This window comes from Canis lupus, chromosome 24, assembly GCF_011100685.1.
Source record: "Canis lupus familiaris isolate Mischka breed German Shepherd chromosome 24, alternate assembly UU_Cfam_GSD_1.0, whole genome shotgun sequence".
In the NCBI taxonomy this organism is placed as follows: domain Eukaryota; kingdom Metazoa; phylum Chordata; class Mammalia; order Carnivora; family Canidae; genus Canis; species Canis lupus.
In genome coordinates this window covers 43669074-43734800 of record NC_049245.1, presented here as the reverse complement: position 1 = coordinate 43734800, position 65727 = coordinate 43669074, and the positions used below count along the sequence as shown (strand labels likewise).

General features: G+C 51.6%; 1 protein-coding gene and 1 long non-coding RNA gene across 9 annotated transcripts; one reads left to right on the top strand and one right to left on the bottom strand.

The window, feature by feature from the left end:
* Positions 1-5427: 5427 nt before the first annotated feature.
* C24H20orf85 (chromosome 24 C20orf85 homolog) lies at positions 5428-26933 on the bottom strand. Of its 5 annotated transcripts, none has more exons than XM_038572696.1 (4): positions 26808-26933; positions 24410-24491; positions 22876-22977; positions 5428-5666 (listed from the first exon to the last, which is right to left on the bottom strand). In XM_038572696.1, the coding sequence occupies exons 1-4, from the start codon at positions 26873-26875 to the stop codon at positions 5460-5462; spliced, it is 459 nt and encodes a 152-aa protein (XP_038428624.1). In that variant the 5' UTR covers positions 26876-26933; the 3' UTR covers positions 5428-5459. The 5 variants fall into 5 exon arrangements, with proteins under 5 accessions (XP_038428624.1, XP_038428626.1, XP_038428628.1 ...); XM_038572698.1 differs by lacking the exon at positions 5428-5666 and adding an exon at positions 18592-19009; XM_038572700.1 differs by lacking the exon at positions 5428-5666 and adding an exon at positions 18867-19098 and having other exon boundaries at positions 22791-22977.
* A 220-nt stretch (positions 26934-27153) lies between these two features.
* Positions 27154-38972, top strand: LOC100688873. Of its 4 annotated transcripts, XR_005378050.1 has the most exons (8): positions 27800-28034; positions 31136-31237; positions 32952-33203; positions 34502-35518; positions 35618-35727; positions 36026-36201; positions 36383-36637; positions 38134-38972. It is a non-coding gene; the product is annotated as an uncharacterized LOC100688873 (long non-coding RNA). The 4 variants fall into 4 exon arrangements; XR_005378048.1 differs by having other exon boundaries at positions 34502-35727; positions 36066-36201; XR_005378047.1 differs by having other exon boundaries at positions 34502-35727.
* Positions 38973-65727: the final 26755 nt, after the last annotated feature.

The following is a 65727-nucleotide window of genomic DNA, read 5'->3' as shown; positions in this document are numbered from 1 at the left end:
CGGGGTCCCCCCTGCCCACTGTCCTTTCAGGTGTGGGCAGGCCCAGAGGGCATCCTCCGCAGAGAGGCCCTGGTGCCTCCCTCCTGCAACCCCAAGTGTGCCCAGCAGGGGGCGGCGTGGGCACGCGCATCCCCAGCCCAAGGCCGGGGCGGGGGTAGGGTAGGGGTGGGGGTGGGGGTGCAGCAGGGGAGGGCTTGGGGCGCAGGGCTGTTCCTTCCCACTCGTGCTGCTTTTCCCACGTCTTGCAAACAGCAGGACCAAGTGACCAACGGCAGGGCCGCACTCCCCTCCACCTGGAACTCGAGGAAGTTTGCACGTTCACACCTACAAACACGCATGAGTGTTTGCTATGTGTCCTCTCGTGAGCCCCCGCGGGGTAGATGTGCACCCCCTGGTTCAGCAGAGGGTCCCCCCCCGGACAAGGGGGAGCAGGGGCTGCAGACTAGTCTCCCCTGCTCCAGGCCTGGGTGTGTCCACCCTGCCGCCCTGGCCCTGAACAGCGGCCCCCACCCCTGAGGGGTTCGCAGAGCTGAGAGCTGTCACCCCCACATTGGCCTGGCCTGTTGCATGGAGGTGGAGGGCCGAGGCTGGCCAGCCCTTTGCTACCCTGCCCCCCACCCCCCAGCACAGACCCAAGCAAGGTGGGCTTGAGCCCCAGGGGCCCAGGGCAGCGGTTGGCCTTGATAACACCTCCCCTGTCCCACCATTGCCCCCACCAGCAATGGCACTTATTGGTGCACTTATTGAGCACTTACTGTATGCCAGGCATCATGGAAAGGGCTTTGTGGCATTTGAATCCTTAGAGTGGCCCCATTTTATGGATGAGGAAGGGGGACCAGGGTCACAGGGCCGCTAGGATTCAGTCCACTGGCCTTAGCTCTTCGACTGGGTGACAGAGGGGAGACACGGCAGACACAAGAGGAGGTGAAGGAATGAATGCATGCGTCCTGGCCGGTCCCTTTGGACACCTCTAGGAAGTGTGACGTCATGGATGAGGGGCGTCCCCTCCAGAAGGCGAGGGTGTGCTGCTCCTCCAAGGAGTCCCGCCCTCAGGGACACAGTCATTACTGACGTTTATGTCACGGCGACCATGTGCCGTCCCCACAGTAACCCCGGGAGGTGGGTATTACTGTTTTTATTAGCATTCTCATTTCCCCAGAAAATTGAGGGCCAGAGAGGTTAAGTAAATTGCTAAAGGTCACACAGCACAGAAGAGTGGACCAGGATTCTAGACTCTGCATTTGGCCCCAGAGCCAGCTCCTGACCGCCAAGGGATGCCGCGCCTCCTGCCCCCCTGCCCCCTGCCCTCGAATGGGATGCCAGCATGGTCTGTGCAAAATGTAGACATTTCTAGAACTAGTGAAGAAGAGTCAGCACCTTTGAGGTCCTCAGGGAAGGTGGTATCCTCCAAAGAATGTGCTCAGGGGTCAGCAGACCTGGGTGTGTGGGGCCCCACGGCTCCACTCCTGCCTCTGCAGGCTCAGAGGGGGACACTGAGGCACAGAGAGGCCAAGGGCCTGCCCACAGCCGACCACCAAGGAGGCAGCCCTCCTGCACTCACTCCCTGTGGACTTTGTCCCTGTCGCTGGTCCCACCAATGAGCGGACCAGGGCTGACCTTTGAGGTGCTCCCGGGGTGGCGGGGGCACAGGTCCCGTGTCTCTGGTCTCCTCGGACCCCACTGTCCCCTGCCGGGCTCTCTGCTGGCCGCTTGTCCCACCTCCAGACACCATCACCCCCCACACACTTGGCCAAATTCGTGGCTTGATGCTGACCTTCTTGGGGTCCTTCCCAGATGCCCCCGCACTAGTTAGGCCCCTCACCTCTCCCGCCTCCAAGTGCTGGCCGGAGTTTGCTGTGCTCCCTTCGGGTCTGTGGCTGTGGCCTGAGCCCTGATCACCAGGCCGCCAGCCACGAGGGGCCACGGCACTCGGCCTTGCTCGGAGCGGGGCGGGGGCGTCCTGGGGGCGCGGCCGGGCGCAGGTGTGTCAGGGACAGAGTGCACAGGGGACGGGGTGGGCCAGGCGTGCGCTCCAGCTGGGGGGTCGCAGGGCGGCTGGCAGAGGAGCCCGGAGCCCTCGGCTGTGGCTGCTGTTCCTTTTCTCGCTGAACAAAACGTGATAAGGAAGTTCCCAGAGTCCTGAGATCGAGTCCCACATCGGGCTCCCTGCAGGGAGCCTGCTTCTCCCTCTGCCAATCTCTCTGTCTCTCTCTCTGGGTCTCTCATGAATAAATTAATAAAAACTTAAAAAAAAAAACTTAAAAAAAAAAAAAGGAAGGAGCCCTTGGCTTTTGCTCCCCAGGGAACGTGGATACTCTCTGGTCACTTGCCTGTCCTAGCCCACATCTAGCAGGGCAGCTTTTCTTCTTCTGACAGGTGGGGCCCTGATGCCTTGTCTGCCCCGGGGGTCCCGGACGCCTCCCCGCCCTGGGCTGGGGTCCTTGGCACACACAGCGGGTGGTGAGCCTCCCGACTGCAGGCGGACGAGCTGGCAGGTGAGGGCTGCTCTGTCGTGGAGCCAGGAGGAGAGCCTGGCTGGGGAGGGTCGTGGGGCCTCACCTGGCCGTGGGGCATTGGCTCCTCCAGGTGCAGGAGACCCCAGGTAGCAAGAGAAGTTTCTGGGCCCAGGAGCCTCCTGGTCCTCCCATGGTGAGGATGGGGGCCTGAGCATCCCCCACTGGGCCTTCCCCAGGCGGGAAGAAGGGGGTGCCTGGAGCCCAGAGGGTGGAGGTCTGGCTGGTGGTCTGGGTGGTGACCCGGGGCCTGTGCTGGCTGCGGAGCCCAGAAGGGGAGGGGTGGGGGAGGGAAGCAGGGGAATGGCAGGGGCCTGCTGGGCTTTCTGTGGGTGTCTGGCTGGTGACCTTTTGGAGGAATGGATTCAGAAGTGACTGCTATTTGTCGAGGCCCCCGTTCAGAGCCATCCTCGGCGTTAAATGTCAGGCCCCCACCGTCACCCAGGAAGCGGGAAGTGCATCCCGGCGGGATTCAGGCTGGCTGAGACCTGACAGGCTCAGAGCCCTCAGAAAACAAGCGGGTGGCCTCCTGCTTTATTGGAATATTAATTTGCGATGCATCCTCTGAGTGTTCTTTTCTTTCTATCCTTCCCAGAAGGTAGCAGGACTTTGTTCCCGACCTCCTTTGGGATTTTGGGGCAAGGGGCAGGGAGCAGAGTCGGCTTAATGATAACCCGGCTCTGGTTTTTATTTTTGAAAGGTGGGGTCTCCTTGGAGGGGGCGTGGCCGGGGTGACGAGAGCCGGGGAGGGGTTTTTCAGGGCTGGGGAGCCCCGGACCCAGCCCTTGCCGGCCCCAGGGCAGGTGATAGAATCCCGGCTGGCGTGAGCTGGACTCTGGGTGCTGGGCCCTGTTAACTCCGGGCCCCCGGATCCCATATTCGGCCGTTGCCCTCGGGGATGCTAAGGTCTGTGTAGTCGATGGCCAGGGTCCAGGGCCAAGTCATCACTGAAGCAGGCTCACCCCCCTGCTGGGGCCTGTGGGCAAGCCCCTTAGGGGCTGGGACTGGGATGGGAACGGTCCTGGCCCGTCTTTCCCTGACTTCCTCGCTTGCCCTTCTCTGGATCACCAGCTCCTAGTGCTTTGGGGGGACCTTGCTTAAGATGGGTTCCTGTCAGGGACAAGGCCTGCGATGCTCCGGGTAGGTGAGCTCATCCTCGGTCCCAGCGCTGGGACAGCTCCGAGCTCACCAGCCTCACTGCCAGCACGAAGGATCCGGAGCCACCGGGTGCACACGGTGCATCATTGCGCTCAGACAGCCCCAGGCCACCTGTCCCTGTGGGGACCCACGTCACCCGACTTGGTGTTGAAGGTGGGGCTTGAGGCCAGGCCAGCCCCAGCTAGTGGCCAAGGGGGCAGTGCAAGGTGGCCAAACAGGGGCGATGATTCCACCTGGACAAATGCTAATTGGAATTGTCCTCAGTGGGGGTGGTGGTGGCTGGTACTGGGGGTGCGTGGCCGGTGTACCACGTGCTGTGTGTCAGCCCCTCCCAGCGCTCCCAGGGGTGACAGGACCAAGTGGCCACCAGAAGGCAGCTCATCCGAGGACCCAGAGCCGGGATGTGACCTCGTGCGATCTGGTTCCAGGTTCGTGGCCCAGTGCACACCTCTGCTGCTTCGGGGGGGCTGTTTCTTTCCCAGGAAATCCCATCCTCCCCTCCTGCTGGAAGTTCAAAGGAAGAAAAGAAGAAAACAAATCAGCCCCTCTTGTCCCCTGCCCCCTCCTCCCTCCCTCCACTCTGCCTCTGTCCCTCTAGCCTCCTGTCCTTTGCATGTCTCTCTCTGTCTGCTTCTGTTTCTTGTTCTGTCCTGCCCCGTCTCTTTCTGTCTCTGTTTCTCCCTCTTTGTCTCTCTCTATCTCCCTTTACTCCCTCCCCGCCCCCCCCCCGGGGGGGTGCTGGAGGTGGGGCTGTACTTGGGCTCTGTCCCACTTCAGGGACTTGACCTCTTCTATTTTGAGGGGAAGGCCCAGGCGTAATTAGCTAATAGAATCTCCTGCCTGCTGACAAACGGAAATCGGGTCTCGGGAATGTAGGACCCATTCAAAGGGCCAGGGGTGCTGGGCCTGGGCCGGGGGTGCTGAGGGCTCTGGCCATGGCCATGGGTCTTCACAGACCCCTGGGCTTCCTCAGAGGTGTCTGTGAGTCCAGGGAGGGGAGGTGGGGTCCAGCAGCTTCTCCAAGGATTCAGGAACAGACCATTAGTGCATTTGGATTCTCTCCAAAAGGTTTAGAGAAGGGTTTGCCCTCTGCAAGCCCGTGGCTTTCTCCTGCTCCCGGGCCTGAGAACAGTTCGGTCTGGGTTGTTGTCTGTTTTCTTTCCGGAGCTGTCTGTGTCGCCGAGCTGGGTGGGTCTGCAGTGACACGCTGCACGCACGCCCTGCGTCAGAGCCGGGTGTCCAGAGGGGATCCTGAGCGAGGGGAGGCCTATTTCTGTGCGGCTGAGACAGAAGTTGTAATGAGCCCTTGCAATCCACCTCCTGTGTGCTCAGCTTCCTTCAGGGGCGTCTTAACATCCCAGGGTATGGAGGTTTGGATCCTCAGACTCACCCATCTGGCAGCTTGCAACCTGAAGCCAAGGCCTGGGTCTGAATCTCGAAGATTTGGCAGGAGATTAAATGTATCTGATGGATTTACGCATTTATGATTTATATTTAAACTTCTCTAAAAGTGAAGTGCGGCATAATGCAGGGAAGCACACACATCCCAAGTGTTTAGCTCAATGCGGTTTCACAACTGAACACACCCAGGTCACCATCGTCCAGATGAAGCCACAGCCAGTGCCCAGCTACCCCCTCCCTCCTGTGCCCCCCCAGCCCCCGCCCCTGCAAAGACCCCACTTCCCTGACTTCTCCCTGCATCCCTTTCGCACTTTATGTAAATGGAATCACACAGCACATTCTCTTTTGTGTCTGGCTTCTTTGGACCAGCATGCCGAGGATTTATTTTTATCTCTGATCCCACCCGAGCAGTTTTCCAAAGGCGGGGAAAGATTCCACGACGTGGGTCCACCGGGTGGGTGGTGGCGGCTTACAGAGGTAGGTGCGGGGAAGGCCATCACCGGGGGTCAAGATCCAGGCTAGCAAACTGGCGGCTCCGGGGCCGGTCGTGTTCTCCGTCGGGTGTGATCTGATCTGTGCGGTGCATTGTAGATCCTTCAGCGTGCATCGCAAAGTTGAAAAAATAGAAAAGGATAATTTCACCCACAATGCCCAGAATGGACGACTTAAAAAGCCTCCAGTCGTCTTTGTGGTTGTTGCTGTTATTGAGGTGAAAATCACATTACGTGAAAGGAACCAGGTGAAGAGGCACCGTTCAGCACTGCTTAGCACCTTCACCGTGTTGCACAGTCTTCTCCTCTACTCCCAGACCACTCTCATCCTCCACAAGGAAATCCCACCCCCCGGGCAGCCTCTGCTGTCCCCTGCCTCCTCCCGCCTCTGCTGACCACTAACCTGCTTACTGTCTCCACCGGTTCTCCCTTCGGGAGAGTTTGCATAGGTGGGACTGTGCGTAATGCCCTCTCTCTCCATCCACGTTGTGGCAAAAGGCAAGATTTCATCCCTTTTGACGGCTGAGTAGTATTCCATCGTGTATATAGACCGCGTCTCCTTTATCCATTCGTGGGTCAGTGGACACTCGGGCTGCTTCCCCACCTCGGCTATCGTAAACAATGCCGTGGTAAGCGGAGTATGTACCTAGTTTTTTTGGATTCATGTTTTCAGTTTCTTTGGTAAATACCCAAGAGAGAATTACCGGATCATATGGTGATTCTATTTTTATCTTCACACGCTGTTTTCCGTGCAACAGGTGGCCTTTCGTGTCGGGATTCTCTCCTTTGGTATCATGTTGCTGAGGCTCATCTGCGTTGTAATACAGTAGGTGCTTCCTGCATTTCCATTTTTTTATTTTTTTAGTGACTTCTGGTCATTTTTGCTTTGAGTCATTTTTTAAAAAAATGAAACATTACTGGGACGCCTGGGTGGTGCCATTGGTTAAGTATCCGACACCTGTATTCACTCACATCATGATGTCGGGGTCGTGGGATCAAGCCCTGCCTGGGGCTCTGCGTTCAGCGGGCAGTCTGCTTGAGCTTCTCCTTCCGTCTGTCCCTCCCCTGCTCACTCTCTCTCTCAAACAAACAGATAAACAAACAAAACCTTAAAAAAATGAAACATTAACTGTTATGGTGCTAGAGTCCTCTTTCCCGCAGATCTTCTGTTCCCTGTTCTTCAACCCCCGTCATGAAATCAGTCCTGTATAGTTTTCTTTCTAAACTGGGAATTGAGGTGGGCACTTGACGGGATGGGCACTGGGTGTTATTCTGTATGTTGGTAAATTGAACACCAATAAAAAATAAATTTATTATAAAAAAATAAAATAAAATCAACACCTAAAAAAATAAATAAATAAATTGGGAATTGATGGGCGACCTGAGATCCGCACAGCGCCGCCCCCCAGGCGGTCCCGGGTTCTGCAGGCTGCCCCAGGCCCACCTGACCCATTTCACTTTCCTGCCGCCCCAGCCTTGGAGTTTGTAATCCCCGAAGGACACCTGTCTGTGGCCCATGGCACGGCTCTGGGGGAGGTTTCTCTCTTTGCAGATTCACGAAAAAAAAAAAAAAAAAAGAAGACATCACATCTTTTCCTTCAAGGTCTGACTTAAGAACGGGCCTCTAGTCTGCGAGACCGTGTTCTTTACTTTCTCGTTGTTAAATTGTTCTTTTATGCGATGGTTGTGATAGCGAGTGGTGCTGTCCAGGGGTAGGGAGGCCTTTTCTGTCAAGGGCCAGAACGTAGATATTTTTAGCTTTGCAGGATCTCCAGTCTCCGTTGTAACCACCCCACTTGGACGTGTAGCAGGAGAGAAGCCCCATCTGCAAACAAAGCCACCGGCTGCAAACAGTGCTGTTTACTAGAGTCCCAGTAAAACTTTACTGAGACGAAGAGATGGCAGGCCACATGTGGCCAGCCGTCGTTTGATGAATGGAGCTAAAGACGATATATTTTAAATATTCTTCACTTACAAAAACAAAAATTCAGTAATGAAAGGAGCTGCCCATTCCTGCAGTGGACACTGTTAGTGCTAATGAAGACTTCTCCACCCTCCTACCCCCCGCCTTGAAGCTGGGGTGGTTGGGAAACTTTGGGTAACGAGCCATGGACAGAAGTGACATGTGTCACGGACTGCACCGTCTACCACCACCATCACCCCCCCGAACAGTGTGGTCGCATGCCATGGGCCTCTTCTGTCGCAGAGGCGGGGGTGGCAGCGGAAGGGGCAGGGCCCACGGATCGCTGCGGGGGCCGCGGGGAAGCCGGGACTCGCGGCTGCAGCAGATGCTGTGGAAATGCTGGAGTCAAGAAATTCGTTTTTGACATGTCAACCTTGAGATGCCTCTGAGACATTCCAATGCAGGCGTCAGAAAGGCACTTGGAAATACGAGCTTATTTTAGAAATTGGAAACCGGACTGCTGGCATCTTTGGTTTAACGTGCATAGAGTCTTTAACAGGGATTTAAACATAAAAAATGAAAAGATTTTTAAACCTGTAAACATCTGGGAGGTTTTACATTTATGAAATTCAAAGCATCCCGCCTCCTCTGAAGAATTGGGTGCATGTGGCCATGCTGGGCCCCAACCCTGCAAGGGCTGAGCGTCAGCGGCCTCTTCCCACAGGACCTGGGCTCTACAGTTGGCCGCCGTCCCTGCCACTCCCAGGAGGGTCCTGGATCTGGACTCTGTGCCAGTCACCGCTCAGAATGCTGTGGTGGAGAGGAAGCTTAGTTATGTCTCCGTACTCCAGTGTCTGCTGAAGCTGGGGAAATAATGCAAGAGAGTCATGTTTCAAGGAAATTTGGAAGACATATGTTTTTTCTTATACTTGCTGCATTTTCTTGTGCGTTGGAGGGCAACCCTTGCTGGCTCAACCAGCAGAGGGATTTCAGCTGTCACCCGGTGTGCAGCCTGCACACCCAAGATCAGGATGGGCCCCGGCACCGTCTTGGTAGCTCCCTTGACTTTTGTTGGTGCAAGTGTGCGAATATGCTCCTATGTTTCAAGTGTCATTATGTTATTATAAAGATGATCAGGGAAGCAGGAATCGCTAAAACCAGGAGTGAGAAGAGAAGGTCTCCCATATTAATGCCATTGCCACAGACATGGGTGTGTTGTATTGGTTAGGGTTCTCCAGAGCAGTATCTCCAGTAAATATGCGTTTATTTGTTACGAGGAATTGGCTCGCGCAATTATGGAAGCTAAGAAGTCCCAGGATCTGCCATCAGCGAGCTGGAGACCCAGGAAAGCTGGCGATGTAACTCCAGTCCGAGTCTGGAGGGCCCCGGGGGAGCCGGGGAGCTGGGGGCATAAATCCCCATCCAAGGGCAGGAAAACAAGAGAGGAGATGTTCTTGCTCAAGCTGGCAGACAGGAAGATGGGGCAAATTTCTCCTTCCTCCACCTTCTGTGGATGGGGTGAGCCTGCACCCCCACTGGGGCAGGCAATCTTCTCTCCTGAACCCACTGATTCAAATGCAAATCGCACCCAGGAACACCTTCACAGATACATCCAAGAGCTATGAGACAACATGCACAACCCTGGCCCCCAGGGATGGTCATAGGAGGGCAGTTTGATGGTTTTCCGTCTAGTGTAATAAAAGAAAACAACACTAGACAGCAGGAGTCACATTTGAAGTACAGCACTAAATGGTACAGCGGAAGGTCAAGGGTTAGCAGGGACTTTGTGAAAATGTTTCTCTTTTCCGAGAAGAGAAACTTCCTAACGCCACGTAAAGTGACTGCTGGGATTTTATTTTATTTTTTTTATTTATGTTTATTTTTTTATTATTATTTTTTAAAGATTTATTTATTTATGGATGATAGACATAGAGAGAGACAGAGAGGTGCAGACACAGGAGGAGGGAGAAGCAGGCTCCATGCCGGGAGCCCGACGTGGGACTCGATCCTGGACTCCAGGATTGCGCCCTGGGCCAAAGGCAGGCGCCAAACCGCTGAGCCACCCAGGGATCCCGACTGCTGGGATTTTAAACACTAAACTTTCTTTTTTTCTTTCTTTTTTTTTTTTATTAGATTTTATTTATGAGAGAGAGAGAGAGAGAGAGAGAGAGAGAGAGAGGCAGAGACACAGGCAGAGGGAGAAGCAGGCTCCACGCAGGGAGCCCGAAGTGGGACTCGATCCTGGGACTTCAGGATCACACCTTGGGCTGAAGGAAGGCGCTAAACCGCTGAGCCACCGGGGTTGCCCTCTTTCTTTTTTTTTAAAGATTTTATTTATTTGAGAGAGAACATGAGTGGGGGGAGAGGGGGAAGGTCAGAGGGAGAAGCAGGCTCCCTGTGCAGCAGGGAGCTCAGTGCAGGGCCTGATCCCAGGACCCCAAGATCATGACCTGAGCTGAAAGCATGTGCTCGACCAACTAGGCCACCCAGGTGCTTCCAAAACACTAAGCTTTCAGGCATGTTTTTAGGAAAGCATTGCAGTTGAACATCAGAGGTGACTGTATTTTATTATAAAACTACCTTGTAGAGATTCTATCGGACTGTGAGTATTTCAAGGGCTGAGTGGCCCTGACTTTATCACCAACAGTACCTTCCTTCTTTAACAAATGCTAAGCATCTATTATGTGCCTAATTGTTCTGGACACTGTGTGTAATGGTGAGAAAAGCCACACGTGATTCCTGGCCTACCACAAATACCAAGCTTTTAGGGGGATAAGATACCAGCTAGGATGTTGCACAGATCGGTGGGGAATTGCTTTGTGATGAGCTGGTACAAAGGAGTGGTGTGTGTTGCTCGGATAGTGTGGAGGACGGAGCGAGGCAGAGAAGGCTTCTCTCAGGCAGGGCCACGGGCTGAAAACTGAATATGGTTTGAGGTTTAATAGGGATACGGGGAAGGAAGCATTGTCAGCTCTGGGATTCCTTTGAGTTTACTCAGAGGCTACATAATTAGCATGTCGCTGCTCCACAGATGTTGTCAGAAGACTCCGATCTCTGGGGTCAGGGATGAGGCACTTGGCTGTGAGCATCAGCCCATGTGCTGCTTGCCATCGGGTCCCACGGGGCAGTGTGGTGGGTGTGGGTCACTCGGCTGAGACCTGCCGAGTTTGGGAACCAGCCACTTTATAGCAGGCAGTAGGTAGGCCCGCACACCTATCCCCCAACTCTGACCCTGATGAAGGGCCAGGCAAACAGCAGGCAGGGACTTGTGTGCTTGGCACACCCAGGGCATTAGCTTTTAGCCTTTAATCGCTGCTCTAATAAATCATCACACATTTAGGGATTTAAAAAAAATTTTTTTTATTTATTTATGATAGTCACACACACACACACACACACACAGAGAGAGAGAGAGAGAGAGAGAGAGAGGCAGAGACCTAGGCAGAGACATAAGCAGAGGGAGAAGCAGGCTCCATGCACCGGGAGCCCGATGTGGGATTCGATCCCGGGTCTCCAGGATCACGCCCTGGGCCAAAGGCAGGCGCTAAACTGCTGCGCCACCCAGGGATCCCCACATTTAGGGCTTTAAAGCAAAACCCATTTATCATTTCCTCACTCTGGTCAGAAATCCAGACGGGTGCTGCTGTTCTCTGCCTAGGGTCTCACAAGGCCAAAATCACCGTGTCAGCCAGTCCGAACTCTTCTCTGGAGTCCTGGGGGACAGTCCTCCCCCAGGCTAATTCAGATTTTTGGCAGAATACAGTTCCATGTGACTAGAAGACTGAGGTCCCCATCTTCTTGCTGGTTGTTGGCTAAGAGGTGTTCACAGCTTCTAGAGGCCGCTGCTTTCCTGCTCACGAGGCCTCCTCCATCCTGAAAACACTGATGACGAGTTAAATCTTCCTCATGCTTCACATCTCCCGACTTCCCCTTCTGCCTCCAGCCGGGGAAGTCTCTCCACTTTTAAGGGCTCATGTGATTCTCCTGGGCCCCCCAGGATAGTCCAGATAATCCTCCTATCTCGTGGTCAAAGGTGCCATGAAACAGGTGCCTCTGTGTCCTCAGAGTCCCAGATTCTGGTGAGGAGTGTTTGGCATCCTGGGGGCAGCGAGGGGATTTTTAGAATCCTAGTGCTCGTGTGCTCCGGGCAGAGGGAACAGCTGCATCCGGCACATAGTTAGCTCCCAGTGAGCTCATGGAATGTTCCCAAAATGGTTTTGTGGCATCTCTGGGGTCACAGAGAGTGGGGCTTGTCATCTGGCTCCACTGCCCTTGGTCAAGTCACTTCACCTCGTGGAGCTTCCATCTCTCTACCTGTGCGAGGGGCTCAAAACAGGACTGAGCCTGCAGGGCTGCTGACAAAAGGCAGAGAACTCAGCGCAGCATCTAGTTGGCCAGCCTGCCAACTTGGAGGCACAGGATGGGCTCCACTCAAGATTCGGTCTGACGTAGAGGCCGGTTGCAGTGCACACACCAAGAGTGCAGGAGCATATTTATTGCTTATGTAATGAGGATTCCGGGGGAGAGCAAGGCAGCTTCCCCAGCTGGTCTTAAGGGGCTCGAGAATGCTGGCAGAGGAGACTGTTGGAGTTGTGGTGGTGGCCGGGGCTGGGGCAGGGCTGAGGGTTCCCACACACAGTTTGAACTTCCCACTGTGCCAGAGAAGTGAATGCCCTGCTTACCTCCCAGTGTGCCACCGTGGGCAGAGTGGGAGACAGATGGGCGCGCAGTCAAACATCAAAAAATGGGGTCAGACTATCACACTGACAATTAGTGGAGCCCCAGTAGATGCGATCAACATTAGTTTTTATCTCCCCCGACCCGCATCCCCACCCTCACCTCCTCCCAGTGGCTGTCCAGCTTCCCTTTCCCTGTTAGGGGCAGCAGCCAGCTCAGCCCTGGCAGTGCACGCCTTCTGCAGGGCACCTGGCGCCCCAGCCTCCAGCTCTGGGGCGGGCTCCCCTCCACTGCTCTGTGCCCCCCATGTGGCACACGTGGGGTTTTCTTTGCCCGGTGTACCCCGATCAACATTCCTTGTGTGTCTTCGTGGGAATGTTATAGTCAGACATTGAGAGGCAAGATTTATTTCCTAATTAAATGAGGGCGTCCTGCACGGCAACTCAATCAATCAAACCCACATGCCAGCACAGAGACAACAGTTGCTTACACTCGTGCCTAATTTCTCTGGGGGAACAAGCGGCTCTATCGGTGTCGGGGATTCCGAGCCTGCGGCTTATCCAGGAGTTACTAGTGAATAACCAGAATCATTATCCACCCATGCAGAACACAGCTTATTAACCATAGGATCATGTCCCCAAACTAAAGCCCAGTCAGGTCGCCTTCTGGCAATGCGATTGATTACACGTAGCAAGTATAAAATCCACAGTTATTCCTGGCTCCATTTTTAATGTTTGAATGAATGGCCCAGGAAGATCTAAAAATTTATTTTTTCATGGGTGTGTGTGTGGGGGGAGCTTAATTTATTTGTGGATTTTGGAAGGGGCACCCAACTTTCTCTTGAGTCCTAGCAACAGCCAGGTCTTAAATGCGGGGCACTAAATCACAACCCCCAAGGACAGCCCGACTTTGTGGAGGTAGGGTCACTCTAATTAACAACAGTGACAGCAAGGACAGTAGCACCAGCTTCCCTTGGCTGAATCCCTTGGCCAGTCTGGATGTCTTAACAGATGCTTTATCACCAGCATCTCATTTTGTCTTTGTCCCGTTTCTAAAGAATCTCTTCCTTTGCTTTGAGGGATGGAACTGACTTCCTTGGTACATCCTCTATCAAGCCCATTCTATCCTCATCCCCACTGAACCCTACCCCAACCCCATGAAAGTGAGTTTTGTGGGCTATTTCCCAGCTGTGGAAGCAGGGGCCTGGGAAGCTGGACCACCTGTCCAAAGCTACATGATCGAAAGGGGAGGGTTTGGATTTGAACCCTGCTCTTCACCCAGCCCACTGGGTGAGCCCTGTGTCCTCACCTTTCCACTGACTCAAGAGAAGATATATCCAGTCCTTGTGGGACTGCTAAGAATGGTCTTTAAATGGTAATTTGGGATTAAAGGGATTGTGAATTATTTTCCTGGCTTTGTCCCCCAAACTTAAAATGACAAGTGTCATCAGGAATGCCGATCCAGCTCCTGCAATTTTAAGGAAGAGCTTCCTGAAAGATAGTCCCTGCAGAGCGCTCTGCTCCTCGTGGCTAAGTCCATGTAGTTCAGGGGAATGTTCCTGAATTCCGGAATTCTTCAGAGCTTGCGGGGATTCCCTGGGCTCTCCTGAACGTGATGGTGACTGGGTGGGTTTGCTATTTAGAAATAGCCTAGATTTGTTATCTGTTACCGTGTAACAATTACCCAACCTAGTGGCTTAAGATATCATTTGTGATGTCACAGTCTCTGTGGGTCAGGAATTCCAGGGCAGCGCAGTTGGGTCATCTGGGTCCAGGTGCCTCACACGGTGTTGCCACCTTAAGGCTTCACCGAGAAGGGTCGGTGGTTGCTGGCGGGATTCGGTTCCTTGTGGGCTGTTGGATAAAGCCTCAGTCGGGTCCTCGTGAGCTGCTGCTTGTCACGTGGGCACCTCCACTGAGCATTGCACCACAGGGCAGTGCAGCAGAGCGGGAGCGGAGGGGAGGGAAGGCAGGGGAGGCCGAGGGAGGGGGTGGAGAGAAGAAGGCTGTGAGAGATGGAAGTCACAGCCCCTTTAACCTAATCTGGGGAGTGCTGACAACCTTTTAAGTCCAAAAATCTCTTATCAACCTCCAACTCCAAAACACTCCCAAATCAAGAAATATTAGTATTAGTTTGATAGCAGAGCTCATTTGGCCGCAAAAATGTGAACTTAAGTGATAACTGACTCCTTAGAGTCTTGATTTCACGCGAACATTCTTTTTTAAATTTTTATTTATTTATGTTTTTTAAAGATACAGAGCATGGGGAGGAGCAGAGCGAGAGGGACAAGCAGATTCCCCACTGAGCGTGGAGCCCGACACAGGGCTGGATCCCAGGACCCTGAGATCATGACCTGAGCCGAAACCTAGATTTGGATGCTTAACCGCCTGAGCTGCCCAGGTGCCTGCCCCTCCATGTGAATATTCGTAACGTTTTGCTCCAAAAATAGCAATGGCTTTATTTTTGTGGGGTGCCCCAGACTTGCCAGAGGGGTTATGGGATAGCCAGGATCTGCACTACCTCAAATCCGCAAAGTCCTAAATTCTCGCCCACGCGTGGTCCCAGGCTCTGAGGCCGTTATACTCCGGTGCACTTGAACGTGTGGCAACAGGAGCTGTGTTTTCTCGAGGTTTTATTTTATTCGATCATGTCATCCTCTTGTAACTCAAACGTCGGAGTTTCTAATTTGTCTTGGACTGAGATGTGCTTGGGATAGAATCCGTTCTGAGTCCCCAACCCAATTATGTTTTGCATCATGCCAGAGGCCACTCGGTTAGACGGAGGCCCATCTGGAGGTTCATTGCTGTGATGTATTTCAGCGTCGCGTACACAGGTTCACCAGCCTCGCCTTGACCTTGGAAAGGTGGCGGTATTTGACAGCGCGTGGTGACATTTATGAGCCCATTGGACACCCACAACGAGGTTGATTTCTACAGACGAAATGTCAAGTTTGAAACCATCCAGGGTAATTGAATCGTGGAGCATTGTCCACTTAGATCCTCGACTGAGGCCGTTGACTGGACACTTGTGCTCCGTGACGCGCCCACAAGAGCCGCCCCAATCGCGTTGGTCAGACGGAGCGTGGGGGGCACCGCGGGCGTGGGGAGGGTCAGGGCAGTGCGGTTTGACACCCACAGAAATGATGCCTCGTTTTTACTCTGTGAAATAAAACTCTCATGTGGTTAGTCGGTAAATACATCACTGGAGGCGGAACTCGCCAATGCCGTGGCCAAGGTGTTCGTTTGTGAAGCCTGTCTGCGCGTGACACGTGAGAAGGGAAAGCATGTGTACGTCAGTGTGTCAAGTACAGGTAATTTAAGGGGCATTAAACACGTGGCCATAAACTTGCAAGGGGCTTCCTTTACATTAAGGGAAAGGCCTCAAGTCGTTTCCTAGAAACGTAACCGTGCTTGTGTCTTCACTGTCCAGAGGGCGTGTGCGCCTTCAGACTTGGATTTGAGCCTCTCCCTCTTTTTTAAAAGAAGTTTTTAGGACTGTTAGTCCACACGCAGCACGTGACATCCCCATCATTTATCTAGTTCATAACTGGAAGTTTGTACGGTTGGAGTCCCTCCACCCGTTCTCTCCCTGGCAACCACCCATCTGTCCTCTGTTTTGATGAGTTTGGTTCCTTCCGATTCCACATGTAAGTGAGATCATACAGCCTTTGTCTTTCTTTCTCTGACTTATCTCACTTAGCATGATGCCGCCCCGGTCCAGCCCTGTTGCTGCCGATGGCAAATACAAGTGCCCACCACATCTCCTGTATCCGTTCATTTGTTGATGGACACGTAGGATGTTTCCAAATCTTGGATATTGATTGTAATTAATGCTACACTCGCCATGGGGGTGCAGGAGTCTCTTTGAACTGGAGGTTTTGTTTCCTTTGGCTACAGAGCCGGAAGTGGGATGGCTGCATCATATGGCAGCTTGTTTGCCTTTTTAAAGATTTTATTTAATTGTTTGAGAGAGAGAGAGAGAGCATAGGGGTGGGGGGAAGCAGACTCCCTGCTGAGCAGGGAGCCCGACGTGAGGCCCGATCCCAGGACCTGGAGATCATGACCTGATGAGCCAAAAGGAGACACTTCATGGACTGAGCCACCCAGGTGCCCCTCATAGGGTTGTTCTATTTTAAATTGTTGGAGGCTCCTCCACACTATTTTCCACGGCGCTTGCACCAGCGTGCATTCCCACCCACCGTGCGTGAGGGTTGACATGAGTCTCTCAGATGTTTCTTCTCCCAAGACACTGGCGTTGGGCAGGTGGGACCTGGGTATGGAGGTGCCCGTCGCCTCCCCTAGTACATGGTGGACACGAGGGTTCAGGATATCCTGCTTGGTCAGGACACTCGCAGGAGTTGAGACAGGTCAAGGGAGCCCAAGCCACTCTGGGCGTGCTGCCAAGCCACTCTGGGCGTGCACACGATGGAAGGTGGCTCTCAGATTCAGCTCAAGGTGAGGAATTAGAACAAAAAGCAGCCCCTGTCCACGGCGGTGCATCCCAGACCATGGGTGTTTGTGGCCTGGTGCTGGGCGGTCAGACGGAGGCGCGATCCTGGGGGGCCCGGTGATTGGCGCCCCATGGTCGCCCCTCCTGGCTGCTCCGCTCGGCCGCGGTGGTGGCAGCTGATCACAGTAAGCGACTCGGCTTCCTTCGGGAGCAGATGCCTTGCCTGCCGTGCCCCCCAGGAAGCCGAGACATTAGGTCTGCACATGGACGGGCTCGGCCAAGCATCGGCTTGTTTAGTCTACACCAGGCGAAACATCTGGGTGCCTGGAAACATCTTCGGAGTGGAACGGGCCACGTGACTGGTTCTCCCGGAGGCACAGCCTGGGTCAAGGGCAGGGAGAGGCTCTAGACGTGGGGGCGGGGGGCTGGGGTGGGATGGGGCTCCCAGGCAGGGGAGGAGGGGCGGAGGCGCATCCAGCTCTGCACTCTTCTGCTCTCCTGACCTGCAAACCGCAGGACCAAACCGCGTGCCTTAGAGGAACAGAAGGTCCTGTCGCTCTTCTGGGGTCTGGAGGCCCGCGGTCAGGGGTCACAGGGCTGCACTCCCTCTGCCACCTGGAGCATAGAACCCTTCATTGCCTCTTCCGGGCTTCTCGAGGTCTGCCGGCAATCCTTGGCCTTCCCTGGTTCGTAGACACAACACTCCGGTTTCTGCCCCGTCCCCTGCAGCCTCGTCCCCTGCGTGTCTGTCCTTCCCATGGCTGCCGTCTCCTCCCTGGGGGTGACTCTCCTCTTCCTGCAAGGACTCTGGTTCTATGGGATCAAGGGCTCTCCCTCCTGCAGGACGGCCGCATCCCGCATCTCGACCTCTGCAATGACCCTACTGTCTACTCCAGGTCACAGTCACAGGTACGGGAGATTAGGACTCCCACAGATCATTCTTTGGGGGTGGGGGGCTCCGTTCAACCCCTAATACCTTCTTCTTGGAACCTAAGGCACTGTGACATTCTCCTTCAAATGTGTGGTCTGTGGGTGGCAGGTGGGATGTGGGCCATGACGACTGTGGGATTTCTTGGTGGCTGTGTGGCCACGGTGGCAGGTGGTGCCCCGCTCACAGTGGCTCTGTTCTTAGCACTGGCATAGCTGGCTTTGAAGGCCTGGAGCAAGAGGGCTGCTCGCTCAAATCACGTTCTGCAGACTTTACAGGGAACAACGTCTCTGAACACGAGAAGCCCTTCTGCCAGCGGCTTCTAGGATTGACAGGCTCTGAGCCCCCCTTGCAAGGAGTAGCCCAGATTCAGTAGGATTTCTGTCCCTCTGGTATCTGGTGCCCTCAAGGTCATGGAGTTAACTTAGAAGCCGGACAGAGAGGTCAGTGCTCAGGATGGGGGGAAGGTTCTAGATGAGAGATTCTTGGATCAGTAAAACACATCCATCCACACCTGGATAGGAAGGTGGACAGGAAAAATTGGGGTGCATGGGCCTTGTAAGTGGATTGCACCATATAGAAGTCCCCCCGGGCCCCAGTCAAGCAAACACCAGGAGGGACCCACCCCGTGAGCAGTGATGTGGACCAACTGAAGGGGAGAAGGTGTGTGTCTCTGGAGGGCAGGTCACTGAGCACGGCCCTCCCGCCCTGCCCACTCCAAGTCTGAAGAAGGCATCAAGCTCTGCTACTCAGGAACGTATGCAAACCAGCTTCCACAGGCAGCTTGCAAACTCTCTGCTTTCTTACTTACTCCTTGGGGTCTGGAGTGGTTGACTTATTGCAGATATTCTGGGAAAGGTGAGTCAAGGGATCCTCAAAGTACTCGTCCCTCCTGAGAAGCAGGACCAGAATATCTGGGTGCAGAGACCCCTCCCTGGTCAACAATCTCATTATAAACAGGCAATGAGAGGTATAGGGTTGAAAGCAACATTATAGGACCTAGACAACATTTTATCTTAAAATTAAATCATGTCTCTTTTCTTCAAGTCATAGTTAGAAATTCCCAAGATATCAAAAAAAATTTATCATGCATCTATTTTATCTTATTCAGTACATTAGCCAAGGAAGAGTGCGTGATGAGAATGTTCTGGAAGGGAGGGTCGATGAATTGAAAAAGTTAAAGTGTTATTTCATATGTTTTGCAGCATCCACTGAGCAAATGTAGAGGGGAACGGCATCTGCTGGGGAGCACTCCCGTCCCTGGGCATGGACACCAGGTGCCTGGTGGTTGGCCCGCTCTTGCCCAGAGGCTGCGATCTGCTTGGACTCAGTGGATGCCTTGCTTCGGCCAGCCTAGCTCTTTGGCATATGCCCCCTTGCAGCTCCTGATCTCATAATCGTGCTCCAGACACTTGTTCAGGTTCGGCACCCCGGATCTCCAGCCGATGAAGCCCTGGGTCGTCTTCGGGACTGGAGGGGACGCAAGGACCTGGAGCGGAAAGGCATGAGGGTTAGCCACCTGGAGCCTACAGTGACGTGAGCCATGTCCACGGGTGCATCAGGATCGGCATGTGAGGCCTGATGGGGAAAAGACAGAGAAGAACAATATCCTTAAGCAGAGCGCACCCAAGGTGAGCACCCTCCAATCAGCGGGATGCTGAGACTTCTCCCCGTGAAAGTCGTGAACACCAAATACCTTCCTTCCTTCCTTTCTTTCTTTCTTTCTTTCTTTCTTTCTTTCTTTCTTTCTTTCTTTCTTTCTCTTTCTTTCTCAAAATTTTATTTATTTATTCATGAGAGGCACAGAGAGAGAAAGGCAGAGACACAGGCAGAGAAAGAAGCAGGCTCCCCATGGGGAGCCCAATGCAGGACTCGATCCCAGGACCCCGGAATCATGACCTGAGCCGAAGGTAGATGCTCAACCCCTGAGGCACCCAGGTGCCCCCCAAATACATTTCTTTATGCGGTCACACTTACTACATTAATTCATGACGTCCACTAAAATATTTTTCACTTGACAAATGAGCAAAAAGCGGGGAGAAAGTCAGGTGTAGAAATATCAAATGCAACAGTTCACATGGGCCTTTACAAAATATACAACAATATTGTCAGATGGTATCCTGGCGGTTATAAATCTGCTGGTTCTGATCAGAAGGCTTTATGATACGTGTGTATACACACCCACGCACGCCCCAAACTGTAGAGACCACGGGAATGAAAGCAATGGAATTTAATTAAAAACCAAAGGGTTTTCATCTCTGTCTGAGATGAAAAAACAGTTTCATCTGTCAATTCCTTGGGAAGACTTGAAATATGTGGGAAACGAGGGCAGACGTTCCGGCCACATCCCGCCCCCCTTCCTTTGGAAATGATGTTCCGTTCTGCTTTTATGGGGTGATTTGAATGAAGACAACATGAGGAATATTTTATTTGAATGAAGACATCACAGGAGACCTGAGACAGCAGTTTCAGATGCTTGGGGTGGTGTGTTCCACGCTCAGCGCAAGGGATTGGTACGTGAGGCGTTGGTATAGGGGGTGGTCCTGGCGGGCTGGCTGCCGCTGGCACCCACAGCCCCCAAACAGATGTTCCTGGTGAAGTGCTAAAATTAATCTCCTGAGAGGCCACATTCAGGGAAGGTGGTCAGCAGGTGCTGGAGGGGCCAGTGCTGCCTCGGCTGTCCAGACGGGCCCTTGGGACACCCAGACTAGCTTTCACGTCTCCCTCCAACTCGTAAGGGAGATGCAATCAAAATCCACCCTGGGAGGCCACCTTTCATCCACCAGGTTGGCAGGGAGATGAAAACACTGCTGTTAACCAGAGTGTGGTCGCAGGACAGGTTGGCTCACTGTCCGTGAAGGGCACTAGCGCAATTATGTACGAAAAATGAAAATGCAAACATCCTTTGAGCTGACAGGTATTCCTAGGCACCTGTCCTAAGACATCGTAATATCTGCGCACATGCACAGCAGGGTTGTTGGTGTGGGAGTTTGCTGCAGCCCCGGGGGAAGAGCAGGTCACTGGACTCAGCCTACGTGTCACCTGCAGGGGACTTGCTCAGTGGATGCCGCACAGCAGTGTAACAGGGCGAGGCAGGTGCCTATGTTCTGAGGTGGGACACTTTGAACATACGCTGCTCGGAAATAAAAGGTGCAGGAGACACAGAAAATATGGTATAATTAGTGCGACAAGAAAAAAGAAAGGCTACAGATCCACGCACACACGCTTGCATATGCACGTCCAGTGTCTGGCCACAACGGCTCCCGAGGGTCCGAGCACTCCGTTTGGGGTATAGGACATCCGTTAACAATAAATGGATTTTTAAAAGACTCTAGCCTTCTGAAGAAGGGACGGGAAGGAGGAAGAAGGAGACCATTTCTTCAGCGAGGAGGGAGGTTCAGAAGGAAGTGGGCAAAGCGCCTTTCTCACCCGGATGAAGGTCCGTGACCCCCAGGACCTCTGCTTCAGTTTCTCAAGGACAAAATTGGTTTGGCGGTGATTATATCTACCTTCGAGGGTTGTTGTGAAAATAAGATGACGAGGTAAAGCCCTTAGTATGGCGAGCAGCCAAGACATGGTAAGAGCTAGGTTTTTTGTTTTTTTTTGTTTTTTTGTTTTTTTGGGGTGGAATAGAAAGACATAGCAAAACATCTGGAAGGAGCGGCCCAAGATGTTAACCACGGGTCAGGATATGTATGGATATTTTAATGTCTTATTTTTGCTGTATTTCTAAAATAGCAGTGAATCTGTGTTGCAGTATAACCAGGGGTCGCTCTCAGCGTACCTCAGGGGACTGTGCACCCATCCAGCCACCAGACGTGACGCACCGCGCACTCACCTTGTGCCAGCTGCTGTGTCAGACCCGAGCGCCTCAGGAGAAGAGACGCCACAGAGCCTACTCCTCCCACCCCTGGCCACCTTCCGTGGGCGTTTGCATCCCTTCAGGGGACAGGACACAGAACTGCTTTCTCCGAGGCCTGGCAGAGAGCAGAATCCAGGACCAAAATGACAGACCCGCGGAGGGAGGCCCGGGATGTACCCAGCTCAGCACTTTCTAGAGGCGTCTGACCCGCGTCCACGGCTGACCGGTCTCAGTGGGAAGACCTCCTAAGTCGTCTCCCCTCCGGGATCGCCCCATTACTCACTCAGCAAGCGCAGTGGTCTTTGAAAAAGGCAACCGGCACCGTGCCGCAGCCCTGCTTCCCATTGCAGAATGGGCCCCGCGCCTTGCTCTGGCCTCCGAGGTCCAGTGGGATCCGGCCCTGCCCGCTTCTCCGTCCACATCACTTCCCTCCCGCCCCGCCCCGCCCCCGCCTCACCCACCTCCAGCCTCACAGCATCTCTTGCTGCTCCTGCAACATACCGAGCTTTGCTCTGCCTCAGGGCCTTTGTGCATGCTCTTCCCTTTGCCGGAAAACCTTTCCAGGGCTGGCTCCTCATCACCCTCAGTCCCCAGCCCAGTGGGCGCTGTGCCATCTCCTGTTACCCTCCAAAGCCTCACCTGTCTCTTGCCTCCGTGGCATCTAGCACAGCAAATAGCAGTTTTGTGGAGGGGCGCCTGGGTGACTCAGTGGGTTAAGTGTCTGCCTTGGGCTCAGGTCATGATCCTGGAGTCCTGGGATCGAACCCTGTGTCGGGCTCCCCGCTCAGCGAGGAGCCTGCTTCTCCCTCTCCCTCTCTGCCTCTCTCCCCCACTCAAGTGTGCTCTCTCTAATAAGTAAAATCTTAAAAAAAATTTTTGTTGAATTTCTTGTTTCACGGTGGCCTCCCCACCTCCCTGCCCCCAAGGCAGCCTCGTGGGCTGGAGTCTGTCTTCTTGTTCGCCACTGTGTCCCCCGCTGAGCGCCTGGCCCCACCACAGCTAACGGTCACTAGTACTCTCTGAAAGTACCAGGTGACATTTCAAATCCTTGCCACTGCCTGCAGTAGGTGCTTCCGTGAGCCCCCTTTTCGGGGGGGAAGGAACCACAGTGCAATCGAGCCCCTCGTGAGACCACACAGGAGGTGTGCAGCTGAGCAGGACTTGGGCCTCCGGGGTCTGACTCCAGAGCTCAGGCCTCTGCCCGCCGTGTCTTACTGCCCAGTCCCTGCCAGTGTCTGCTGACACTGGTCCCTCATGCCCTTGGCTGCCCTCCCCTTCTGCAGAGCTGGCCACAGTGGCTCCTGCTGGCATGGGGACGAGTGACCCGATGTGCCCCCCACCTGTGGGCTGCAAAGGACATGGAGTGGAACCTGGCGTCCCCATGAGCCAGGGGCTGCTGTGGTCTTACCTTTGGCCGTTGGCTTTGTGCGCCCTGAGCGAACACACTTATTTCTTAACTTAGGAAAACAAGTGTTCAAAAGGACTTTGCGAACCTTGATGTACTTCTCCACTGGGGTCACTGGCCGGATGCGGAACCGCTGGGGAAGCTCGATTTTGGGCTTTAAGGTGGGGGGTTCCTCTTCACCCTTGAGCAGCTGCAAACACAACCCCCAGAGACGGGAAGCCTCAGGGGAGGGTAGCGGGAGCTCCCCCAAGAACCCCACGTTTTGCAGATGACCAAAGCCACGCTCAGAATCGTCGGTGGCTTGGGTGGCTTGGTTCAATCACACGGTTCGGAAGCGGCCGCTCAGCCTCCAGATACAGCGATTAACCGCCGCGTCCCTACCACCTTTAGCAACCTGCTAATTTATCCTCCCGAGTCATAATTCAAGAAAACTTCACTGGTTACTGACTCAAATAAAAGATTGCCAACAAGCTTCCAGGACCGATCTTTAAAATATTAGAGGAGAGCCCCCATCCTCCCACCCCCTTTTAATTTTTAAAGCAATTTCAAACTCTTTGAAATCTCAATTTAATTACATATAAGGAATATTAATATAGACTCTTTTTAATGCATTTTATATTAATAAGGACTCATTTTATGCATAACATTTCAAGTTGTATAACTGTAAGTATTAAAAAATCCTCATTAAGAATGGCATAATTTCAAAGCTAGTGGGATGGGGTGAATTACAAGTGGGGTTACGCTGCCTTGAATCATGAACGTTTTGAATTATGCGACTCTTCTGTGGGTCTGCTTCCCTCCAAAGAAATGTAGCTTCCAGGCATTGTGTCCTGGGGGGGTCAGTTTGGAAGATTGGAGCCTGGTGGCCACTGTCCTACCGAAGCCCACACAGGCATTTGGTATCTGTATGGTGTTTTATAAATCTGAGCCACTATTCTGGACTTGGATTTCATTTAAACATGTGGAATTCTGGGCTCCCTTAAACAATGGGAATATGCAGTTGTCTTCTCTGTATAGCAGCCCTCAGCTGGGGTGATGGAGCTCCCCCTGCCTGGGGCTGGGGGTCTCTGCTGGCATCTGTACTGCTCCCTATTCATTACCCTTGGTCTGTCCTTGTTACCTAGCTGGCTTAGGAAAAGACCAAGAATATTTTCCCAGTAATCCCTCATATATTCACCCGGCTTCTACTTCCCATCCCATCTGGACTTCAACATTGCCCAGCGAGGCAGCAGAGGACTCTCATCCTTTTTACAGATGGGCTGTCTGAGGCCACATGGCCCTGGAATCAGACACACCAGCTTCTCCTCTGTTAGCTGTATGACTTTGCAAGTCTCTGAGCTCAAGTTCCTAATTTATAAAATGGGCATAAGACAACGCCCTCCTCTGCCCAAGAGTCGTGGGGATTAAATGAGCTAGTTCAGAGGAGGCGTCTGGAGGATGTCTGGCATGTAGTAGATGCTCAATAAATTCACTAAAGGAAGGGACCTATAGGTTTCAGAGTTAGCAGTCTTCATACACAACGCTCTCTTTACCTTTATTCTTGCAAAGTATACACTTCCTGACCATGTATTCCTTGAAATGATCACTTCTATAACCTCTGGGCTCATCAGATCTCTACTCACCTCCTCGACAGGGGTTGTTAAAAATCCCCAGTTCTGAGCCCAGTTTTGCCGTGCTTCGCCTTCAGCCTTCAGGCGGTATTTCCTGAAAAGGAAAGTTCAAGAAGGGTTAAAGTAGCAAACCCTAAAAGGGTTGGTCCACTGGGGAAAAGGTTACATCTTGTAATGTACGTGGACTGGATGATGACTGTACCAGAGAGGAAGCCAGGTGTCAGGGGGAGCATGAGTCCCTGTTGCTGGGGACTGGAAGACAGACACAGTCTAAAGAACCAAAGGTGCTGGTTGAGTGATGCCTTGGGGAGAAGATGGGCCCTGAGGCTGGCTCTGCCTGAGGGGCCATCTAGGGCATCTAGGAACTAGACTCCTCACTTTGGTGTGCTGAGTGAGACATGTGGGGTGCAAAATGTAAGGGGCTGCTCTCACTCCAGGGTTCCTACAAGTACAAAGCCAGCATTTGCATGACCTTGAGAGTGAGCCCTTCTGAAATACTGCCCACCAGGTGCCCCACTTGCCCCGTCCTAATCTTGGCCCTGCTTTTGCTATATATATAATATACATAAATATATTTGCTATAATTATAATATATATTATATAGAATATAAATACAATTTATATATTAATGGCCTACTAGTTGAGAGCTGGTGTGTCAAAATTTTGATTTTCAAGTTTCTTTTCCTATTTTGGAATCAATGCCTGCCCCTCCTCCCATCCCCCAGTGTCTCAACAGTTTTGGAGGCCCCAGAACAAGCTTTCTCTCCCACCCCACCGCCCTGGACACTGAGCATCTTAAGCAGAGTATAGTCTAATGGAGATGTAAAATGAGCCTCAAATATGAGCCACGTACATAATGAACAATTTTCTAGCAGCCACACACACAAAAAAGTTTTTAAAGTGAAAGTAAGCAGATGAGGGGAATCCCTGGGTGGCTCAGTGGTTTAGCACCTGCCTTTGGCCCAGGGCGCGATCCTGGAGTTCCAGGATCGAGTCTCATGTCAGGCTCCCTGCATGGAGCCTGATTCTCCCTCTGCCTGTGTCTCTGCCTCTCTCTCTCTCTCTCTCTCTGTGTCTATCATGAGTAAATAAATAAAATCTTAAAAAAAAGAAAGTAAGCAGATGAAGTTAATATTACTTTTTTTTTTCATGTGTGAAATCTTCAAAATCTGGTGTGTGTTTTACATTTACCGTTCATTCCAATTTGGACCAGTCACGTTTTTGGGGCTCAGAAGCCACTTTGGACCTTGGACAGAAGAACAGTCTAAAGGTTGAGCCAGCTATCTTCACATAGGATGGGCCATTTGATTTGGGTCTTGGAGGGTGAGTATGAGCTTGTCTGGTGGAGAAGGGAGAAAGAGCCACTTTATTTTGTTTGTTTATTCATTCATTCATTCATTCATTCATTCATTCATGAGAATAAATAGACACAGAACCACAGGCAGAGGGAGAAGCAGGCTTCCTGTGGGACTCGATCCCTGGACCCTGGGATCTTTACCTGAGCCAAAGGCAGACGCTCTACTGTTGAGCCCCTATGCGCCCCTGGAAGGGGCATTTTAAACGGATGGAACATGCCTATTATGGTGACCTTATAGGATCCAAGTAGGAGGTATTTGGATAAAGATAAAGATTAAAGAAATTACTAGTCGTGTATTTTATGCCAAATGATACTGGCTTTCCATGGACAAGAGTGATATAAAGTTTCCTATAAAAATAAATTTGAGTGAAACAAAACCAGTTTAAAGAAAATATGAAGAGATTAACACAGCTTTTTACAAGGAAATGGTAAAAATCAGAGAGATGGCAAATAAGATAACTCAAGTTTAAGAGGTAAGTGGTTATGCTTTATTGTTACTAAACTTTACTTCCTTGCATCTACTAATAAGCTCTCATATTGGTTGAAACTTCAAAGAAATAGTATACTTAGCAATTTAATAGAATGTCACATAAAAACATCCATTACAAATGTCTGCTCAACATAATTCTTTTAGAAAATGGATTTTTTAAAGATTTCTTATTATTTAAAAAAGGAGAATCAAGAGAAATGTAGGAAGCATATTCATCTCTCATTCAAACTGAATAAATATTAAGATTTTTGTTTTCTTTTTTTTAATAAAAAATCCGGCAAATCTTAAAAATAACATGTTAGTCGGCTCTCAACAAGCAAAGCTTTGCAGATGGTTGCAAACCCAGATGCAGTATCTTTCATCTCTAGCGGTGCGCCTGGGAGAGGGGGAAAGGCGCTCGGGTGGCGCTCAGGTCCCCAGCGGCGCCCCGGCCCCCTCCAGCGCGCAGTCCTCGCGCCCAGGGCCGCCCGCCCCCGGGACTTGGAGGGGACGCTGAGGCCGCCAGGTGTGTGCACCTGAGGCGGGACCCGCCGGCCCACCGGGGCGCGGATGCTGGGCGTTACCAGATCTCGTCCTGCGCCACGAGGTTCATGCGCTGGGCAGCGGCCGTGCTGAGAGGTTTCTGGGCCATCGGGCTCAGGTCTGCGGAGCCCCGGGCGCCCCCCCAGCGCCTGCTCCGCGTCCCGCGTCGCCGGGGAGACCGGTTGCCTAGCAACGGGGACTCGGAGCCGGAGGCTGCGCTGCACCTGGCGCTCCCGCTGCCCGCGCTGCCGCCGCCCCTCGCCCACCGCCTCCCACCTGCCCCCTGTGCCTACACCTCATCCCTCGCCCACCCCCGCCTGCCCCCCGCTGCCCGCCGAGCTCCTCGCCCACTGCCCTCCCACCTGCTCCTTGTCCCGCCCTGAGTCCCTCACCCACCCCCCTCCCACCTGCCCCCCACTGCCCGCGGAGCCCCTCGCCCACCTCCCTCCCACCTGCTTGGCCCTCGTGACAGCAGCCTGCCTCCAGTGCCGGAAACCCTGCGGAAACCTCAACACCTGACATCCACGTCCCTTTAAGGTTTAGGCCTACATGTGAGGCAAGTGTGCACCCCAGCGAGTGTCCGGATCCCGAGTATACCAAGCTTAGTGAATTCTGTCCCAGAGGACACACCCCTGTAGCCACCACCTGGGCTATGAAATCCGGGAGGCAGATCACTGCTCGTTGCCACTCCCGGAGACTGTTTCATCCTGCTGCCCCGGCTTCCGGCCTGAGTGTTTGGCCACCGCAGAGCTGCCCCGAGTTCTCCTGCATGTGCCCTTGGGAGAACTTACGCAGGCATTTCTGTCGGCATTCACTCTTTGTAACAATCCCCCGATGAAACTCGCACCTGTCCACCGTGTGCCGATCTGGCCAGCCCACCAGCTTGCTCAGCCATGGGCTGACCCGCAGACCCCACACTCTCCTTCATGCCCATCACCACCAACCCCTCACAATTGGGGCGCTCAATCTGTTTGTTGATTGACTAATTGACACCACCCCCGCCAAAGCTTCCACCACTGCACGTTGTCATAGGTCTGGAACTGGAAGATGGGTCTAAGAGACAGCAGTGAGTGGACTGACAGCTCTGGGGCATGGGGACCTTTCTCTGCCTGGGGAACCATGAGATCCACCCGTGTGCAGGGCCTCCTGGGACCAAGCAAGTGGAGGCAGCATGCTTCCTACAGGTCGCCTCCCAGATAATTAACCAAGGCCATTCAGAGAGGGCATGGGTGTTTTATCTTCCAGTTGGGTATCCGTGATTTTCCCAGGTATGTCTCCTACCTCCCTTTACCTGACCTCCTTCCTCCCTCGTCAACAGATTTGTGCATTTATGGGGCTGTCCGGAGGATGTATTTTCTTATAACAATGCTCCCCGTACCCAAGGCATGCAATGCTTTTCTTGGCTGTTGGAAGTGATGGGTAGAGGCCCCAAATGGGGGTGATCCTTTTTGCCCACTCAACCATAATAGTGAAGGAGCAGACGGGGCTGGAATGAAGGTGAATAGGTTAATTTATGAGTGCGGAACACACTCTACCTATGGCCGAGCAAGCAGGTGGGCTGGCCAGATCAGCACATGGTGGACAGGTGTCCAGGTGGGCCCAGGGCTTGCTTTCTGGCCTTATCTGTGCGGTTGCTGTTCTTACAACAGAGGGTGGGTTATCTGGAAAGAGGTGTGAATAGTGGATGGCCGTGGAGAGGAGGATCCCTCATGCAGGAGGGCAAAATCTGCTTCCCCCTTGAGAAGCTTCTGAGATGATTTTGTTAATTAAGAATAAATTCATTTCCTGTCTATATATGCTGGGCACTGAGGGTTCGTTCATTCTACAAATGTTTGCAGAGCACCTCTGATGTGCCTTCAGATCCAGGAAGGAACAAGACAGGCTAAGTTGCTGCCTCTGCCCTGGGGGAGGGGCCGGCATGTCTACAGGCAGGACAGACAGGGAAGCAAGTGAGTAGAGGCACACGCGTGCTCAGGTGAGGGAGTGGATGCGTGTGCAAAGAAGGTGACACCATGAAGGAGGCTCAAGATACGGAAGAGATTAATGTGACTGGGTGGTCTGGAAAGACCTCTCCGAGGGTCATTTGATCACAGATCTGATGAGGGAGGGACCCTGCAACGTTTCACGGAGGAGGGAGGCTCAGGTTGTGAGCTGGAACCAGCCTGGGCCGTCTGGAGGAGGCCGGTACTGCTGGAGGCCTCCCTGGAAGTGTGGCAGGCACAGAAGTAAGAAAGCAAGTGCAGCACCTTCAGGGAGTCAGTCGAGTAGGGGCACAGACGTGAATGTCACCAGATGAGCGTGCCTCGTTTTGTCATGCTGGATGACGTAACAGTAGGATGATGCGATTCAGAGCGTGTCCCTGATGATGCAGGGAGGTGCAGGGGAGGTGAGGAGTGACTTGGGCCTTGAAGGATGAGCTAGAGTTTGCCCCTCCAGCCCCATCTCCTCAGAGATATCTGCAGGAGGCACGTGGGGAGGGGGCCAGGGTGAGAGGTGGGGAGAGTCTTGAGGTTGGAAGCATGGGCTTTGGGACTGGATGTGGCCTCCAGCCCTGGCTCTGCTGTGAGTCCCATCTCGGTGACCTTGGTCAAGTTGGCTAACCTCTCTGGGCCTGTGTCCTCGTCTGTCATATGAATATTTAGGGATCGTAGGAGGGGGAGCAAATGTAAAGGGCTCCAGGTGGTGCTGGAGCTGTTGGCATCACGAGTAATGGAGAGTGTCACCTGAGGGATAGCACGCCGGTTGTCTCAGCCCGAGACACGGTGGGTTTGGGGGGCAGTGCAGGGAGATGGAAACAGGGCTTTGAGTGGAACTAGGGGTTACTTCTTGAGGATGTCAGTTTTGAAGAAGCAGCTGAGGATGGCTGCTGGGCTGGCCTGGAGGGCAGGATCCCTTCTTTCCTGAGAGGCAAGAGAGCACTCAGCTGGGGCGGCTCCTTGGGCCGTCCTGAGGCCTGGTAACCATCCTGGTGCCAGCATTTGCCACATTCTCCAATTTCTTGGAGGAGGGATTCCTTTGTGGCCATTTTGTGCAGGGGAAAACAGGCTCAAACAATCAGTGGGAGAAAAAGGATTTTTATTTTAGGATTTTAGTTTATTTATTCATGAGAGACACACAGAGAGAGGCAGAGACACAGGCAGAGGGAGAAGCAGGCTCCTGATGCGGGACTTGATCCCAGGACCCCGGGATCACACCTTGAACCAAAGGCAGATGCTCAACCACTGAACCACCCAGGTGTCCCGGGAAAAAAGGATTTTGAAGCAAACTTCAAAGCCTCCCAGGAACTCTGGGTTGGGGGTGGGGACAGCTCTTCCTCCCTAGGGACAGGGCCTGCAGGAGGATGGGCATCCACATAGCCTGGTCCTCCTCTCTCTTTGGACCAGTCAGGATGCCCTTGTGTCTCTGGATAATTTTCAAGTGGCTGAGCTGGGCTGTGGGTGTCCAGTCTAAGCCGCAAGTGATCATGGGGAAGAAGCCCGGCTCTGGCTTTTCCGAGGTGATGCCCGACCAGGCCGGTTCCCCGTCGGCGGGTCTTACGAGGGAGTATGGGGCCCCGCGGTGCATCGGGCTGAAAGTGCTGTCAGGCGGCTGAAGCTGACGCAGGGCCCAGATGGTGCGGAGGCCCCGAGCTGCCACCTGCCCGGCTGTCCCTGAAGAAGCCTTCCTGAGCGACAGGCTCGGGACTCGCTTCAGACCGAGCCCGGGCTCCCTGTCCTGTCAGGGCGTGGGCGATCAGTCGTCAATCAGCACGGCCACCACAAGTCTCCACCAGAAGGGCTGCCAGATTCAGCAAATACAGGGCGTCCAGTGAGGTTTGAATTTCACGGAGCATGGAGCATACTTATAACACCAAAGTATACTTATACCAAGAAATTAGGAGTTGTTTACCTGAAATTAAACCTCGCTGGGCATCCCGTATCCTATCTGACCATCCCACCCTCAGCAAATTTCTTCACTGGTCGGTGTACCATACTCCGCAAAGGAGTATATTTGCATATAGGAAATCCTATTTATTTTTGATTTCTGGTGGTCGGGTGTTATTTTATTTTTAAAGATTTTATTTATTTATTCATGAGAGACACAGAGACAGAGACACAGGCAGAGGGAGAAGCAGGCTCCCTGCGGGGACCCTGATGTGGGACTTGATCCCATGACCCCGGGGATCACGACCTGAGCCGAAGGCAGATGCTCAACCGCTGAGCCCCCCAGGAGCCCCTGGTTGTCGGGTTTTAATTTGTCCCGTAGATATCCTCCTCCTCCTTCAGTTCTGGGGGTGGAAGCCTCTTCCCTATGATATTTGAAACAAGACATTTAGGGACCTCTGACCGACACCTTTTCTCTACCTGCTAATTGAATTTTATTCTTTCAGAAAAAGTGTTATTCAGCATAGACTTCAAATGGGAAGAGCAGGGACTGCCATCCTTGCTGATTATACATGGGGGACGAAGGAAATATTTACAGCTTGCGGAAGGTTTGCCGTGTTCCTGCATATTAATATTTTTGGCCCTCTCTCAGCATTCTGGGACAGTTTATTTTTTTATTTTTTATTTTTTTTCCATCTTGCTGTTGCTTTATAAAACATTTCAACAACTGGAGCCAACTGCTTCTTTTTAGTTTCTAAGCTTAAACAGTTTTCTTTTTTATTGCATGATTTTTTTTTTTTTTAACCAAAGAATACTTTGTGCAGCCAACGTCCCCGCCAGCCGGCGTGCCTTTTTCGCAGCACGGGTGATTATTACCCCCACTGCACAACAAAGACGCCAGTGCTTGAGCTGCAAGTGCCAATTTGCAGGGAAGGTATTTGATGGCTTCACAAGAGTTTAAGGAACTCAAAAGTTCTAGTCTTCACGTCCACCCCTCCCCCCCCAACGCTAGCTCCAGCTCCAGTCACAGCCAAAGGACTCTTCTACTTTAGAAATCCTCTTACTGCACACGTCTAACATAACAATTTATTTACATCACTCCGTGGGGCTTCCTGAGAAAGAACAGAGCTGCATCCCTCCCTCCACACCCCACCTCCCCGATGTGCTAGTTCTCCGCCCATCCCCTGGCCCAGGGTGCGTTTTGTCTCCCTTTCCCTCTCTCCTGCTCCTTCCTTCCCAGCCCCTCCTGTGCCAGCTCTCAGGATGTGAGGAAAGCCCAGCCCCTGTGTAAAGGTCCATTCGATGCCAGGGAAAAGGACCGGCTTTGGTTTCTTTTGCAATCTCAGGTGGGACGTGGCCCCCAAGCCCCCCCTCCCCAGGGCAGCTGCCGGAGTGGAGAGCACAGGGTGTGCGCGGCCCTCACACTGGGCCTTGCAGGGAAGTGTCCGTGCGCTTGGACGAGTCTGCTTACAAGTGCCTGTGCTCTGAGGACGCAGGTGTCGCCCCTGCAGGGTGTAGGGGTGCCTCTGAGTCCCAGAGAGCCAATTGAACCCAAGTGGGGTCATGGCCTGTGACCTGCTCTTCCAGAGGGACAGATTTCATTCCGCCGGCCTGGCAATTCGGAGGGCTTTGCTGTCCAGGCTGCGCCGGCCACCCTGGCTTCTGCCAACAGAGGGCCACACGGGAGGTTTAGAAGGAAAACTGGACCACTGGGTGGGAAGGGGAGGCGGGAGATGGTTTTTACGTGCTTTTCTGTAAGCTTCTCTTGGTCAACTATTTCCTTCCCCGGCGTGCTGGGCAGGCTTCTCCGATCTCCACCGGCCGAGGCCCGAGGCAGGCGACCACTTCCAAGGGCCATCCATCCGCTCACTCGTTCACTCACCCAACACACTGAATGTCTTCTATGTGCTGGGCTCCGTGCCAGGCACTGGGGCCACCAGGGGCCAGGCAGGACCGGCCCCGGCCTCAGGGAGCTTCCAGTTCAGTAAACAAATAAACCAGGAGACTTTCCACAAAGATGCATGCGTGTCAGCCTCATAGGGGCTGATGTGGGGGAGGGAGTTGTCTGCGCAGGATCACCGGGGACAGTGGCATGTGAGCAATGCAGGAGGCCATCCCCAGAAGCAGCAGAGGACACCCAAGGGGACTGCACCCGCCAGCAGGTCTTGCAGGGGAATTTAGACTTTATTTCAGGTTCCGTGGGCGGTGCCCAGCGCGTGTGGTAGCTCTGTCCAGCCCAACACACAGGCTGCAGCCTTGGGTCCCCGGGTCCCCACAGTCCCCCGGGCAATGCTCTCTGATGTTCTCTTTGCTGCTTTTCAGGTTTGGTTCAGGGCTGAGACCTCATGAGAGAGAAGAGGAAGGCTGTGTCCTGAAATCTTTTGCAGACTATCCCCTTCCGTGCTTGGAGTGGTTCTGGGGTAGCAGCTAATTACATCATCCTCCAGCCTGGCTTGGGCCTGGCCGATAGTGGGGGGCATTCTCCTGGCTGTCGTGGTCGGCCAGACGGGAGGACATGTGACTGATGCAGAGCCAATCGGAGTCTTTCCCTGGGAGTTTATGGACAGACACCAGGTTGGGATGATAAAAGTCTCTTTTGGTCCGTAGGCTGGGATCGGGAAAGCTGAGCGCTGTCTGTGGCCAATCCCCTCTCTGCCTGCCCCTAAACACTGCTTTCCTGGCTGTAGGGAAGAAGTCTAAATGCCACAGGAGAAACCAGCCAGTGTGTACAGAGTGGAGAGGGGAGGGAGGGAAGGGTAGGAAGGGGGGGTGGAGAGAGAGAGAGAGAGAGAGAGAGAGAGAGAGAGAGAGAGAATCTGGTGATGATTTGAATGTCTGCAGCTTCCTGAGGCCAGCTCTGGCCCCGGGGTTCCCAGTTATTTGAACCAATTAAAACCTACTTCAATTTTGGCTGTGATGGGTTTCTACCACTCACAACATAAGATTTCAGACCGTTTCACTCTGGAACCTCACCTAAGCCTCCCGCCCTGGGGAAAGTCGTGTGGCTGAGTAGCCTAAGATCCCTCCAGTCAAACATTCTCGGTCTTAAATATGCTTAATTCCACCTCCCCGACTGCCTGGTGGCCTCAGCTGCCTCTAGGGCTGGGTCTGTGCCACAAGCACCTGCTGAGTTAGGCCCTAGGGACACCCTGTGTTAGGCCCTAGGGACACCCTGTGGTTCAGCACACCCCCGACCCCCACTGTGGCTGGGAGACAAAGTCACTTCTAGAGGGATGAGGAAGCGGCACAGGGGGGCTGAAGGTTGCTCAGGGACCAGAATGCTCATGTTGGAGCCTGGGGACACCCTCACGTCTCCCCAGGACTCCAGTTAACACCCGGAGCTGCTTCGTGGCTGTTCTTTAAAGAACAGTCTGGGCAATCCCACGTGACCACAAATGACTACAAGGGAAGCAGAGACTACCATTGCTCTTCCCTCTCCCCACCGTGTGCCCCCAGGTTTGAGTGGGTATCTGTGGGGTATCTGCAGAGGACCTACTGTGTGCAGGGCTCCTGGTGTGGGTGGCCTTGGGTCTAAGTCTCACTCCACACCCCAGCCCCAGCCAGTGGTCAGTGCTGTGCACGCAGTAGGCGCTCCGCAGACACTTGTTGGGTGGGGTGAAGGCTGTCCCAGCCATCCTGCAGCTGGACGCCTCACCCAGGACACAACACGGCCCCGCCGGGAGCTAAGAAACGTGGTCCCCATCGCTGTGTCATGCAGAGGCCTCTCCTTGTCATGGATGTGGAGACAGGACCTGCTGGGACTCCGCATATTCGATCTAAGAGGCAAATTGATTTTGTGGCTTCAGCTCCTTCTGCGTCCTCGCGTTAGAGTCTGGGGAGACGCCTCTGAGGCTCCTATTGTTCACTTTCAGATGACTTCATACCGAATGGATTTTAAGTGAAATCTTGGGGGCTCTACAGAATGCAGAAGACTAAGCTGGGGATATGTGTGACCTCAGAGATTCGGCGGCGCTGCGATGCCCGAGGAGCCACGTCGGGGCTGGGCCCTTGAGAGCCACTTAGTGGGGATCGCAGTGGCTCCCAGCTCCCAACAGCCCACCGGGGCATCGGGCAGGCCTGAGGGGGTGGTGGACGGACCCTATCAGGACATCGCCCAGGGGACCACTGTCTGCTGGCAGCCACCCTGTCCTTTTCTTTCCAGGGAAAAGCAAGAGAGAGTCGAGGCTGCGTTCGGGAAGCACCCCAGTCCCTGAGGCTGGGCACTGGGGAGGTGAGGTCCTGGGCTCCAAGCTACAGGGTCTCCCAGACTCACCGGGGAGGTGCTGGTCCTCCTGGGTGGGAGGGAGCTTGGAGCCTTCCCAGGAGAAAGGGAAGCCCACTGCTGGAGACCCCTGCGTCCTGTGACAACCAGAAGACCCCCAAATACCCTGCAGCCAGCTCACAGGTTGCCCTTGCTGGGGAGCCTTTCAAAGGTTTTGATCTGGGGGAGGGGACACCAGGGCCACTTTGTCCCGCTTTGTTTAGGTTGCTCTGGCCTGGAGAATGGGTTGGGAGGTGGACTGGAAGCAGGGGACCAGCCGGGGGGCTGTTAATGATACCTGGACAAGTGGTGACAGGGCCTGGGCCCAGAGGAGTGGCATTTGGGGTGGGGAGAAGGAGATATGGTGGGATATGGGAGGAATTAGGAGGATGTGTTAGCCAGGACTCAAACCTGAAAATGTTAGACATGCCACTCAAATCAGCATCAATAACAAAAGGGAGATGTGTAGCTCCCATATGCGGAAACTTCTGAGGCTTCAGGTAAGGCTGTATCCAGGAGTTCCAGTGACACCCTCGGGACTGCTGCCCTCTACTCCTTGGCTTTGTGCACCTCCCAGCGCGCTCCTCTCAGGCAGGTTCTCTCTGGCCGAAGCTGCTCCAGCTTCCAGGTTGGGTGCCGGATCCTTCTTTCCCCATTGTTCCCCCACAATCTCTGGATTCTCTCTGACTCCACGGGGCTGTCATGGGTCATGTGCCATCTGTCACAGGATCACCATGGTCGGCAACAGGAGGAGCTGATTGATGGGCTGGGGCCGTGTGTCCACTCCAACACCTGGATGGACAGGGAGGCATGTTGGTTCCAGGAGAGATGGTCAAGGTGTGGGGGAGGGGGGCCAACGCTGGCAAACCTCCACCAACAGGGTGGGGGGCCCAGTGGGCACGGGGAGGAATGGATGTTACGGGTGGCCCTGAGCATCACGCTCAGGTATGAGCTGGGTGCCACGCACTGAGCCTGCCAACAAGGGGGCGCGAGGCAATGACATGTGGACAAAATCAAACCAGAATAACTGTCTGGCTCTGCCCGACGTCCGTGTTCCTGATTCATAGATTTGTGATGATCCGGCCTTTGTGTGCCTATAACTCAGCTGTCATTTCCACTTTATCTCTTACTTAAGATCTTGTCACACTGCTATGTGTTCACTGCTTCTCGTTCAGGGAAAAAGGATGAGCCAGAGCAATTTTGCTTTTTATCTCCTGGGACAATCGGCTTATCACGCTGACGATAATCGGGATGGGTTTTACAGGAAAACAACTTTTTTTTTTTTGGTCCAACGAAGAAAACATTTTGATGGTAAGTTTGTTGTGTGGGGGGCCGTCAGGGCCCGAGTTCAGGGACATGTTTGGGTGTGTCGGGGCAGCTCAAGCCATGTTCTTAAATTGTGAGGCTCCCTCCCTACCCGGCGTGAGGGGCTCCAACCCACTTGCAGCCTTTTGCTGGATCTTGTAACAAAAATGTGTCTTCCCATCCGCAGGTTCCTCGCTCTTTAGGATCGACATCAAGGTCTTTGGGATCGTAGGGTGCCGTTTGTCCTTGAGGTCTCTGGGCTTGCGGTCACTTCCTGTCTCTCAGTGGCTCCCCTCTTCTGTCTGTGGTTCCAAAACAGTGAAGGGCATGGGCGTGAAGGATGCCTGGGTTCTGTTGCTCCTGAACTCTGGTCTCTAATAACAATCACCCCCAAACCACACAGGAGCCACAGTGGGAACCGTTCCATGGAGCCAGGCAAGGGGTATGTACTTCCACGTGTGGTCTGCATAGAATCACGGGGGAATCAAGTCATGTGTGCCACCGACCCACGGCAGAGCATGACCCCCACTCTGATAGCACCAGTGACGTTGCCGTTGGTGACACGGTTTTGTGAGACAATTCACCATCTTACCTGAATTCGTCCAGGATGAGGGGGGACACCCACGTGGCTGCAGGAGGGCTCAGGTGTTCTTGAGTGGCTCTGACCACTTGCCAGTCTCCCAGAACTTTGACCTTTAACTGGAAAAGCATCAGAAATTCTTAACATCGTCAGTTCTGGAAGCTGAAGGCTCATGACACCGTGCACTGTCTATTTTAGTTCAGTTCACGCTGAAATTCATTCATTTAACAGAAGTTTGTGAGCATCCTATGTGTGCATGGGTAGGTGAGCAAGGCTTTGTGGTCCCTGCCATCAGGGGCCTTTCTATAGGTCCCAGTTGCTGGGAGGCCCAGGGTGGAAAGTGGGGTACAGTGGGAGGAAGCCCAAGCCCCCAGGAGCTCCCGGCCTGTGGGATCGCTGGACGTGTCTAGTCACCGGTGGGCCGTGAAAGAGGGAGTGCGGTGTCTCACCGGGGACTCAGCCTGTCCCAACACCACATGGTCAAGGGGACATCCTGCTGTGGCCGGATCACAGAATATGAGCCCTGGGGGGGTAGTGGGGACCAGGAGGATGTCCTGACGGCAGAGAGAACCGGTGACATAGCACTGGGGTGGGAAATAGCATGTCCATGGCTCCTGACCTCATTCATCTGCCTCCCATCTCACCTGGTGAGCCCCCGCCCGCCCCTCTCACCGCCTCTCGTCTCACCTGGTGAGCCCCCGCCCGGCCCCTCTCGCTGCTTCCCACCAGCAGCCAGAGTGGGCTGGGCAGCCACAAGCTGGATCATGTGCCCTCCCTGCATTAAGCCCCCAGAGCAGTGACGTGGGATGAGCGCTGGGCTGCTGAGCGAGGCTCCTCGGTGTGAATCCTTCCTTATTTACCAGCCATGCTCAGTTGAGAAGATTCCTTCATCTTGGGGGGTCACAGGGATCCCCACCTTGACAGTTGTCATGAGGAAGAAATGACTTACTGCCATATATGAAAGGCATTTGCCCTCTGCCTGGCTCGTGTTAAAGGCAATGAAAGTGTTTGCTCTTAGGGTCAGGTGGAGGTTGCTCATGGTGGGCACGGGCCCTGCCTGGGCTGACCCGTTCACCTTGACCTCACCTCCAACCTTTCACAGTCTGAGCTCCTGCCGCACTGGCTGGTTTCCGTCTAGGAGATACTTCAGGCAAATTCCTGCCTCTGGGCCTTTGCACTTGCCTTCTCTATGCCTGGAATGCATGTTGCTTTTCTCCCTCTTCCCTTAGAAAGTAACCCTGTTGTCACTTCCTCCAGGAAGGCTTTCCAGACTAGCCCAGATGGTCTCCCCACAGTTTGGTAACAATTGTAGAAATGTTCTTTCCCTCAGAGTATGTTTTCACAGTGTTTTTTCACAGGTAAATTTTGCACAACACTGGATGTGCGGAGTCCAGGGCAGTGATGGCTCTTGGTTGGCACTAGTAAATAGCTGCTGAATGCACGGATGAGGCAATGTTGAAAGCATGTCAGCCTGCCGTTCTCACCACACTCGTGCCAACTGGCTGCAGGGACCAACAGGTGGATCAGTGTGCTGCACGTACGTGGAGGTGTTTGCTGAACGTACGTGGAGGTGTTTGCAGAACTCAAGACGAGGCAGGAACAGGACAAGACTGTCTTTCCCCTTCTGTCTTCCTCCCTCCTTTGGGGTGCCATGTTCTCAAGGGTGCGTGCTGCACCCCACTGGGCCCTCCTGGGTACCCCCTGAATGCTGCTGGCGAGGCCATGCAGATTAGGGCAGAAGTAAAAAGACAAAACTTTGAGTTCTTTGGCTCCTTTGGGTTTAAATCAAACTCTCACTGTAATTTCAAACTACTTTTTTTTTTTTTTTGGTGGGTATATTTTATACAGAGCATATTTCAAATCAAAGAGAGAGAACATTTCCCCCCCTTCTTCCCGTGAAAGGCAGGGGGTCTAAGACATTTTAATAGCTTTCATATTCCTCGCTCCAAATATATTATTTCAGCACAATAGTTTCTTTGCGGGAGAATTGCTTAAATGATTCAAAATGGATTTAAAAATATATTTCAAGTTTTAATTTTATGCACAGAACATTAATGAGCGGAGTGCCTTAGAGACTGCCTGTCAGTTTAACATATTCACAATATTCTCAACACAGATGTTATTCCATCTAAATCCTTTTAGAGGGAAGAAACCAGTAATTTTTTTCTTGGGGGATGTCAGAAAATATATTATTTTTGAAATTGTATTTTGATCCCAGAATTCTGCACAAAGTATCGTCGTTAGGGTCTGGGTGTGTTGAGTCCCTTGGACACCAAACTTTTAAAAAGTCCAGAAAAGAGAAGCAGCCAGAAGCCTTTGTTCGTTTCATGTTGTTCGTGTTCTCTCGCGAGGACTCTGAGCTTCGACAAGTGGGAGTAGAAATAAGGAAGACTTCCCCGGGCTGCGCGTCGGAAGGGTTAGGGTCAGGGTCAGGGTTAGGGGGTAGGGTCAGGGTTGGGGTCAGGGTCAGGGTTAGAGTTTAGGGTAAAGGTTAGGTAGGGTCAAGGTTAGGGTTAAGGGTGAGAGTTAGGGTTATTGGTTAGGGTTAAGGTTGGGCATCTTTCAAACAAGTGGTGGGGTGGACCCATACTGGGTCTGATGGGGAAATAGGTTGAAAGAATGACTCTCATCATTTTGTTTCATTCTCTTGAATGAAGCTGGTTCCTGGCATCAGTGCAAATGCATCTCCTTTGCTTCTCAGGAGGCAGTTCAGGCCCAGCCAGTTTTGGTTAGATTTAGGGCGGCCTCGAATGCATCTGTTCATCCCTGTCCCGATTGTCGGTGAGCGTCTCGGGGAGAGGTGGCGCCGGGCCTGGTGGCTTCGATCCTGCCTGAGGCCTGGCAGGCTGCGGAGCAGCGTGGAGCCCACGTGCCCCTGAGCCGGTGGCTGTGGATGAGAGTTCAGCTCCGAGAGGCTTCTCTGTGAAATGCGGGAGTTTGGGGACTGGCACAGCACAGTGTGTGGCCTGCGACGAGAGCCCAGCGTACCCCCTATTTTATCTGTGTGGTGGATGCCTTCCTCCTCGTCCACGTGGGCTGCCGGCCTTGGGCACTCCTGGAGCTCTGCTGCCTGGGAGAGGGAACACAGCTCCATCCAGGCTCTCTGGGGGGGGGCAGCTGGGCCCCATTCAAGCCAGTGCCCTGTCCACGGGCTTCTAGCAAGGGCACTGGCTCCCAGCCAGGAGAGCGGTTGTGTAGTTAGTTCTGGGGCACAATCCTGCTCCCGGCACAGTGTTTGGTGGTCTGAAGGGGACTTTGCAGGAGGGGACGGGGCACCGGACTGGGGCCTCCTGGGGTGTGGGGCCCCATCCTCCCGTCCCCTGCCTTCCGGGTGCGGGAAGTTTAGGGAGCCTCCCAGGGGACCAGGGCCTCGGGCCAGATGTAGCCGCAGCCGCCTTCTGTTTCAAATGCTGGCATTCGAAATCCTTCGAAATCCTTGGTGTATAAGAAGCAGACATTGCAAAGACTACTTCCCTCTTTTTAATAATGAAACTGTATTTTGAAAAATTATTGAATGCGTAAAAATATAATCTTAGAGTTCACAGGGAGGAATCAATGATCCCAAAATTGCTAGGGAAATAGGGAAAATAAAGCCAGTGATGAGGAGTTACCCCTCCAGATACTAGCATGTGCTCTAAAGACCCAGGAAACAGGTCGATGTTGGCGCAGGAGCAGATGCTCTGGAGCGGGGCCGGCGTATAACTCAGGAGGCGTCTATACCGACGGCCAACGCGGTAGCTTACTTCCGAGGAGGAAGGGGGGACCCGTTGACAAAAGTGAGAAAAATGGAACCAATCATCCACCACGTACAGAAATAAAGACTTACAAGTAATGAAACAATAGTAAAAGTATTGTGAGAAATTTATGATACTGCACGTACAATCTAGGGGCTGAAGAGAACATTCTAATCCGGATTGCAAACCCAAAAGCTGTAAAGAAAAGATTGATTTTTTTTTTTTGACTCTGTGAAAACTTTTTCATGCCAAAGATGTCACAAAGGCAGTACACACATGACTAAGCTGGAAAAAATATTTATGACTTAAACATCAGACAAAAGGTTAATGTCTGTGCGAAATAAAAATTCAAATAATCCAGATGGGTCTAAAGTAAAAAAAAGTGACTGTTTCTCCCCCGCCCGCCCGGGCCCCCAAGCCCCTTACCCGGGGGAATCGCTTTTAGTGGTTTGGTGAATTTCCTTCCGGTCGCTTTTTCTTCTCTGTCGCCCTGCAAAAGGAATTAATTTTAGTTTTCTTTTGAGCTGCAGCAGTGGGAAGGCAGGAGAACCCACTTGGATTTTATTCTTGGGGACTGCACTCTTTCCCAAACCTGTCATTCGGATCCCCCTGGCCCTATCTCTGCTATTATTTATGCAATCTTTTCTTTTACATTTATACACCTTTAAAAGCCTACATTCCTTTAAAAAGGAAACTTTAAATACTCACTGTAAATAGAAAACCAGTACCATTTGCCATAGGGAGAAGGGGGCCGTGAAAGCAGCGGACACCAAGATGGTGAAAGTCCAGTTTGATGCTTCTTTCTCTTTCTTTCTTTCTTTCTTTCTTTCTTTCTTTCTTTCTTTCTTTCTTTCTTTCTTTCTTTCTTTCTTTCTTTCTTTCTTTCTTTCTTTCTTCTTTTTCTCTCTTTCTTTCTTTCTTTTTTTTTAAAGTCCAGTTTGATGTTTCTTTCTTTTTTCTTTCTTTCTTTTTATTCATGAGAGACACACAGAGAGAGAGAGACAGAGACACAGGCAGAGGGAGAAGCAGGCTCCATGCGGGGAGCCCGATGTGGGACTCGATCCCAGGACCCCAGGATCATGCCCTGAGCCCGAAGGCAGATGCTCAACCAACGAGCCACCTGGGTGCCCTAAGTCCAGTTTGATGCTGTCGCCACTTGCTCTCTTGATTAAATGCTGCGTTGGCAGCATTAGGGATTGGGTAAAAAGTAGGGTAGGCCCCGGCAGAGATGTTCTTCGGTTGAGTTGGGGGGATTACAGGGGAACAAGTTTATCAGTGCGTGTCCCACTTTGTGATGCCACCTGTACCTCCAGAACCACCTCTGACCTCCCTTTGGGACCTGTCCCCACTCCAAGACGGTGCTCCTCAAAGTCAGTACAGTTTGCAATCAGCTCTTCAGTCTTCCAAATACCACTTTACCTTTAAAGTAGTATCCTTTATCTTTAGGATGAACATGGCCTCCGAGGTGGGGCTCCAGTACGAGGAAACTTGCTTCTCCCCAACCGGACATTTTTCAAAACTCCCAAAGCACTTCTTTTTATTACTTGAATTTGTCAACATAGTATTTTGAGAAGCCCTGGACTATTTAGAGAAATTTGGTTGTTACTAATGACAGCTAAATGCCCTTGCTTTTTTTTTTTCCTTTTTTCTTCTTCTCTCTCTCTTTTTTTAATAAAGGAAAAAAGTGATCGTTTAGTGAAGTTTTCAGAGTGCTTGCCAGTCACTGCTGGGAAAGATGTTGTTTGTTTCTCGCAAGTGGGGGGAAAAATGAAGACTCTGATCTTGTGATTACTTTTTTCTTCTTTTTTCATCTTGGTATTTTTCCCCCTGACACTGAAAGGTTTGTCTTTTTGACAAATTGAGGTAGAAAGCAGCACATCGGTGACCGAGGGAGAGATGGGAAAATATGCCTAATCACAGAGAGTTCAGATACTGTAGCTTTGGCGTGAATTTTAGAAGTGATGTCGCTGAAATACACCTCTTATGAGGGTCCTGTGCCCAGCTTGGTACTGGCCATTGGGGAACCCCGGGGGCAGCCTCTGAAAGAAAGGGTGATTTGAGCTCTCCATTGACCATGGTGGGGAATGGATCTGATGTCAAACAGACTATTTCAAAAAGCATCACTTTTTAAAAAGATTTTATTTATTTATTCATGAGACACACAGAGAGAGGCAGAGACACAGGCAGAGGAGAAGCAGGCTCCCTGCGGGGAGCCCGATGCGGGACTCGATCCCGGGGCCCCGGGATCACGACCTGAGCCAAAGGCAGATGCTCCACCACTGAGCCACCCAGGTGGCCCTCACTTTTGGTTTTCAGGTATGCTCCAATTCACCATCTTCTAAAGAACACCAGAGAGAAGGAAAGGTTTCAAAGTGTTCTTTCTCAGTGGCATCCTGCCATCCCGTAATTATGTGTTTCTACGTGTTACTATTTGTTACCGTGTTCCCAGCTGCTCTGGGCCCCTGGTAACTAGCTCACTGCCTGGCACACACAGCAGAACTGAAGAAAATGGAACTGCAGGTTTAGGTCCCAAGATATAAATAGATACAACAAGTGAGTGTGGTTCGAGTGATTAGCTCCATGATTGCAGGCAGAGAGCGTCAGACTTTCTGCTGGTCTCCCGAGGAGTGTTCAGTATCTAAAAATCTCCCAGCATTGTCAAAAGCAAGTGTCCTAATTAAGTTAATTCAACTAAGCCGAGGAAGGGAGGGGGGGAAATTAAGACGCTTGCAGTTCGTGGCAAAGAACCAGGGAGGATGAGAATAAGGAAAGAATTCAGCAGAGGAACAAACTGCAAACCCATCTGAGTACGGCTCTCATTTTCCCACGCCAGCTGCCCCGAGAAGCCAAGTTCAAAGTCATCTGCAAAATGATGACTCGGCATCCGCAAGACAGACAGACGGGGCGGGCTGCGGGGAAGAGGAGGAGGAGGGCAGGACACCCACCCGGTCCTCTCACTCACTCACTCACTCACTCACTCACTCACTCTATTGGACAAGCCCAGGAGGGACTGGCTGCTGGTAGGAAGCCACAGAAGGAAAAAGTTTGAAAAGCCTTCTAAAATGTTTAGAGACCTGTCTCTTCTTTAGAGGCTGAATTTTTAAAATTGGCTTTTATTTTCATAAAGTATGGTACTTTATGATTTTATTTATTTATGCCTGAGAGACAGAGAGAGAGAGGCGGAGACACAGGCAGAGGGAGAAGCAGGCTCCATGCAGAGAGCCCGATGCGGGACTCGATCCCGGGATCCCGGGGTCACACCCCGAGCCAAAGGCAGATGCTCGACCGTTAAGCCCCCCGAGTGCCCCCAAATCTGGCTCTTTGTAGTTCGTCGGTGCCACACGCATTCTCCCTGCCTCCCGGCAGGCTTCCCGCAGATTCCAGCTCAAACTCGCTTTCCCCTGTTCCTGAGCGGTGGCGTGGTCCTGGAGCGTGCTCCCGCGGCTCTGGGCCTCAGTGTGCTCAGCTGTAAAATGGGCCTGACGAGAGCCGTAGCTCGGAGCCCCGGGCACACCATTCCCCAGGCGGGACTCTGGCAGCCTGTAACCTTGGGCGACTCATCACAGCCCCGGTGGCCTTCAGGAGGCTGTTGAGGGGGAGGGAAGTCAGGGGAGACACAAAGCAAAACACAAATCTGAAAATACCAGTCGTTGCTAAGCAAAAGAACCAACAGGCCGCACTGGTACCCTGCCTCGGGTTACAAAGTGCTGCGAGCCAGTGTCTTGGCATGTGTGGGTGTGCATGTGTGTGTGCAAGAATTCCCACTTTAGACACCAGGACACCCGAGCTCAGAGAGGTTAGGTTACTTGCTGGGGGCCTCACAGCTGGTGAATGAACCTACCCCGGCCCAGCTTTCCTGGCTCTCAGGCCTACAGATGCCAGGCCATCGCTGCGAGGGGGGTGAACCAATTAGACGGGCCTCAGAGGAAGACGTGGTTTGCTTTAAAGGAAAGCAAAAGGAGCCGACAGCTTAGGGGCCCCAGAGCTTGTGGCGGGAGATTTATCTCTGGGGCACATGCCTTAGGTGACTGGCTTACAGACCCAGGGAGCATTCGTGGATGACCCACGGACGACAACAGGGGAACATCTCTGTCCCTGGCCCTGGAGCTCTGGGTGGCTGTGCGGAAGGGGAGGATGTGGTCGGGGAGGCACTAGGGCATCCGGCGGACGTGCGGTCAGCTGAGCCACTCCGGGGACGCTGCCAGGTGGGCCGCCCCTCTACAGCTGGTGGCACTTGAGCAGGAGGGGCAGTCCTGGGGGAGGGCAGGGGAGGGGGGAGGCGGTTTGCTTGGCTGATCAAGTCCCAAGGCCACCTTCTCAGTTTGCATCCTAACCCTGGGAGTGCGTACAACAGAAAAGGGCAAGGAGCTTGTGCACCCCCCAACCCTTGCCCTGAGATCCTTATTAACAGCTCAAAAGCCAGAACTGGAGTTTGGGTCAAGCTGTAGGGAAGAGCTGTGTTTTTAAACCCAGAGGGAGGCACCCCGAGCTTCCCATGGACGCTGGGAATGGGGAGGCAGTTGGGGTAACTGTGCCCTGATACGTGGGGAGACAGGCCGCCCTGTCCATCCCAGCTGGGCGGCAGCAGCGGGGAGGGTGGAGCTGGGACAGGGGCGATGCTGGCCGCGGCTGGATGCGGGGGAATGTTGCTGCTGGAATCCAGGACAGCTCGTTCCTGCCGGTTAAATGGGAAACAAAAATTTGGAGCAACATGCCAGACCCTGCGCTTGGCCCTGCGAGTAAAAGAGGCACAGTTCCTGCTGGACCCCAGTGCTTGCGCACAGTGGCTGCCCGTGCAATGCTTGTTGGGTAAATGCAGGACGAACAGAGCAAGTGATAGGACGCTCAGAAGGCATCTTCACATCCTCATGCTGCGGCTTATGGAGAGGAGGCCGTGGCGGGCTTTACCATTCCAGGGGCAGTTACGTGTCCAGCTCGCGGAACCTGCAGCAGAGCCCCTGGCCCCGCCCCCTGCCTCAGTGGACGTGACACCTCCAGTCGGTGAAACCACAGAGCCAGCAGGGGGCCGTTCCCCTCCCCACCTGCCTGGCTGTCAGAGTGAGGCCGAGGCTTTGGGGTTTAGAATAACGAATTCCGTTCTGACTGCTGGTGACGGAACAGCGATAGGGATTTCAGGGGAGCACACGTGAGAGCTGAGGGTGGAGGTGGGCAGGTTGCCAGGGGTGGGCGAGACAAAGGAGAGGTCTGCGTGGGGGGGTGTCTTTTGGGGGCAAATGAATAACATCCTTGGTGGGGATCAGCTAAGCACAACAAATGGGGATGAGGGGTGGAGAGGTCTCCTGCTTGCGGGCGGAGTAGGGCTACTCATTTTCCACCTGTGGGGAGCCCAATCACTTTGTCTCCAGAGCCAGGAAACAGCTGGAACGTTTTCCCAATGAATATATTTCTGCGGCATGCATATATGGCGTGGGTGTGTGCACACACGTGTCCTTGAGTCTGTGTGTGTGAGTGTGTGCAGACCTGCGAGCGTGGGGCAGTGGGCAGCACACACGAATGCCTGCCCGTGTGAACGCTGTCTTCGGGTATGTGCGTGGAGATCTGAGCATGTGATATGTATTGGTGCCACAGCGACGTGTGCAGCGCATCTCAAGAAGTAAGGTTGGGGAGCGGCTGAGGCCTTGAATGCCACACAGACCAACTCTAACACTCACCAGCTCTTACCAGAGATCTCGGCATATGACCGAGCCACTCTTTGCCTTTGCTTCTACCTCTGGGAAGCACAGCTACTACTACTACCAATGCCACTGAGTTTCCGTCAGGTAGAAATGAGACACCAGATGTCAAGGGTGTAGACTGGTGCCTGGCACCACAGAATAGCAGATGCCTCTGTGCCCTGACTTGCAACCTCTTGCTTCCCCCGTAATCTCAGCCGAGTCTGTTGTGGGTTCCCTGAGAGCTTTGACTCACTGCGCCGTCGGACCTCCAGGTGTGGCAAGTAGGTTTACTTAATGTCCCTGCCCTGGAGATTCTTTGATGCCGTGCTGACTGCTGGGAGCTTGCTCATCCGTCACACACGTTCCACCTGAAAGTGCAGGGAAGTTCATGCCCCAGGGGAAACCCACAGCAATGGAGAAATGGGAGCTTCTGAATAACTCTCTAGGTAGATCCTTGTGTAGACAATCCTGAGAGGTGTTCTCCTTCAGCCCTTTAGACATGTCGTTCCATCGTCTTCTAACTGCCATTGTTTTTAGATGGAATGTCAGTATAATTCTTCCCCTCATCTCCCTCCCCCATACCCCCACCCCCCCATATATAAAGTGTTTCTTTTCTTTGGTTGATTTCAACATTTTGTCCTTGTCTTTGGTTTTCAGCAGTTTAATAAGGATATGCCAAAGTGGATTTTTCTTTGTATTCGACGTTCCTTTTTCCCCCTCCCCTTTGTACTCATTTTGTTTGGGCTTTTTGGAGCTGCTGGGATATGTAAGTCTATGTTTTCCACCAAATTTGGGAAGTTTTTAGCCATTATTTATTCAAATACATTTTCTGCTCCAGTTTTACTTTGTTCTCTTTTGGGGACACTCAAACACACATACGTTTGATTACATGATGTTAAATGAGCATCTTTTTATGTATCTGTCAGCCATCTGTGTATCTTCTTTGAAAAAATGTCCATTCACGTCCTCTGTCCATTTTTTAACTGGGTTATTTGTTTTTTCGGTGTTGAGTTTAATAAATTCTTTGTAAATTTTGGATACTGACCCTTTATCAGATATGTCACTTGCAAATAAATATCTTCTCCCATTCTGAAGGTTGCCTTTCAGTTTTGTTGATTGTTTCCCTCACTGTGCAGAATATTTTAATCTTGATGAAGTCCCAATAGTTCATTTTTGCTGTTGCTACCTTTGCCTCTGGAGATGTGTCTAGTAAGAAATTGCTCTAGCCAATGTCAAAGGGTTTGTTGCCCATGTTCTCCTCTTGAATTTTCATGGTTTCCTATCTCACATTTAGGTCTTTCATCCATTTTGGGTTTATTTTTGTGTCTGGTATAAGAAAATGGTCCAGTTTCATTCTTCTGCATGTAGCTGTCCAGTTTTCCTAACACTATTTGTTGAAGAGACTGTCTTTTTTCCATGGGATCTTCTTTCCTGCTTTTTCAAGATTAGTTGTCCCTACAGTTGTAGGTCCATTTCTGGGTTTTCTGTTCTGTTCCATTGATCTGTGTGCTTGTTTTGTGTCAGTCCCATACTGTCTTGATAATCATAGCTGTGTAATAGAGCTTGAAGTCTGGAATTGTGATGCTCCCAGTTTTGCTTCTCTTTTTCAAGATTGCTTTGGCTAGTTGGGGTCTTCTGTGGTTCCATACAAATTTTAGGGTTATTTGTTCTAGCTCTGTGAATAATGCTGATGGTATTTTGATAGGGATTGCACTGAATGTGTGATTTGCTTTGGGTAGTATAGGAATTTAACGATATTTGTCCTTCCAATCCATGAGCAGGAATGTTTTTTCATTTCTTTGTGTCATCTTCAATTTCTTTCATAATTGTTCTATAGTTTTCAGAGTACAGAACTTTTACCTCTTTGGTTAGGTTTATTCCTAGGTATATTATGGTATTTGGTGCAATTGTAAATGGAATCAATTCCTTAATATCTCTGCTACTTCATTATTGGTGTATAGAGATGCAACAGATTTCTGTACATTGATTTTTTTATCCTGAGACTTTACTGAATTCATGTATCAGTTCTAGCATACACTTTTTTTTTGGGGGGGGTGGAGTCGTTTGGGTTTTCTATATACAGTATCATGTCATCTGCAAATAGTGAAGGTTTCACTTCTTCCTTGCTGATTTGTATGCCTTTTACTTCTTTTTTTTAATAAATTAATTTTTTATTGGTGTTCAATTTACCAACATACAGAATAACACCCAGTGCTCATTCCGTCAAGTGTCCCCCTCAGTGCCCGTCACCCATTCACCCCCACCCCCTGCCCTCCTCCCCTTCCACCACCCCTGGTTCGTTTCCCAGAGTTAGGAGTCTTTATGTTCTGTCTCCCTTTCTGATATTTCCCACACATTTCTTCTCCCTTCCCTTATATTCCCTTTCATTATTATTTATATTCCCCAAATGAATGAGAACATACACTGTTTGTCCTTCTCCGATTGACTTACTTCACTCAGCATAATACCCTCCAGTTCCATCCACGTTGAAACAAATGGTGGGTATTTGTCATTTCTAATGGCTGAGGAATGTTCCATTGTATACATAAACCACATCTTCTTTATCCATTCATCTTTCGATGGACACTGAGGCTCCTTCCACAGTTCGGCTATTGTGGACATTGCTGCTAGAAACATCGGGGTGCAGGTGTCCCGGCATTTCATTGCATCTGAATCTTTGGGCTTTTACTTCTTTTTGTTGTCTGATTGTTGAGGCTAGGGCTTCCAGTGCTATGTTAAATAAAAATGATGAGAGTGGACAACCTTGAGTTTTTCCTGACTTTTCCTGACCATAGTTTTTCCTTGACTTTTTCCTGATCATAGAGGAAAAACTCTTAGTTTTTATCATCCTCACTGAGAATGATATTAGCTGTGGGATTTTCATACATGAACTTGGTTATTTTTTATAATTTTCATTTGCTGTTGAAATTCCCTACCTGAGCAATCATTAAGACCGTATCTTCCTTGAATTACTTTAATATATTTACAAAAGCAGCTTTAATGTCTTTGCTAAGTCCAACATCTGGACCATCTTGTTTTAGTTTCTACTGACTAATTTTTTTTCTTTGACTATGAACAACATTTTCCTTTCTTTATAGGTCTTTTTTTTTTTTTTTTTTTTTGAATCTCAGAGATATGGAAGCTATATTATAGAGACTCTGGATTCTGTTATCTTTCTTTGAAGACGGTTGATCTTTGTTTTATCAGGCTATTCAGTTGCTGGCTGTTTTTCCTGAAATTTTTTTTTTAAGCTTGGTTTATGCTTTCCTCTTTGAGTCTGTACAAAACATAAGCTTCTTCCCAAGCCTCCAACTTAGTGAGACTTAACCTTTAAGCACTGCAGCCCCCTGTAGATCATATGAGAGCTTGATTATTGGCTTTGTTAAGGAAGTTCTAAAGTAGGCTCTACTCTCTGGTGTTCTTACTCCTCAGAATAATATGGTATCTTACCTAGGTGTTGGGTATGTTAATGAGCTGTTAATAAGTTCTCTTCACTGTGGTGAGGCCCAGAAGCACATCTCTAGTGCCATTCAACCTCTAATATGCCTCTACTCTCATTCATACAGAAGCCACTACCTGGTAGACCTCAGATAGTCCAGAATGAATCTCTAATTAAGGAGGGGGTCCCCACATAGGCCTCTGGGGTCCTGTGCACAAGCTTCCATATTTCTGCTACCCCAATTCGTAGGTTGCAGCTGCTTCAGTTGCCTTGAGCTCTGCTTCCTGCCTCCTTAGCTCAGTGGGCCTATGAAATTCTACATGGGCTCCTCTTGCACCATGGCTAAGAATTCTCACAAGTTATACACTGGCATTGGTTGCATTCACTTCATGGGTTTCCTTTATTAGGGACTGTAGTCTTGTACTGCCTGTTGTCCATTGCCTGGAAACTGTTGCTTTGTATATCTTGTCCAATTTTATATTGTTTATGGTGGGAAGATTAGCACAATACTGGTTCATCTGTCATAGTGAGAAACAGAAGCCTGAGAGGCACTTTATATGTTCCTCAGAAGGCTAGGGGCAGGACTGAACACAATTACCCTCTGGGAGACCTTGACAATGTGTCCCCACGGTGATATTTCCTCCTTCCCTGTTTCCTATTCCCACACTCCTGCTCCCTGGGATTGCCTCCCAAAAGAATTATTTGCACACAGGTCCTTCTCTCAGGCTCTGTTTTTTTGGGAGAAAAATAAGATATAGAGTAAGTGTTGTATAAATCTTAGCAATCATTACAAGAGCAGCATATTTGTATAGGCATGCAGAATGTGTGTCTGCAAATTCTCTGTGTTTGTGTGTGTTGTGTCTGAGTGTGTCTCCAATCAGCACATGTGCATTTAGTCCACCCTGCATGTCTTTGTGTAGATCTGTGTCTCTCTGTGCGAATACACAACACGCGTTTGCAAGTCCAGACTGGGAAGGCACTGCAGGCGACAGACATCCTAAGAGGCCATGGTTTTTGTGAATTCTAATTTGTCTATATATATATATATATTTTTTTTTTTTGCTATTTTTGTCTTGAGTGTCCTATCCAAGAAATCATTGCCAAATCCAACATCATGATGCTTTTGTCCTAGTTTTTTTTTTCCCCTAAGAGTTTTATTGTTTTGGGTCTTGTGTTTAGGTCTTTGATCCATTTTGAGTTAATTTTTGTATATGGGGCTAGTTAAGGTACAAATTCATTCTCCTGCATGTGGATATTCAGGTTCCAGCACTTTCTGTTGGGTGGGGATGGGTACCTGCTGTTGTGCTAAGAGCTGAAACTGACTGAAATTAACCATGATTTGCTGTCCAAGACTTCCTTTGGAAGTTGGAACCTTCAACAGATCCCAGAGTTCCAAAATAGTTATATTAGACAGAATCTGCCAGAACAATTGTTGTCTAGGTGGGGAGACAGATTCCTGGTGCTTCCTGCTCCCCCAGCTTCCCAGGACACTAATACCCCTTTACTTTTAACCCACCAGGGTCTTTAGCTTAAGGTGTATTTCTAGTATACAACATACATTGGGTTTTGTTTTGATGTACTCTGAGAACCTCTGTCTTTTAATTGTTGTATTTGACATTCGCATTTAAATTGACTATTGATATAATTTTATTAATATCACTCACTGATATAATTTTATTAATAGCACTGGTTTCTAGTCCATTACCAGGGCCTTCTTTTTCTGCCTTCTCTGGTTTTAATCGATCATCCTGTAATTCCATTTTATCTCCTCTCAGTGTGAGTTTTGCTTTTTTAAAAAAACATTTTCTTTTGTGGTTACCCTAGAGTTCATAGGATACATGTTTAATGCCTGTAAGTCCACCTTCAAATATTTCTGTAAAGCTTTCTGTGCCATGCAGACATTTCATAATGTAGTATTCTCAGTTCCTCCCTCCTATTCCGTATGACACTGCTGTCACGTCTTTCACTTATCCATATGCTATAATCACCCAATACAATGTTATGGAATTATGTCTCCTTCTCCCTCACAATTCATATGTCGAATCCCTAACACCCAGTGTGACTGTATTTGAAGACAGGGCTTAGAAGTGAGTAAATGTCAGGTAGGGCAGGGCAGGGAGAGATAGGTAGGGGGCATGGAATGAGGCTCGCAGAAATCCCAAAAGTGCTGAGATATAAGGAAACCAGAGATAAGAGAATAGACCAGACTACCTGGTCTTGGATGTCAGGGAGTATTTTTCTTTGGCAGCTACAAGGTAATCACAGAAACTTACCAGACCAAAAAGAAAGAAGTCATTAACCCAAGACCAGACAAGAATCTCAAGGCCACAAACTTCCTGGTCAAGTTTTCAATGAAAGACTAGCCTAAAAACCTTCAGTGGCCCCTCTCACTTCTGCTTTCTCTGTGTCCTCAAACTTCTATCGCTTTACTCACTCTCCTTCATCCTTGAGATTCATTCTTGACTCTGGGAGACAAGAACCTAGCTCTCCTGCCTCAGAAGGAGGTATTTAAAGTTAAATGAGGTCATAAGTGTGGGGCCCCGAACCACAGGATTAGTTTGTGATAAGAAGAGACATCAGAGAGCTTGCTCTTGCTCTCCCTCCCTGCGAATGCACCAGGGAAAGGCCATGTGAGGACCAAATGGCCATCTGAGAGCAAGGAGGAGGATGCTTGCCCGAAGACAATTGAGTTGGAGCCTTGATCTTGAACTTTCCAGCCTCCAGAATTGTAAGAAAACAAATGTCTGTTGGTTAACCCCTCCCTAGTCTGTGGTCTTTTGTTATGACAGCCCAAGCTAAGAAACTATTATTGCTTTACGTGTTATCTTTTAGGTTAAATACAAATACGAAGAGTAAAGGATTTTACTTTCATTTATGTCTCCCCTGACATCTTTCCTTTTTCTTTTTTAAAAGGATCCAAGTTTCCGACCTCTAGCATTTTCTTTTTGCCTGAAGAAAATCTCCTAACATTTCTCAGAGAGGGTGAACCCTGGCAATACATTCCCTTAGTGTTTGTTTGTATGAGAAATGATTTCTCTTGTGGTTTTGAAGGATCACTTATTGGAATATAGAATTCTAGGTTGTTTTTTTTAAAATTATTTTTTACTTAGTTTTTAAAAGATTTATTTATTTATTATTTTTAATAAATTTATTTTTTATTGGTGTTCAATTTGCCAACATATAGAATAACATCCAGTGCTCATCCCATCAAGTGCGCCCCTCAGTGCCCGTCACCCCCACCCTATTTATTTATTTATTTATTTGAGAGAGAGAGAGAGAGAGAGAGAGAGAATAAGCAGATGGAGCAGGAGAGGGAGAGGGAAAAGCAGACTCCCCGATGAGTGGGGAGCCTGATGTGTGACTTGATCCCAGGACCCTGAGATCATGACCTGAACCAAAGGCAGATGCTTAACCCACTGAGCTACCTATGTGCCCTGGTCTTTTTTTTTTTTTTTTTTAATTCAAGATTTAGAATATTTTACTCTACTCTTTTTGCTTGCATGGTTTCTGATATAACTCTTATCTTTGTTCCTCCAGAGGTAAGGTTTTTCCACCCTATCCCAGCTTCATTCAAAATTTTCTTTTTGTCTTTGATTTTCTGCAGTTTGAATAGATCTGCTCAGGTCTTGTGGTCTCTTGGTATCCTCGGAGCTTCCTGATTCTGTGTTTTGGGATCTATCATTAACTTGGAATGTTCTTAGCCACTACTTCTTCAAATATTGTTCCTTGTTTTTTCCTTCTGTTTCTGGCATTCTAATTACATATATGTTACATCTTTCGAAAATTTCCCACACTTCTTGGGTGTTCTGTTCCATGTTTATCCTTTTTTCTCTTCGCATTTCAGTTTGTGAGGTTTCCACTGATGTATCTTCAAGACCTCCAATTCCTTCCTCAGCCGTGTCCAGTCTGCTGAACCCATCAGAGGCATTCTTCATTCCGTTAGAGTGGTTTTGATCTTGAGTGTTTCCTTTGATTATTTCTTAGAACTTCTGTTTCTCTAGCCTTATTATCCGTTTGTATTGTGTATGGTCTATTTTTACCATCAGGGTTCTTAATAGAATTGTTTGGAATTCCCTGTCCGATGATTTCAACACCTGTGTAATACCTGAGTCTGGTTCTAAGACTTGCTTTATCTCTTCAAATTGCTTTTTTTTTTTTTTCTTTTGGTGTGGCTTGTAATTTTGTGTTGCAAGCCAGACACGTTGTATCAAGTGATAGATTTTGAGGCAAATAGGCCTTTAGTGTGAGGATTTATTTTAGTCCCACTCAGGAGTGCCTGGCTGGCTGAGTTGGGTAAGCATCTGCCATCCCTTCAGGTCATGATCCCAGGGTCCTGGAATCGAGTGCTGTGTCGGGGCTCCCTGCTCAGAGCAGGAGCCTGCTTCTCCCTCTCCCTCTTCACCTTCCCCTGCTTGTGCTTTCTCTCCCTCTCTCAAATAAATAAATAAAATATTAAAAAAAAAATCTGGCTCAGAGCTCACTGTGTTTCATGTTTGCTGTAGCTATAGGTGCCAGAGGCCTCACATTCCTCTGGACTCTGTTTTTTAACTCCCCCTTGACTTTGAACTTTCCTAACTCCTCTTCCCCGGGAGACCCTGTGTCCTAGACTCTTCAGTTGTAACTGCTGCTGTTATGCTTACTGAAGCCCTGCTGGTGTGGTGCTAAGGAGTGGGGGGGTTGAGGGGAGGGAGATATTTGGTAATTTTCAGGTAAATCTGTCTTCCGTGGGCCTGTGTGTCTGGCCTGTGACTGTCACAAGTGTGTCACCCACACGCCCATCCTCAGGTGAGACAGGAGGGCTGCAGTTGAAGGGTTGAAGTGTGCAGAGTGCCCTTTCCTGCCAGCACTAGGCTCTGGCAAAGTCCTTTCTCTGGAGAGTAGACTTTCCTTACGGAGAAGGCTCTAGAGTGTAATTAATGGGGATTACTCTCCTTCCCCTGCCAGAGCCAGTGGGGGGCATCTTTCTGGGGTCTTCCCAGTAAGATCCTGGTTGACTTCTGGTGAAAAAGCTCATAAAATTGTGGGTCCCTCCCCCACCTGCCACCCCCCTCCTTCCCAGAGTTCCTCACTCTCGCCACTTTCTACTCCACCTCTAGCAATTCAGGAGAATTTGCGCTTGACTCTTCCTACTACTCATAGTTTCTGCTTCACGTAAGTGCAGTTCAGCGGCGACTCTGGATTCATCCATCTTTCCAGGGTCCTGAGCAGCAGTGTATCTTGGAAGGTCAGTTCTCTGGTGAGTCCAAGAAAAGTCATCAATCTTTCAGTTTGCTCGGCTTCCTTTTTTTTTTTTTTTTTTTTTTTGTTATTGTTGTAAGGACAAGAGTGACGACTCCCAGGCTCTTTACATGTCAGAGCCCACACTGGGAGCCCATGGCATCTTCTATGCCTTAGAAAAGATTTTTCTCTTTTGGTACGTTTTCTTTTTTGACAGACCACGAAGACAAACTTTGGGAGGAAGGCGCCAACAAATTTCATTCAGCCGCCGAGCATCTGATCCTTTGCGGAGCGGGTGCCATTTACTCCACTTGTCTCGATGACCCTGTGCCAGAGGGATTGATAGCTCAATTTCCAGCAGAGAGCTCATGGAGGGTAGGTCCAGAGTCATGTGGCCTGCTGGTGACAAAGCCGGGTTTCAAACGCAGCTTCAGTGCCAAGGTTCTTCCCATAAATCCAAGCCCCAAGACCCTCTTGGCGTTGTCATCAGCTGGGATGCAACCAAAGGCCCCAAAATATCTGTCTTTCTGGTTGCTTCCCAATCCATCCTAATAGGTTGGGTCTTGGGGCTTTCCAACATCAGCTGTGAAATTGAGGAAGACTCCAGAGATAATGGTTTTATTTCCTCCAATGAATATCAGTAAACTTCCTGTAAGGGACATATAGTAAACATTTTCCAATCTACAGGTCACATGTCTCTGTGGCCACTTATGGGCTCTGCTCTTGGGCTCACAGCACAGACTTTACATAAATAAATGGGTGTGGGTATGTCTCCATACAGGTATTTGTAGGCATTGAAATTTGAATTCCATTTAATTCCCACACCTCACAAAATAATATTTTTCTTTTGATCTTTATCCATCCATTAACAAATGTAAAACTGTGATTTAGCTCACCAGGGGTGTTTATGAGGGAGGCATGTGCTAAGTCATCCATGTATAGTGTCCTCCTCGCTTCCCTCCACAGCCCTGAGGAGGCCCTATAATGGATACGCCCATTTAACAGATGAGAAACTTGAAACTGAGTCACACGCTAAATGACAGAGTGGAAATTTGGTCTGAATGGCTCCAGTCGGTTCTGCTTCTGGGGGAGCAGTGGGGTGGGGGCTGCGAGGACGATGGCGATGTGAAAGCTGCCATCTGGGACAGAGTCTCTATCACACATGGAAAGGATGGGAAGAAAGGCATTTCTCTGGATTCAGAAGCTGGGACACCCCTCCTTTTCAGCTTTCATGGGTTCACCCACCTTTTTCCTGGTGATTCCAGGACCGTCCCCAGAGCGGTCATTCTGCTTAATCCGAGCGGCCAACCCCGCGCCCACAGCCGGGGATGCTACCCCTGCACCCGTGTTAGCAGGGGAGGCAAATCGCCGGGTGTCAGAACACTGCCGTGGGCTTTGGCATGGGGGCCTCATCCCCGAGAGTCGGTGCCTCGCCCCCAGAGCTGGCGGGCGGCTAATTTAATGCGCAATATGACTTCACAAAAGCCCGCATCTGGGCCCTTTAGCCTGTTCCTGCCTCCGTACAAGGCACTTTGCACATTAAAGCAATTGCAAAAACTTATGAGGATGACAGGAAAGTTGACTCTTCCTCTTTATGGAGAAAACAAATGTGTTTTTCTGCAGACTCTGCCAAGGCTCCGTTTTAATGATTTAGCAGATGGAGCCGGCACATGTGAGCCTGCCGGGCGCAGCTGTCTGCTTTTTCCAGTCTGAGGGGTTTGTGACTGCACCCATAGCACAGACGTGGGCAACAGCCTCTCCCCCTGCAGCCCACTCGCGAGCCTGCGCTGTCGCCTCGGGTGGGGGCGGCGACCTGTTGGGAGACGGGGTGGGGGTCCAGGGGTGGGGGGTGAGAACAGGGCGGGCGCATCGGCCACTGGGAAAGCTGGCTGGCTGTTCTTTCACTGTTTTACTCACATTTGGGTTGAGGCCCCTTCGAAGTGCTCTGCTCCCGTGGGAAGGGGTGCCCTGGATGGCCCACGACCCAGGGGGAGGTCAAGGCAGAGCTACGGCTCCTCTCCGACATCCCTACTGTTTCGGTCCTCAAATAAACCATTTCGGGGCAAGGGGCCAGCAAGAGAAAGGATAGGGAATTCGCTTTTGAAGATTCACATGTCTGTGAGATTTTGGTTCTATCCATTAAGTGCTTTTTCTTTTGAATTCAGCCAGAATTTTAGACGTGCGTCCTTTTTTTTTTCCTGACTCCTCTTTAGTATGAATAGTTTAGGGGAAAGGGAAACAAGAACTGCAACAAGTTTAGGGTGTGGGCTCATGAGCAACCCGCTAGGCAAAGTTATGTTAGCGCTCTAACAAATGAAGACAAACTTAGTGTCTTAAAATGGCACAAATTCATTCCAGCTCTGGAGGTCAAAATCAAGGTGTTAGCAGGGCTGCGCTCCTTCTGGGGGCTCTGGGGGGGGGGGAGTCTGCTTCTTTGCTTTTTGCAGCTTCCAGAGACTGCCTGCGCCCGTCGGCTTGAGGCCTGTTTGTTCCGTCTCTGAAGCCATCAGCATAGCATCTTCTACTCTTTCCATCGTTGTTTCTCCTGCTTCCCTCTTTTTCTGATAAGACCTCTGTGATCACACTGGGTTTACCTAGATAATCAAAATTGTTTAGAATAATCTTCTCATCTCAAATCCCTTAACTTAATCCCACCTCAAAGTCCCTTTTGCCACACAAGTTAGCAAATGCACAGATCTTGTGGATTAGGATGTGGACATCTTTGGGAGGTGATTATCCTGTCTACCACAAAAACATTTTGCATTAAATTTCCCCTTACTGATGGGCTAAGGACGTGCCCAGGAGCAAAGACTCCTGGTTAATGGTTGGAATCAAGAGACTAAATTCTATGGTTAAGGCTTTTTTGGTTGTAAGGAACAGGAACCCACCTGACTAGCTTAAGAAAAAGAGAGGGTGGGATGCCTGAGTGGCTCAGTGGTTGAGCATCTATCTCCCTTTGGCTCAGGGTGTGATCCCAGGGTCCTGGGATCGAGTTCCACATGGGGCTGCCTGCATGGAGCCTGCTTCTCCCTCTGCCTGTGTCTCTGCCTTTCTCTCTCCAGGTATCTCATGAATAAATAAATAAAACCTTTAAAAAAAAAAAAAAGAAGAAGAAGAAGAGAGGGTTTCTTATTGCTAAGCTCCGAAGACCGGGAAGTAGTCAGACGCCAAGAAGGCTCAGAACCAGGAGCTGGGAAGATTCTTCACTCTTTGGAACACATGACCCCCATCTGTGTCTCACCTTCAAGCTCCCCTTCCCTACTCAGTCAGCTCAGGCTGTCATAACCAAGGACCACAGACTGGGGGGCTCGGACAAGTGAAATTAATCGTCCCCTCATTCTGGAGGCCAGGAGTCTGAGATCAAGGTGTCAGCAGGGTTGGATTCTTCTAAGGCTTCTCTCCTAGGCTTGCAGATGGCCATCTTCTCCGTGTCCTCACATGGTCTATCCTCTGTGCGTGTGTCTGTGCCTTCTTATGAGGACATCAGCCATGTTGGGTTAGGGCCCACCCTGGCGACCTCATTTTCACCTCCTCACCTACGTAAAAGACTCACCCGTCTCCCAGTGCAGTTATAGTCTGAGGTACCGTGGGTTAGACTTTCAATATATGAATTTATGGGTGGGGGGAAGATATAAGTCAGCCCCTAACATGAGCTTTCGCCTCTCCTCTGAGCATCTGACCACTGCAAGGCTCCTGCATGTATTTATTTGCCAGTAGAGACCACTTAGGCTTCTGAGTACCAAAGCCAAATTATTTGGGGAGAAAATTCATTGGGTCTAACTTGGGTAGGGCAGTCACTCTGATGGCAGGTGCTGCTGGCCAAGAAAAGGAGGAGTCTCCTAGACCGTTGGGTTGATTAGGCGAAATGTCAAAAGCTACGTCTCAGTAGCTTCACATCATCAAAATTTGACCTCATCCGTGGCACGGTCACCATTGCAGACCACAGTGAGTCTCCAAAGAGCCTTTTCCTCTTCAAGCTAATGAGCTCCCAGGCGGGCACCTACTTGGCTTACCAAGCGCCTCTTCGTTCGGGCGACCAACGGTTTTCCTGCGCCCAAGAAGGACCCTGACACACAGGATTTTCAGTTTTAAAACTGGGACAGGCCCAGAGAACCCAGGATGAGTGGGTCACTCTCATGTTTGTTCCAACACATTTTCCAGTAACAGAGAGGACTCTGCTTTGCCACCCTGGAATTAATGAGAAACTGAGAGAAGCTGACATGCGACCATATGAGCCACCCCACTGGCAAATGCCTGTTCCCCAAATCTCATTGATCAAACTCTCTGCTTAACATCTGGCCCGAGGGAGGAATCTGTCTGAGGCTCCCTGGGCCTGGCATCTGAACATTAAAAAAAAAATTGTGATTAGGTCTCATCATTGGGAGATCTGAATTAATACAAGTATCTAAGTACTGAAAAGTCAAGAGATCGGTGCCGGGCTGCCCTCCTCATGGCGGCTGTCATCGGGAGCCGTGTGCAGGGTCCCCTGGGATGGGAAATGGGGGGCTCAGTTCCTGTGGTGTCGCCATCCTCTCTTTTCTCTCCTGTCCAGCTCATGGACTGCGACATCCCCGACCTGCTGCCCAGGCGCTTGGGTGGGCCAGAGGTGGGGTTCGCTTCTAGACTTTGACCCAGTCAATCTTGGAAGAAGGAATCTCAGTTTGGGTTTCTTCTCATGAAACACTCATCTTTCCAGGGCAGTTGTAAAATCCACCCCCCACAACACCTCATCTCATTTTCAGGATCTATTTTACCTTCACAGGAGAAAGAGGTCAGGGAAAAGGCAGCCGGGTGGGCCGAACCCGGTTTCCCCGGTGACTTTGAGCAGCTCAAGCCCGCAGCCAGACAGGTAGCCCGCCCTGGGGGTCTCGGGGTGCCGGGGGCTCAAAGCAAAGCCCTCACCTGTCATATTTCTTAGCAACGGGGCCTCTGCCGTCTTCGGGGCTTGTCTCACAGAGTCAAGAGTTTCTATTTACCGGCCCCAAAGGAGGCTGAAGGGTTTGATGCTTGCTTTGAAATCAGTACCTGGGGTTTGGATTGTGCGCTCAGTGTCCTGGTGGGCCTGTGCTTCACTTGAATCAAAAGCAAAAGGAAAAGAGACAGACTGGGATAAAAATATTGGAGCAACTCAAGACAATGCTGTCCTAGTTTATCTTCAGAGGATTTCACCCAACAGTTCTGATGCTGCAAGAATCTGCTGCAACTGTCTCCCACTCCCACTGACCCTTACGAAATTAGGGGATGACGATAGTGCAAGAGGCTTTGTGACGTGTGAATTGACTGAGTGTGGGGTGGTGGGGTGTGTAGTGATGGGGGTCTCATTCGCGGGGTCAAAGTGGCTCTCCTGAAATACTTACTCAACAAACGTCTGAGAGTATCTATCATGTTACTGGCACCAAAGTGGGGGGCATAGGGTCACGACGGTGTCCCAGGGCAGGTCTTCTCCCAAGCAGAGTGTATTAGGGTTCTTCTGAGAAAACCAGTAAGGAATATACATATATATCATTTATTGTAAGGAACTGGCTCATGCAATCGGAGGCTGAGATCACACAATCTGCCATTTGCAAGCTGGAGCTGGAGACCCAGGAGAGCCAGCAGGGTCCTTGGCTGCCTGAGAGCAGGAGAACCCGTGGTGTAGACTCCAGCCCGAGTCTGAAGCCCTGAGAACCAGGAGCCCTGAGGGCAGGGGATGACCTCAGTCCCTACTCAGTCAGGCAAAGCACCAACTCCACCTTCCTCTGCCTTCTTATTCTATTTGAGCTCCGAAGAGATTGGACGAGACCCACCCACACTGGGGAGGGCGACTTATTTACTTTGTCTACGGATCCAGATGTCAGTCTCACCCAGAAATGTCCTCACAGACGCACCCAGAATCATGTTTGACCAAATGCCCGGGCACCCCACAGCCTAGTCACGTTAACACATAAAATTCTCCATCACTGACAGGTCGGGTGAGTCCCCGTCTCAGCCCAAGAAGACCCGGAATCTCTCACCAGAGGGGAAAGGGCATGGGGCAAGCAAAACCAGAAGGTGTCCTTCACATCACTACAAGGTTTCCAGGGTGGGAGGGACTGCTTCTTTTGCATTTTTCATAGGCTGGGTCTGTGATCACCTGCCTTTGCCAGACCAGCAGCCAGGGACCCTTTGGTGGGCCGCACGCCCCGGCAGGTCGATCCTTGTAGCTGGTTCCGAGTGACTGGGTTGGTCCTGGCCCCTCCCTCTGCGACTCCGAGTCATCCATTCACCCTTGTCCCAGCTCCCTGCCTTGCAGCGTGGGACAATGGCACAAGTCTCCTGGTGTCGCAACAACCACTGGATAAGTGTCACCATAATTTATGCGATGCTGCGGGCTCCCCACACTGAAGTCACAGCTCAATCTCTGCTGCTTGAGAAGCATCATTTACTTCCACGTTTGTTACCTTAATCCCGCAGCCTGTGGGCAGGGTTTCCTGAAAGCAGTTACAGGGGTGGGGGTGGGGGTGGGGGTGGGGAGATTCTTAAGACTCTGTTGCCTGTCACACCGCTGGGTGATGTCCTAAGTGCGCTCAGCTGGTCCGAGGATTGAACTACTGAAGGGATTTTGCTGGGTGATGACCATGTGCAGAGATGCTGGAGCCAGAGCCAGATCGCGTCCTGCCTCCCTCCCTCCCTTGGCCAAACCGCCCTGCACGCTCCAGCTTTGCTTTCAAACTGGCCAAGGCCCCCCCCTTCCCCGCCCCGCCCCGAGCTGGGTGCATGCCTGGGCCCGACACAGTGGCCTGTGGATGTGTCAAATGCAGGGTCTCCCGGAGAGGATACCTGCTGCCGCCTGGGCACACGGGGGTGGCTGCACACAGCAGGGAACCCCAGATGGAGAAACCGTCCCTTTTCTACTCATTTCAGCCGCTCTCCCTGCTTCAAGGGGAAAGTCTCAGTGTGGTGTGAATCTGTCCTTCCTGCCGTCTGCCTTCCAGCGAGTGGGATGCAGGCTCAGAGCCTTCAGGTGGGGATTTGTAGCCAGAGGGGAATCACGGTGAGAGAAATCCAGTATAATTATGTTTACAGGCAGTTTTTAATTGTGCAAAGTGATGCCTATATTTCCTTCAAGATAGTTATTTAAAATATACTTTTAAATACAGTTAGGAGGGGCGCCTGGGTGGCTCAGTGGTTGAGCATCTGCCTTTGGCTCAAGGCATGATCCCGGGGTCCTGGGATCAAGTCCCGCATTGGGCTCCCGGCAGGGAGCCTGCTTCTCCCTCGGCCTGTGTCTCTGCCTCTCTCTGTGTCTCTCATGAATAAATAAATAAAATCTTAAAAGAAAAATTGTCCATTGCTCTGAAGTTTGTGTTGGCAGCTGTAGGGGGGGTTCTCGGGGTGACTCCCCACCAGAGGCAGGCTCTCATATACACAGTTCACTTGGAACATGAGCCTGGGAACCCCTACAGGGCTGTAAGCAGACAGGAAAGGAAAGGAAGGCAGGTGCCATCAAGCCAGCCATCGCGGTGGGCACCTGGAGCTCGTGCCTCGGGGGGCTTCTGGAAGCCAGTGTGGAGCACGGGACTGAGGCTGACGTCCCACCTGACGGTGTTTCCACCTCCGGCCAGCCGCCGGGCGCCCATGAGCTCAGCACTCACCCGCTCTGCGTGCGCCCAGGGACATGCTTTGGTGGCCTGACATGGGCCGTGGTGGTAGCGTTTCCACCACGGGAAATGGCAAATGCTACAACAGGGCCCTCCTTCCCCCGCAGGTCCTGCTGTCAAGCATTTCCCAGCACACGGCTGCTCACGCGGAGCAGGCCCTGGCTGCCAGGGAAGGCTTGCACACGGGAGCGGCGGTGGTGGGTGTGGACTGAGTGGGGTGGGGGGCCAGGGTGCAGGGATGCAGACCTCAGAGCCATCACCTGGCCCTTCTTGGTCCTTCTCATCATCCCTGCTGTACCTTTGGGGATGTGACGAGAAGGGAGCACATCAAGCAGACGGCCGTGCTAATTATGATTTTCACTTGAGTCACAAAAGATCTTGAAGTCAACGACTGAGATGAGGCCCCTGGTAAGGGAGGGCCGCCCAGTGCCCAGAACGTTGGGAAGGGCCAAGGACCGGCCCCAGACATCCCGGGGTGCAGCGCCGGAAACAGCAAACAACAGAGGCTTGGTTGGATACATGTCTAAGAGCCTCACAAGGAAACATTGTGCCCCCAACAGACACAATGAAAATGAGCCAATTAGAGACAGTATTTGCAGGAGGGTCCAATTTTGATAAGACAAGTAATCTGGAGATTACACGGAAATGCAGCGTGCATTTGAGAGGCCAATTTTAGCTGTATTGTAGTTATTTTGACATGAGCTTCTGGAATTAAAGGCTGGATATGTTCTTCAAGGGCTGAGTGTCGGCTCCAGGGCTTTCTGCGCGGTTGCCTGGATCTTAGGTAAATCAGCGGTGAGCCTCAGTTTCCTCGTCTGTAAGCCAAGGATAAAAACAGTACCCGGCTTAGAGGCTCAAGCCAGGGGCAAAAATAAAAGTGTTTCGAAAATATAGAATGTGGTATAAATGCTACTCATTGTTATTCGTTTATTGTAGGGATGATGACCCAGTTTCTGCCGCGATGGATGAAGGAAGACCTGGAGACCCAGAGACGAAGATCAGTTGGAAAGGCCGCTGGGCGCCTTCGGCCCAGATCCATCCTGTTCCACAGCCGTGTGGCCTCTGCAGCCCCGGGACTTTGCAAAGGAAGGAGCAGCGGACGAAGTTCCAGAAGTGAATATCCCTGAGCCTGGTTCCCAGGACAGCTGGTCTTTCCTGAGCTGGTTCGAGATGGAACTGGAAATGCAATGATCTCTCTGGGAGCACCCCCACCCCTGCCCCCTCTAACGTGTCCCCGGGGGCGGGGGGCTCTGGCCAGCAGCAACCTCCAGGCTGGACGCAGCTGAGACCCCACGGAAGAGCTGGAGCCTTCTCTGCAGATGCAGTGTGTCTGCTTCCAGGGTAGGATGAGGCGGGGCGGGGGGAGGGGTGAGCAGGGGAGGGGGGTCGGGGGCTGCCCTGGAAACCTGGGCACCCAGCAGCCCCACCGCTGGCCTCGGATTCAAAGGGCATGAGGAAGGGCTCCAGACGGCCTCCAGAAAGAAGGAAGGTGCCAAGATTATACCCTGTCTTCCCGTGAAGTCACCTGGCCCCGGTGCTCGGATGCTCTCCAGAAGGTTCCCTCTGGCAGGAAGAGAAGGTGAACATTTCTGGAAGGGGAGGAGGGGCCAGAAAGAAACAGAAGAGTTGGTACCAGTAAAACACCGTCTGTTTCTATGAAGACTCGAGGCTGGGGTCCCAGTCTCTGGGGGACGGACGGGGCGACACCTGGACAGTGAGGACGATGACACAGCGAGGACACACCTGCAGGGGCCAATGCCCTCCTGGGCATCCTGGGGGGGCAGGGGCACATGGGCCAGTGCTCAGTGCGCCCTCCCCCCGTGCGCCGTCCCTCCCTCCAGGTGGGGCTGAGGCTGGGGCCAGACTCCGGGTCGGAGCCTTGGCCCTGATGCTCCGCATCCCGCTGCTAAGACTCATCCTCAGGATGAGCCAGTTCAGGGGAAGATCCTCCTTGGGACACTAAGGAAGGGCGGGTCCCCATTCAGCCACAGAGGGGCCACGTGACCTGCGTGGCTTTGCACACGGACCACACTTCTGGTTGAAGAGGGCAGACACCTGCATGTGCCCTCCTCCCTCCCTCCTCCCTTCCCTCCCTCCCTTCCTCCCCTCACTTCCCTCCACAAACGTGTGTCAAGCCCCTACTGGCCCCCACACCCTGCGTTGGGTGTGAGAATAATTCTAAGAGGAAGAAGACGTGGCCCCTTTTCTTGTGGGAGTCACAGGCTGTCGGGGAGACAGACCTGACCCCAGTACGAGACGAGCAACGTGCCCTCCGAGGTACGCGTGCCCCGCCTGGCGCGCCGCTAGCACCTGCCCCTTGTTATTTGCTGACTGCCTGGCGGGTTGGGTTCCAATGACACTGTGTGCAAGCTCGTCTCCCTTGAACATTTGATCTGTTCCAATAAAATCCTATTCACCCGAATGCCAGTTGATGAAAATTCATGAATTAGGCAGATTCAGATGGAGCACCTCGCAGTTTTGGCCGCAGGTTGAGGCGTCCTCTGCCACCGTCTGGGGTGAGAGCTCGTTCCGTCCTTCTCCCGATGTACCCGCCGCTAGCCAGCTGGGTGCCTGCTTCGGAGGAACGTGCTTCGGTCTCCCGCTCACAGCAGCCGTCTACAGGGGCTGAGAAACACGCCCTCCTTGTCTGGGCAGTAGCGGGGGCTGCTCCCGGGGCTCCCTGAGCACAACTGGGTGTGTCTGCGAACCTTCCTGCTGTCCCTGGAGGGAAGGGCAGCTGCTGGTGTCCCGGCCCTGGCGGGTGCAGGTGGCTCTTGTCACTGCCCGTGTGGGCTGCCCACGGGGTGGGGGCCGTGGGGCAAAGAGCTCCCTTTCTGTAGTGGGTGGGTCACTAGAGCAGCATTACCCCAATGTCTCTGAAGTTTTCTTCTAGATGAATCCCAGTGAAAGATGACCTGTCCCAGGGCCCGAGGTCACACCTCGCATGTCTCTTCTTGGGGAAGCAGACTCTGGCGGGCGTTTTCTCCCATACTTCACACCCGTCTCGTTCACCTGCCTCCAAACATACCTGGCGGCTCCCTGGGGCCCTCGTGGCCTGCGTGGACTCGGCACCACCCATCTCCAGGGACAGCAGGAGAGCCTGGTCTCAACCCACCCGTGGGACCATTCCCTTGCCCATCCCAGCTGGCTCCCGGGTGCGCCTGTGACCAAGTTCTGGCCAATGAGACCTTAGAACCTGGACTTTCGCTGGGACACACAGGCAAGGAATCGTTCTTTTCCGTGGAGGCTAGACACGAGAACATTCTTT

Bases quoted from the DNA above. Each gene is read 5' to 3' on its own strand.
- C24H20orf85 (XM_038572696.1), bottom strand. From the start codon at position 26,875: ATGGCCCAGAAACCTCTCAGCACGGCCGCTGCCCAGCGCATGAACCTC. The intron at 24,492-26,807 runs GTAACGCCCAGC...TTTCCTTTTCAG, and splicing joins GTGGCGCAGGACGAGATCTG to GAAATACCGCCTGAAGGCTG. The intron at 22,978-24,409 runs GTGAGTAGAGAT...TTGTGTTTGCAG, and splicing joins TAACAACCCCTGTCGAGGAG to CTGCTCAAGGGTGAAGAGGA.